Source organism: Mus musculus, chromosome 8 (genome assembly GCF_000001635.26).
Source record: "Mus musculus strain C57BL/6J chromosome 8, GRCm38.p6 C57BL/6J".
Taxonomy (NCBI): domain Eukaryota; kingdom Metazoa; phylum Chordata; class Mammalia; order Rodentia; family Muridae; genus Mus; species Mus musculus.
Window position 1 is genome coordinate 27,349,401 of NC_000074.6, and position 71,351 is coordinate 27,420,751.

At 43.9% G+C, this 71,351-nt stretch overlaps 3 protein-coding genes across 6 annotated transcripts in view; 2 read left to right on the top strand and 1 right to left on the bottom strand.

Annotated features, from left to right (window-relative positions):
* The window catches only part of Tex24 (testis expressed gene 24), a 5,108-nt gene extending 5,078 nt beyond the window's left edge, over window positions 1-30 (top strand). For both annotated transcript variants that reach the window (XR_003947318.1, XR_001778454.1), the window contains exon 4: window positions 1-30. This exon is cut by the window's left edge and continues 839 nt beyond it. The gene's annotated coding sequence lies outside the window, so the exon portion shown is untranslated.
* Window positions 31-19,310: 19,280 nt separating this feature from the next.
* On the top strand, window positions 19,311-50,330 carry Chrnb3 (cholinergic receptor, nicotinic, beta polypeptide 3). Of its 3 annotated transcripts, NM_173212.4 has the most exons (6): window positions 19,311-19,617; window positions 35,624-35,796; window positions 37,382-37,426; window positions 43,900-44,009; window positions 44,214-45,096; window positions 47,260-50,330. In NM_173212.4, the coding sequence occupies exons 1-6, from the start codon at window positions 19,569-19,571 to the stop codon at window positions 47,392-47,394; spliced, it is 1,395 nt and encodes a 464-aa protein (NP_775304.1). In that variant the 5' UTR covers window positions 19,311-19,568; the 3' UTR covers window positions 47,395-50,330. The 3 variants fall into 3 exon arrangements, with proteins under 3 accessions (NP_775304.1, NP_081730.1, XP_030099091.1); NM_027454.4 differs by lacking the exon at window positions 37,382-37,426; XM_030243231.1 differs by lacking the exons at window positions 35,624-35,796; window positions 37,382-37,426 and having other exon boundaries at window positions 19,598-19,617; window positions 47,260-48,115.
* Window positions 50,331-53,811: 3,481 nt separating this feature from the next.
* On the bottom strand, window positions 53,812-64,544 carry Chrna6 (cholinergic receptor, nicotinic, alpha polypeptide 6). The gene is made up of 6 exons (NM_021369.2): window positions 64,224-64,544; window positions 62,326-62,465; window positions 59,932-59,976; window positions 58,915-59,024; window positions 57,095-58,073; window positions 53,812-55,122 (listed from the first exon to the last, which is right to left on the bottom strand). The coding sequence occupies exons 1-6, from the start codon at window positions 64,300-64,302 to the stop codon at window positions 54,991-54,993; spliced, it is 1,485 nt and encodes a 494-aa protein (NP_067344.2). The 5' UTR covers window positions 64,303-64,544; the 3' UTR covers window positions 53,812-54,990.
* Window positions 64,545-71,351: the final 6,807 nt, after the last annotated feature.

A 71,351-nucleotide genomic window follows, 5' to 3' on the forward strand; every position in this document is an offset into this window, starting at 1 on the left:
TGGTACATAGCTTTAATCCCAGACTCTAGAGGCAGAGACAGGCTTGAGGCCAAACCGGTCTACAGCCAAAGCTACACAGAGAAACCCTGTCTTAACACAACACACACACACACACACACACACACACACACACACACACACACACACACAAAGAAACACACAAACAAGAACAATGTAACAGCCATCTTTACTTGCCTCAGGTTTCCCATGTCATCAGGTTTTACAACCCAAGCTAATGTGTAGCTGTGATCTTAAGTCACACACTCAGCCGTGCCCTTGATCTGGAGAAATGCATGCATGCATGTATGCTATGATATCAAATATAGGTTGAAAGCATTCTTATAAAATGAAAACCCATTGTAACTGTTGAAGACAATTTATGGATATTGCTTGATAAATAATAATGTTTGCTGTACTGTTATCTGGGTTAGTGGGGTCATTTGGAGTCAGTGACTTAATCTTTTGTGTATTTCAATACAGTATCTTTCATTCCTTCCCCAATATGTTGCTTTCTGTGCTGTTCAATAAAAGAGAGAACAAAGCCCTTAGTTAAGATCTCTCGCGCGCGCTCTCTCTCTGTCTGTCTGTCTGTCTGTCTGTCTGTCTGTCTCTCTCTCTCTCTCTCTCTCTCACACACACACACACACACACACACACACACTGGGAACTGTTTGCTGCTCCTTCAAAGCAGAGAAAAAGAAGAGAAAAGCCTGCCTACCAAGGCAGGTCAGGGTCTGCTAGAAGACTTCCTGGCCTGCTGAGGCGTAGAACAACAAGAGGAAATAAGCTTGAGGCTCAAGGTGAGGGGCTGAAGATTCTTTTGACCTTGGTGGAAGGAATAGGGAGGTTTTCTGGGGAGAACAAATGTCTTGTGTGTATATTTTAGCAAATTGTTTATGTTAGCTTGAGGCTTTGCTTTCCACAGTACTGTAGTATAAAAAAGAAAAACACTCATTGCTGATGTGGTAATGACCTGCAGCCCTCCCACTGTCTCTTGCATCTTTTTTTCTATCCTTTTTATAATCAACCTTACTCCCCCATTCAGAGGACTCTGACTTCACACCGGCCAGTCCAGTACACACACACACACACACACACACACACACACACAAACACAGACATACACACACGATGGAAAGAGAGAAAGGGGGGGGGGAGAGGGAGAGACATGAAGACATCAGACAAACAGGTTCATAAGAGACCGGGCAGGCATAGATTCAAGTTCATACAACAGAGAGAAAGTGATAGGAGACATAGGGAGAAAGAAATATTCAAGTCTGGGCTCACTCATAGTTAGATTATATCAAGGGGTAGAACATTTAATTTTTTCCCCTTAATGTGTCATTGACACATTATTGGTAACAGGGTTTATCATCAATGCACTCAAACCTGTATGCCTCATGTGTAAGTCTATATCCATTCTCCTTTGATTATCTTTTAATTTCCTGTCTTGTGGATACCATGCTAGACTTTCTCAGGGTTTTAACACTATTCCCATAAGCTAATGGAAATACCTTTTCACTACACAGAAAGATGGATCTCAAACAAGTATCAAAATTGCCCACACAGGAGATATCTATCAAACCAAATGATCTGATAGCCTAACAGTGCACAGGGAGCAGCTGTCTCTAGAAGGCTTTTCTTCATTGCAGCCAGGAGAACTGAACATCTTAGACCCACATCAGCCACTGTCAATCTGAATGACTGAAAATGTAATAACCTGCCAATTAATAAAAGACCCTGCTTAGTTCCCTAATTAGAGATGGGCCTGGGTCTCAGGCTGAGTCCATCTTAACAAGAAAGCTCCAATTAAGCTCCAGTGAAAAGTAGCCAGGATTCCTTTTTATTTTTTTGAATATTTACTTATTATTATATGTAAATACACTGTAGTTGTCTTCAGACACACCAGAATGAGGGTCAGATCTCATTACGGGTGGCTGTGAGCCACCATGGGTTGCTGGGACTTGAACTCAGGGACCTTCGAGAAGAACAGTCAGTGCTCTTACCTGCTGAGCCATCTCTCCAGCCCAGTAGCCAGGATTCCTGTGTCACATTTTTCAAGTTGTAAGAGAAACATTCTTTGTTTCTGATCCAGGGATCTATTGGAAGTTGTGGGTGAGACTGGGCTACAAGATGCCATGATGTCTGTGGGAAAACTACAGCAACATCTGAGTAACAAAAAGTGCTAATGGCTTGAGTGTTTAGTGATTGTGGTCTATTTTCTTCTTCTCCTCTTCCTTCTCCTCCTTCTCCTGCTCCTCCTCCTCCTCCTCCTCCTCCTTCTTCTTCTTCTTCTTTTTTTTTTTTTAAGATTTATTTATTTATTTTATGTAAGTACACTGTAGCTGTCTTCAGACACTCCAGAAGAGGGCCTCAGATCTTGTTACAGATGGTTGTGAGCCACCATGTGGTTGCTGGGATTTGAACTCCAGACCTTCGGAAGAGCAGTCGGGTGCTCTTACCCACTGAGCCATCTCACCAGCCCCTTCTTCTTCTTCTTCTTCTTCTTCTTCTTCTTCTTCTTCTTCTTCTTCTTCTTCTTCTTCTTCTTCTTCTTCTTCTTCTTCTTCTTCTTCTTCTTCTTCTTCTTCTTCCTCCTCCTCCTCCTCCTCCTCCTCCTTCTTCTTCTTCTTTCTTCTTCTTCTTCTTTTCTTCTCTTCTTCTTCTTCTTCTTCTTCTTCTTCTTCTTCTTCTTCTTCTTCTTCTTCTTCTTCTTCTTCTTCTTCTTTTTCTTCTGCTCCTCCTCCTCCTCCTGCTTCTCCTCTTTCTTCAGATTTATTTATTTTATGAATGTGAGTACACTGTTGCAGAACAGATGTTTGTGAGCCTCCATGTGGGTGTTGGATATTGAATTTTTAGGACCTCTGCTCACTGTTGTTAACCCCAGTTGCTCTGGTCCAGATTTATTTATTATTATAATACATAAGTACACAGTAGTTGTCTTCAGTCGAGCCAGAAGAGGGCATCATATCTCATAAGAGGTGGTTGTGAGCCACCATGTGGTTGATGGAATTGGAACTCAGGCCCTTTGGAAGAGCAGTCAGTGCTCTTACCTGCTGAGCCACCTCTCCAGCCCCTGGTGATGGTCTAGCCTACCTGAGTACTTAGCTCTTCACTTAACTGGAAGACTACTACTCTTCAATTATGTGCTTCCTCCAGATTCTTATCCTCAGCAAGGATTTTTTTTTTTAATTGTAGCTAAGAAAGTATTGGCTATGGTATCCTGAATGTCATCAGGGTCACACATCTGTCTTTTTGATTTTGTGTATCCTTCCATTTTTGTCATAGACAACCTCAAAGCTATTCTTGGATTCATGTTAACTGATTCTTAGTGCTGAAGTCTAAAGATCAGCCATTCTTAAATCACTTTCTTCACATTATTAAAGAGTCTAGAATTTTACTTTATGATCCTCCAAAAACACATGCCTTCATTTTGCCCACAAGAGTCTTTGTTGTCACAGACAAGCACCACACTGAAGGATGACTAATTTTTATGTGTGCATCTCAATGGCAGCCTTGCTGATTTCCTTGAGACATGGTCACTTTCTTCCCATCTTGTTGGTTACGGCCAAGGCTGATCTTGAGGAATGGAAGGTCTGTTCTATTCTACATATTTGTCTGGGGTAACCTGATAGGGCATGCATTAGATGATGTCTTAGTCACAATTTCTGTTTCTGCACAAACATCATGACCAAGAAGCAAGTTGGGGAGGAAAGGGTTTATTCAGCTTACTCTTCCACATTGCTGTTCATCACCAAAGGAAGTCAGGACTGGAACTCAAGCAGGTCAGGAAGCAGAAGGTGATGCAGAGGCCATGGAGGGATGTTCCTTACTGGCTTGCTTCTCCTGGCTTGCTCAGCTTGCTCTCTTATAGAACCCAAGACTTCCAGGCCAGGGATGGCACCACCCACAATGGGCCTTCCCATTCTTGATCACTAATTGAGAAAATGCCTTACAGCTGGGTCTCATGGAGACATTTCCTCAAGGGAGGCTCCTTTGTCAAGTTGACCCACAAAACCAGCCAGCACAGATGGACCAGCCAGCAACTTTTATCCTAGTGTTTTTTGTTTGTTTATGTCTTGTTTTGTTTTTTCAAGACAGGGTTTCTCTGTATAGCCCTGGCTGTCCTGGAACTCACTCTGTAGACCAGGCTGGCCTTGAACTCAGAAATCTGCCTGCCTCTGCCTCCCAAGTGCTGGGATTAAAGGCGTGCACCACCACGCCCGGCTTATCCTAGTGTTTAGTGAAGAGTTAAGATGCACATGGCTTCAGTAGAAAGCACATGCTAATTGAGACTAATCACACGTCAGTTATCGGGAAGCTCGCTGTATCTCCATGGTGATGGAAAGACATGTGTTGGGGATCAGTGTCTCTGAATCTGGCTCCCTAACAGTAGTGCCTCAGGCCAATTCTGTTCTCCTGTGCTTCATTAGTGACAGAAAGGTTGTCCCCAGGTTTATCCTCAGAGGTCATGACAGAGACAAGTCTTCAGCAATCCTCTAGCACTTTCTCTCAGTCTTCTGGGTGAAACCCGACATCACCTGAAACAGGACAGTCCCCAATGGATGTGGTATACAATGTACAGTGACTTAAGGGGGCAGGAATGTGAGGGAGAAGCAGCAGTGCGGCCTGGCTCCAACTTCCTTCTGCTTCGGTGTTTCTCAGGGCAGGGATGGCAAAGTTACATTGGGAAACCTTTGAAAGTTTACTACCTCTAAAAGGCTGAACATCAGGAAAGAAAACCCACCATTGTCTGTTACAAACTATTTGACTGTGAATTTTGGTATAAAGCACTTAGACCTTGGAAGGGACTTAGGACCATGTAATGTTATATTATCAGCTAATAGAAAACCACTGGAGAGTTAATTTATTTTTCCTTTACCCTACTCTTTCTTCTCCCCTCTCCCCTCCCTCCACACTCTATCCTTTCTTTGCCTATTTTTAAGGCTGGTTCTTTCTGGATTTCTCAGCTGGCCCAGAGCCTGTGAGTCTCTTACCTCAACATTCCAAGTCTTGGGATTACAAACACCTGTGACCATGCCTGCCTTGGTTTAGTTTTATTGGTAACCCTTAGGTGGAAGATAAGCTGGGCTTGGTATCAGGAAACACCTATTTCATAAAAGCAATCTACTGCAAACCAGGAGCCAACATCAAAGTAAATGGTGAGAAGCTGGAAGCAATCTCACTAAAATCAGGGACAAGACAAGGCTGTCCACTCTCTCCATACCTATTCAACATTGTACTTGAAGTCCTAGCCAGAGCAATTCGACAACAAAAGGAGATCAAGGGGATACAAATTGGAAAGGAAGAAGTCAAAATATCACTTTTTGCAGATGATATGATAGTATATATAAGTGACCCTAAAAATTCCTCCAGAGAACTCCTAAACCTTATAAACAGCTTCAGTGAAGTAGCTGGATATAAAATTAACTCAAACAAGTCAATGGCCTTTCTCTACACAAAGAATAAACAGGCTGAGAAAGAAATTAGGGAAACAACACCCTTCTCAATAGTCACAGATAATATAAAATATCTTGGCGTGACTCTAACTAAGGAAGTGAAAGATCTGTATGATAAAAACTTCAAGTCTCTGAAGAAAGAAATTAAAGAAGATCTCAGAAGATGCAAAGATCTCCCATGCTCATGGATTGGCAGGATCAACATTGTAAAAAATGGCTATCTTGCCAAAAGCAATCTACAGATTCAATGCAATCCCCATCAAAATTAAAACTCAATTCTTCAACAAATTAGAAAGAGCAATGTGCAAATTCATCTGGAATAACAAAAACCTAGGATAGCAAAAACTCTTCTCAAGGATAAAAGAACCTCTGGTGGAATCACCATGCCTGACATAAAGCTTTACTACAGAGCAATTGTGATAAAAACTGCATGGTACTGGTACAGTGACAGACAAGTAGACCAATGGAATAGAATTGAAGACCCAGAAATGAACCCACGCACCTATGGTCACTTGATCTTCGACAAGGGAGCTAAAACCATCCAGTGGAAGAAAGACAGCATTTTCAACAAATGGTGCTGGCACAACTGGTTGTTATCATGTAGAAGAATGCGAATCGATCCATTCCTATCTCCTTGTACTAAGGTCAAATCTAAGTGGATCAAGGAACTTCACATAAAACCAGAGACACTGAAACTTATAGAGGAGAAAGTGGGGAAAAGCCTTGAAGATATGGGCACAGGGGAAAAATTCCTGAATAGAACAGCAATGGCTTGTGCTGTAAGATCGAGAATTGACAAATGGGACCTAATGAAACTCCAAAGCTTCTGCAAGGCAAAAGACACCATCAATAAGACAAAAAGACCACCAACAGATTGGGAAAGGATCTTTTCCTATCCTAAATCAGATAGGGAACTAATATCCAATATATATAAAGAACTCAAGAAGGTGGACTCCAGAAAATCAAATAACTCCATTAAAAAATGGGGCTCAGAACTGAACAAAGAACTCTCACCTGAGGAATACAGAATGGCAGAGAAGCACCTGAAAAAATGTTCAACATCCTTAATCATCAGGGAAATGCAAATCAAAACAACCCTGAGATTCCATCTCACACCAGTCAGAATGGCTAAGATCAAAAATTCAGGTGACAGCAGATGCTGGCGAGGATGTGGAGAAAGAGGAACACTCGTCCATTGTTGGTGGGATTGCAAGCTTGTACAACCACTCTGGAAATCAGTCTGGCAGTTCCATGGAAAATTGGACATAGTACCACTGGAGGATCCAGCAATACCTCTCCTGGGCATATATCCAGAAGATGTCCCAACCAGTAAGAAGGACACATGCTCCACTATGTTCATAGCATCCTTATTTATAATAGCCAGAAGCTGGAAAGAACCCAGATGCCCCTCAACAGAGGAATGGATACAGAAAATGTGGTACATTTACACAATGGAGTACTACTCAGCTATTAAAAAGAATGAATTTATGAAATTCCTAGCCAAATGGATGGACCTGGAGGGCATCATCCTGAGTGAGGTAACACATTCACAAAGGAACTCACACAACATGTACTCACTGATAAGTGGATATTAGCCCAAAACTTAGGATACCCAAGATATAAGATTCAATTTGCTAAACACATGAAACTCAAGAAGAATGAAGACCAAAGTGTGAACACTGTGCCCCTTCTTAGAATTGGGAACAAAACACCCATGGAAGGAGTGACAGAGACAAAGTTAGGAGCTGTGATGAAAGGATGGACCATCTAGATACTGCCATATCCAGGGATCCACCCCATAATCAGCTTCCAAACGCTGACACCATTGCATACACTAGCAAGATTTTATCGTAAGGACCCAGATATAGCTGTCTCTTGTGAGACTATGCCAGGGCCTAGCAAACACAGAAGTGGATGCTCACAGTCAGCTATTGGATGGATCACAGGGCCCCCAATGGAGGAGCTAGAGAAAGTACCCAAGGAGCTAAAGGGATCTGCAACCCTATAGGTGGAACAACATTATGAACTAACCAGTACCCTGGAGCTCTTGACTCTAGCTGCATATGTATCAAAAGATGGCCTAGTCGTCCATCACTGGAAAGAGAGGCCCATTGGACACATAAACTTTATATGCCCCAGTACAGGGGAACGCCAGGGCCAAAAAAAATGGGAGTGGGTGGGTAGGGAAGTGGGGGGAGGGTATGGGGGAATTTTGGGATAGCATTGGAAATGTAATTGAGGAAAATACGTAATAAAAAATATTAAAAATTTTAAAAAAGGAAAAGATACACATATCCTTGGGTACTTAAAAAGGTGGATAGACCTGTAAGTAGAGTCATGTTGAGCATAGACCTGCCTCCAGTCTCATACAGAAAGCATGGTGAACTCCTCCTTTGTGTTTGATGGACATATCCAAGGAGGAATTCAAGAGTGTTCAGTACCTCCCTGGGAAAAGGAAGTCCACCGGAAGTCTGTGGAGGAGGACAAGGTGAATCATAGCAGAGACCCTGAACATTGTCACATGTTGGGCCTAGACCAGTGCCTCAGTGAGAGTGAATTGGAGGGCAGACTCCCACAGGAGCAGATTTTAAAGTTACGTTGTTTACAGGACCATGCTAAGGGTGAGCTGGGCTCTGCACTGACCAAAGCTTAGCTTATAATGCTCTCCTCATCTCTGTTCATTTAGGTAAAGTAATAACAGGTACACTAGAGGGTCTCCACTAGGAGCAAACAAACTCAATGGACAAAGGAAAAACTTGGTCGGAATTGCATTCAAAGATGACTACTCAGGAAAGTAAAGAGTATTCAGGGGACTCTTCCCAGCTGTGAGGAAGAAAAAAAAAATCACCTGGCATTCTATACTGAGCGTGATTGCTCCTCAGATCAAAGTGTATCTGCTTTAACATTCAGAACAAAGGTGGTCATGGTCCTCACCTGGATGTCCATGGCTTAAAATCTGATGCCAAACTTAAGTAAATCCTGAATGCTTAGTTCACCTTGCCTAGGATGGGAAGTGCTTACTGTGTGTGTAAGGTGAGTACTTGGGCTGAGGGGCAGTGAATATGGAAATGAGGAAGGCACAGGGCTGATAGATGCATGCAGAACAGAGGGATTCCCAGGAGGTAGAGGAGAGAGCCTTACCAAGGTCTCAGAAGTCTTCTTTATATAAGTGCATTTGCTGTCGTTCCTCATCAAATTCCTGCTGAGGTGATTTAAGACTGAACCATATAGATTGCCTTTATCATAAGTCAACAAGTCCATGGTCTCCTTTTGCTGTGTCTGTGAAAAAACGGAGAACATTGCTACCATAAAACCAATCAACCACCAACCCATTGACCCACTTACCACTGACCCACTGACCCACCGACCATTGGCCACTGATCCACTGACCCGCTGACCACTGAGAAGTGTTAGGATTTTGTCAGCACAGCAGGAAGATGACTGACACACAACCCAGAATCTTGATATCAGAGTCTTGATATCTCTACAGGAGTTCTCAGCCTGTGGATCGCTACGACTTTAGCAAACCTCTGTCTCCAAAAATATTTACGTTACAACTCATAACTAGCAAAATTACAGTCTTAAAGTAGCAATGAAAATAATGTTATGGTCTGGGGGTCCTCCCAACACAAGGAGCTGTATTAAAGGATCGTTAGGAAGGTTGAGAACAATAGCTCGCCAAGTAATGGTGGTGCACGCCTTTAATCCCAGCACTTGGGAGGCAGAGGCAGGCAGATTTCTGAGTTTGAAGCCAGCCTGGTCTACAGAATGAGTTCCAGGACAGCCAGGGCTACACAGAGAAACCCTGTCTCGAACAACAGAAAGAAAGAAAGAAAGAAAGAAAGAAAGAAAGAAAGAAAGAAGGAAGGAAGGAAGGAAGGAAGGAAGGAAGGAAGGAAGGAAGGAAGGAAGGAAAAAAGAGAAAAGAAAAAGAAAGAAAGGGAGAACCATGGCTCTTGACTGTAGGCAATAGAGGGGCGGTTCACAGGGCTCCATTTTGATTTTTAGGGTATATGCTGAGTATGGAGAGAATGTGACTTGGTGCTAAGTGGTTGTGGTATACACTTTGAAGGATGATAAGTAGAGATCACATAGACACTTGAGTGGATAGATGCATTTAGAAATGTGTGCATCTGGAAGAAGCTGAGGAGGAGGGCAACCCCATAGGAAGACCAGCAGTCTCAACTAACATAGACCCTTGAGATCTCTCAAACACTGAGTCACCAACCAGACAGCATAGACCAGCTGATATGATTGGCTACAGCAGAGGACTGCCTGGTCTGGCTTCAGTGAGAGAAGATGTACCTAACCCTCGAGAAACTTGAGGCCCCGGGGGGTGGGGAGGCCTGGTGGGGCGAGGTGTGGTGTGGTGGGGGTGTGGGGACATTCTCTTGGTGTCAGGGCTGGGGGGGAGGAGGAATGGGACAAGGAACTGTCAGAGGGTGGACTGGGCGCGGGGGGGGGGGGATAGCGACTGGGCTGTAAAAAAAGATTAAAGATAATTAAAAAAGAAATGTGTGGACCACACTGTCACTGAATCCCCCAGTCAGCAGATGTACATTTTCAGGTTGTCAGGCTGAAGAACAGAAAAGATGGTGATGGTTTATAGCCTTTGAGGATCCAGTGTGAGGGAGGTATTATCATGCATGTAAAGGCCAGGGAAATACGCAGAGGTCAGCGTTGGAGACACTGGCTGGCTTACTGAGCAGCCTTGTGGACTCTCACTCAAAACCCACAGTGAGTTCACATTTCAGAGTCTGAGCACTCCTTTTCTGTCTTTTAGTACTAATGCCAGTGGAACTGGTGTACATCGTGGCTGAAAATGAAGAATTCCTGGACAGAGGACCGTCCTGGGCACAGCAGGCCAGTGAGTCACCCAATAACAACAAACACGCGGCGAATTCACACCCCCAGAGGGATCTTAGAGCCCACTGACCTGTTCCTTGTGGCTGTGGCTGCAGACTCCTTGACCAGGACCACAAATATTTTAAACACCAATCAGCCTCATACTCAACCAATCAATGTCTTGGAGCACCATCTCGATGTTCCGCTGTCTGCTTTCCTTTAAAACGGTAACTTTTTAATATTGGTGCATTATAAGTTCAACAGTGACGCAGATGTGCATTTCTAAGACGTTCAAAATATATATCAGACAAATATGAATTTCTTAAGCGGCAGAATTTTCAACAGATACAAAGCATTTAGAAACAACAGGCAGTGATGTGATTGATGTGTATGAAGTCACATGCAAACCAGGTGAGTGTCTAGGAATGATTTTAGTTAATATTTAGGAAAACAATACATTAAATTAAAATCAATTAAAATATCACTTTACTCTTACAATCTCCAATTCTTCCAGGAAGTATAACAGGTTTTTAGATTTTAATATGTATATGGTAAGAGAGCCCGACACATTAACTGTAGTCAAGAACTATATGAAATAGGAAGTCATGAGAATTTATTAACCATTTACAAATGACCGCTTATACCTAGTTCTCATGATCCCTAGATAAGAAAAACAGTTACCTACTCTTATTAACACCCGAGATGATACTGCATAATATAATTAATCAGAACGACATTTTGACTGATGATTAATAATTTGTAGGAAATTCATTCACCTATACAATGTTTCATTATGAAGTTAATTAATTGAGCAATATTAAACAATTTTAAGCTCCATTATTCTGACATTTCTAGAAGTATTATTCGTGATGCCACTTAAGCTAAAAAGAAAATGATACATTATGGCTTTTATTTAAGATCTATCTATCTATTATTTATTTTTGTGCATGAAATTTGACTCCTCCATCCCCCCCCCCCGCCCCGTACTACATGCATGCAATGCCTGTAGCTGCCAGAAGAGGGCATCAGTTACCCAGGGATTGCCGTTTGAGATGCTTATGAACTTCCGTGTTCTTGCTGGGAACCGAACTGCATGCATGTGTACCACACGGTGCTTGGAGAGCTCTGGAGAGGACACTGGATCTGCTGGAACTGGAGTTCTGGATGGCTGTGAGCTGTATTGTTTAAGGCTCTTGAAGGACCCTCCCAAGCAGCTGGGACTGATCCTTCATCTCATCCATCTTGATGAGGAAGAAATCTGAAGCCACAACCGTTATTTGTACGAAATCACACAGTTATTGAGGGACCAAAGTCAAGTTTCTTGACGCTTGTTCCAGTGTCCTTTCAAACGTCATTACCTGTAACCACCCCTGTCAGGCATAGCTGCAGGCCACCCAACCAAACCCACCACGGAAATGATTGCCTGTAACCACCGGTGCCAGTCTCAATTACACCATTGCCTGTAACAACCTCTGCCTGCCAGGGGCTTCAGCAGAAGGTATCTGTCGGTCACAGACAAGGCCTCCTTAACTTACTTTGTTGAAAGCTGACAAGCAATAGTGGAATGACAGAGTGGTACAGAAGTGGAGGAATATGTGCCTTCACACAAGAGGAACGAAACCTCAGACCAGTGGTCCTCAACCTTCCTAATGCTGTGACTCCTTAGTATGAGTTCCTCATGTTGTGGTGACCCCAACCAAAATTTATTTTGATTGCTACTTCATAAATAATTTTGCTGTTGTTATGAATCTCATAATGTAAATATCAGATAGGCAGGTCGTCTGATGTGCAATCCCTGTGTAAATCGGGGTTGGCTCCCAAAGGGGGTCTCCACCCACAGGTTGAGAGTCTATGCCTTAGGGCGGAGCAAAAAATAAAGGGGGCGGAGCAGGCAGCCACACCCCTGGAACTCTCGCAAGGTTACACTCACTTTCTTATTTAATGACCTTCACTTCAGGGCCTTTGCAGCCCACACAGCACAAGGCCTCTCCTGAACCCCCTCTCTTTGTAGGAGGTGACTGTGGTTTGGTTTCACTGTCGTTAGCTGTTTGTACCTGGCCCCTGTGGTGACTTAACTCGGAAGCAGAGGTCAGTCAGTGGACGGTGGGTTGCGGCGCATCTTCTCTTCAGAAGCTCATGGTCCAGGTTCAGTTGCACTGCTTCAGTCTCCAGAGGAAAGGATCAAGGTTTGTGTTTCTCACAAGCTCTGAGCTGACTGGAAAGTTAGGGGTAGGTCCGCGCCCTGCCAGTGTGTGATTGATGTAAAGGGCATCCATGTAAGTCTCTCAACGGTGCTCGGTGCTCAGCACAATCACTGGGTCCTGGCTGGGTGCTAGCTCTGCATCGAGCATCAACAAATCCACCTGGAGCGCCTCCAGCCTGTGGGCTGCGCTAGATCTCCCCCTTGGGAGCTGTCTGTGGAAGGGCGGAGCTGCTTGGGGAAGGGCGGAGCTGTCTGTAGAAGGGCGGAGCTGCTTGGGGAAGGGCGGAGCTGTCTGTAGAAGGGCGGAGCTGCTTGGGGAAGGGCGGAGCTGCCTGAGGAAGGGCGAGCTCTCTGTGGAAGGGCGGAGTTGCTGAATGATACCCACCTCCGGCTGGTACAGAGTTTGGAATATATGTAGAACTCACTATTTTAATTTAAATGTAAGGAAAATTAGTATCTAAAGTTAACGCTCCTTTAAAAGAATCGTGTCCAGGAGGACCTGCAGTGTAATACATTATCCATTAGAGGGCGCCCAAGTCACACACCCAACCTTTACTGTTCTTACCGCTGTAGGCAATTTAAGTGCTCAGTGCTGTAGCTAGGGCTAGAGAGTAAGCTGTCATTCTGAAGATTGTCTTTTTTTTCTTTTCTTTCTAAACCTGGTGTAAATAAAAAGCACATATAGAGAGGTTAAGGACAACTTGTAGGATTCAGTTCTCCCCAGCTACCACGTGAGTTCAGGATTATCAAACTCAGGTCTCAGGTTTAACAGCAAGTGCCTTGACCCGCTGAACCAGCCCACTGGCCCTCTTTCAACAACTTTTGCAAAGCTCTATGAACTTAACCACCTTGAGCACTCAGTTGAATGAATGTCTTTGATGGCAGAGAATAATTACATGAAACTGAGAATTCCTAAGACTGGTCTTGGGCAGCTTGCCCTCAATAGAATCATCTGACACATGCACTTTTTTTTTTTTTTTTTGTATGGTGAAATGTAGTATAAGAAAACATTTACCCAGGGAGGTCAAAAGACCTGGGGGTCTAGGAAAGAAAGTATTAGCAACTAGCAAGAGCCAGGAGCTAAAAGTAGGGAAATGGAGTCTGGAGGAGCTATCTCTTTGCTACATAAAGCTTGTGTGTGACAGCTAAGCCCCTCACCACCAATATTCTACAAGAACAAAACCAAAGCCCAAGATGGCTGGATGGTAGAGTCATTGTAGAGAATCACAGGGGCAAACTGGCTGCAAAGTCAGGGTCAGAACTGATTCTCCTTATGATGGTTTGTATATTCTTGATCCAGGGAAGGGGTACTATGAGGAGGTGTGGGCCTGGTGGAGTAGGTGTGTCATTGTGTGCATGGGCTTAAGACCCTCTTCCTAGCTTCCTGGAAGCCAGTATTCTCCTAGCAGCCTTCAGATGAAGATGTAAAAACTCTCAGCTTCTCCTGCACCATGCCTGCCTGGATGCTGCCATGTTCCCATCTTGATGATAATGGACTCTGAACCTGTAAGCCAGCCCCAATTAAATGTTGTCCTTTATAAGAGTTGTCTTGGTCATGGTGTCTGTTCACAACAGTAAAACCCTAACTAAGACACACCTATAGTTTAGCATTTCATATCTTTGGACTGTTTCCAGAGCCCTAAGCCATAAGGACCAGTTCTGCATCTAAGTACTCACTAGCAATGGGGGACACAGAGCCTGAAGTGGCCATCTCCCAGAACCAGGAAGGACTTTCAATGGAGGGATTGGGACACCAGCCCAGCCACAAAACCTTTGACCTAGAAATTGTCCTGCATACAAGATAATCTGGGGTAAAGGTGGCTCAGAAAATGTGGGAATGGCCAACCAATGACTGGTCCAACTTGAGACCCATTTCATGAGAGGGAGCCTACCCCAACACTGCTAGGAGGACCAGGAATGCCCAGAGACCTAGGGCAGAACCAAACACACAAATGGCAAAAGAAAAAATAACAGTCAATGAAATGATTCCTAATGATATGCTGCCACACTCACACATTGATAACTTAACCCAACTGACATCAGGGAGGCTTCACCCAGCAACTGATGAAGACAGATACGGAGGACCACAGCCAAACATTAGGTGGAGCTTGGGGAATCCTGTGAAAGACGGTTTTGTAGGAGCCAGAGGGGACAATGGCTCCATAAGAAAACCCACAGAACCAACTAACCTGGGCCTGTAGGGGGCTCTCAGAGACTGAACCACCAACCAGGAAGCCTGCACAGGATCTAGGCCCTCTGCACATATGTTACTGTTGCGTAGCTTGGTCTGCTTGTGGGACTCCTGACAGCAGGAGCTGTGTCTGTCTGTGCTGCCTGCCTTTGGGACCCTTTCCCCCTACTGGGCTATCTTGTCTAGCCTCAATAGGAGAGGAGGTCCCTAGTCCTACTGCAACTTGATGTGCCAAGGCTGGTCGATAGCCATGGGAGACCTGCCATTTTCTGAGGAGAAATGGAGGAAGAGGGGAGGAGGGGAGGCGAGTAAGTGGGAAGGGGAAATTGTCAGGGGAAACTGTGATAGGATGTAATACACACACACACACACACACACACACACACACACACACACACACACACACACATACAATATAGTTACAGTTTTGGCCCAAACTTGGGAGAGAACCATTCTTGAGTTCTCAATCTGCCTCTGCTTTCTGTACATCTGAGTTAAAGCTCAAAATAAGGATGGAGCAAGGACTGAGAGTGCCCGTGAGTGCATGCTTACCAATAGATACAATGTAGTCATTTTAATGAGTGGTTTAAAGAAAACCATATAGCAGAAAAACATATTTAGTATTGAATTCACATGCATTTAGACACTGATGAAGCTAATATCTTTCTTTAGCATGGGTCAACCACCTCAGGCCTTTTTGGCTGCCATCTGCAGTGGATGATGAAGCTGTGGGGTTGGATTTGGCTCAGTTATCACTTGGTGCTTATACTTATGCGGTTTTCCAAGGCTCTCAACCTTCCTGATGCTGCCACTCCTTGATTACAGTTCGTCATGTTGTGGTGACCCCATACCCCCCAACCATAAAATTATTTTCATGGCTAGTTCATAAATGTCATTTTGCCACTGTTGCAAATCGTAAACACCTATGTTTTCTGATGATCTTTTGGGGGTCACGACCCACCTGTTGAGGACCAATGCTTTAAGGTGTCAAATGTGACAGGACTATGTGTCCAACCACCAGAGCCCCTCCCCTCGGTTGAGATGCTCTAGCCAATCATTGCCTTTGTTACATCTACTCATTTAGCTCTGGATCCACTCACTTAGGCTTTGGAACTACCCACGACTCTCCCCTGCATCTTCCTTCCTTGTTTGTCTTAATAGCATCAGATTTTATGGTATAAATAATCAGCTGAAGAATATAAGCTAGCTAGTTCTTTAGTTGGGTGTGGACTCCTGAGGGCAAGCATGGAAGCATGTTCACACACATTAGAAGGAAGGAACCTGACTGGAGAGATGGCTCAGCGGTTGAAAGCACTGACTGCTCTTCCAGAGGTCCTGAGTTCAATTCCCAGAAACCACATGGTGGCTCACAACCATCTGTAAAGGAATCTGATGCTGTCTTGTGGTGTGTTTGAAGACAGTGATACTGTACTCAAATACATGAAATAAATAAATGAATCTTTAAAAAGAAGAAGAAAAGTAGAAGAAGAAGGAAGAAGAAGGAAGAAGGAAGAAGGAAGAAGGAAGGAAGGAAGGAAGAAGAAGAAGAAGAAGAAGAAGAAGAAGAAGAAGAAGAAGAAGAAGAAAAGTGAGGAACCAGACCTTGATGGTGGCTGGATCAGGAAAGTTGTTGAGAGTTCTTTTTGTTGTTGTTATTTTTGTGCTTTGTGAATTTTTTTATAGTTATATTTTATGTGTGTCAGTGTTTTGTGTGCACGTATGTCTGTGTGAGAGTTTCGGATCTTGGAGTTAAAGACAGTTTGAGCTGCCATGTGGGTGCTGGGATTTGAACCTGAGTCCTCTGGAAGAGTAGTCAGTGCTCTTAAACCACCAAGCCATCTCTCCAGCCCTGATAAACATTCTTATTAGCATTAGGACAAGCCTATGCTTCCTCATGGTTTAAAACCCACTCAGCATGACCTACTTTCCCAAGGGGAACCGTGCCTGCTTTACCACACTTTCCTTTCATCCCTCTTGAGAGTACACCCTTTATGGAGACAGTCCGGGAGAGCCTCAGAGCCCCCAGGAGCCTCTTCCATCAGCAGACAACATTGGGACAGTATGGATCTACAGAGTTTTGCCCTAGACTGCAGCTTGCTCTCCAGTGACAGTGGAGAACACCTGGTTATTTTTGCTTGTGTGGCCACACACAGTATTTCCCCTGGCTAAGGTGCTTTACTCCTACATAGCTCAAGAAGAGCATTCGTACCTGGCTCAGGAGGGCACTCTGAGAGATAAGCCGTGCTTTGTTCACGGTGTGGTCTTTAACCCCATCCATTCTTCAGGAAGGGAGGCAGGCATTTGTGTTTGCTGAGACATCAAAGCAGAAGCTATGCGCAGATGACTTATCTTCCAGCACCGGATGCCCACTCCTCTCTAAAGCCTATGCTCTCTGGAAAGACTGTTGAGCTGTTAGAGTGGATGGGGAGGAGAGTCTCCCTAAAACAGAAGGCAGAAGAGGGCTCCTTAAGACTTAAGAAACAGAGGCCAGCTGTTCCTTCTAGCAAGCAGGACTACTTCTAGTGTGGTGTAGTTTCTGGTGTGCGCCTGTGAGCGTGCATGCTTTCGTGCTTGTGTGTGTGTAGCCCTCAGTGAGGCAGGATCCTAATTCTGGGCTTTCTGCTCTTTATATAGTCCTGGGCATAAAACATGCACCAGGAGCTGCTGCTGCCTATTCCAAAAGGACCAGTTGATGGCCACTGACCTATTCACTGGGGTCAAGACAGACTGGAGGCTACCAGGGCGTGTAAACCTCCCAGACTCTTTTGCTGTCCTGGAGAAAAAGACGGGAATCTTCTAATGGTGAGATTGAATTTCCTGCCCCGTGATGGGAGAACAAGAATGCTTACATATGATTCCCCAGGAGAAAAAGGGATTCTTGCTGAACATCAGGGCAAGTGATGACCACTTTATTCCTGAGACAGCATGGCTTCTTCCTCTGAGGACTAATTTTTTTTTTCTCTTTAAGCTGAGGGTAGAGACAGCAATTTACAATTTGCTATCTAAGAAAATGAACACTGGAATGCACTTTTTCTTTTTCATCAAAGCAAATTTGTTAATGGAGAGACTTATGTTACATATGTAAAGGAAAGCAAAAAGACCTAGAGTTTATTTCATATGTAAATCATGGACCAAAACGGCTGAAGCTGCTCTATGGAATGTTGATATTATTTACTAAATTAACCCACGTCACATTCGTTTTTAAAATAACAATTAGTTATCTTGATATTTAATCTATTTCATCACAATTATTATCACATCATATTCATTGTCATCATAATAGTAAATTAAACAACAATGTTTAACAACTGTTAAGCTCTTGTTGTGCTAATAATTGATTCTAAAGACCCTATCCCAAGGAATCCTCTATTTTATAAGGAAAGCTATTAGTCTATCTTTAGAGACAAAGAATCTAAACACAAAGTGGTTAACCTCTTCCTCCAAGTATGAAACAATGCCCACCCTGACCCACTCCCACCAGTCACAGAAGTCCCGAGAAGGAAGTAGCTCGGACAAGATGTTTGAGCAGTTCATACTTTTTGTGTGTTCATTTGTCCAGGACCAATCTTAAATATCAGTGTATGACAGGCCATGGAGACCCAGCAGGCCTTCCACAGGTGCTTGGGGTCTACATCAGAGACAGCAGGAGGAACAGAGGATGTGGGCCAGAATAACAAAGGGAGCCTAAGCCGGGTGGATGGGAGGCCAGAGCATGGGACTCCTGCCTTCTGGGGCAGAACTCCTTTCATCATGTGACATTTCACCCCAGAGCAGCCCGGGCATCTGGAGGCTGCTAATGGGACATCCTCGCCAGCCTGTTCCAGCCTGTTCATGGCTTAGACACAAGCCCAAGTCAGGGGCCCATGGATCTCAGAACTGAAATCTGTGTGAGTTCCAATCAATCTTTTGTTACTAGCTATTGATCTCAGATCTTTGTCCCGATGACAGGAAGCTGACTGACACATGCTAGTAGAAGATAAATGAGATATCATTGAGGAATCTTAAAACTGCACAAAACCCGTCCCTGTAAAGTCAAATTCATCTGGTGCCTGGATGCTGCCCCATAATCTGCCTGTCACATGTAGGTAACTTGTTTTTGTTTCTGGCTACCTCATCCCTGTGGCTCCAACTTTGCAGTTGCTCATCGATTAGATCTGTACTGGCTAGAGCCTCTTCAACCTCCCCCCACCCTGCCCCATGTGCATACAGAAGAAAGGGAAGCTGTGCCATCGACCATGAAGGTGGAAGAGGAAGAATAATGTTTCAGCCTCTTGAGTGAAAGCAGAGAGATGTCACTCCTATCATGTCTGCTGCAGCCAAGACGAGGGGAACCAGCAGGTTCAAAGGAACAGAGAGACAATCTAAAGTCAGCATGCATGAGTACCACCAGGCACAGAAGTTGGCTGGATATCATCATGGCTACTAGTGGGCTGTGTTTCACTTACCTCCACGACAGACACTGTGAAACACAGGCATTCTCATTACATAGGTCTGCAAACACAAGAAAACACCCCAGTGATGTTTTAAAAATCGTATAGCCTCACTCTTCTCTCTCATCCCATCTCTCTCTGCAAGACAGTGAATTAATAAGATAAGTCAGGAGTTAGGACCCAGAGAGATGTTTTTAGCCTCACAAGACCTGACAGCTCACTGGGCATCAGTGAAGTGCACTTTAAAAAACCCACACCGACGGGAGGTGACTTGTGACTATTTTCATCAGGCAGCTGGTCACGATCCCCTTGGGTTGCATCGAGGCTCTGAACCACTTGTATTTTGATTTTTTTTTGTTTTGTTTTGTTTTTTAAACCCTGCTTCTTTCCAGTTGGAAACACTGAGCTTAAAAGGAAATCGTCTCTCTGAAGCAGACGTCATGACAGGCTTCCTACGGGTCTTCTTGGCTCTCAGTGCCACTCTCTCAGGTAAGATCACCTTAAACTAAATGTCAACTGCAGGTGTCTGTTTCTTCACAGGAAGGAAAACAAACCTGTGGGTCATGGTATTATTGTAAAAGTCAGAGGTTGATCCCTTTGAGCTAACCTTTAAAATGTCCCTCAGATGGAGAACTCCATGAGATCTCTATAAACAAACTGCTAAAGAACCCAGAGCTTAAGTACGGTTTAAGGCTTGCTCATTTACTGCATGTTGCTCTTTTGAGTCATTGTGCCTCATGAACTGAATAGACATAAAAGAGGGAAATGTTCCTCAGTGCGCTGGATGTTGCTTCCAAGACTGTTAAAGTGCTCAGCTGAAATTTACTAGGTGGACATGTTTATATCGTGTCTACTAACAATTGCTAAGCCTCTGTATAGATATTTAATTTTCTACAATATATCCCATGGACCTGTTAATAATTTAATACATTTTTGCAAACTAGGAAGTTTTATTTATTTCAATACTATCATAAAAATGTCTGTGTGATGTCTTGCAAATAATAAAAATGATAATCAACTTTTGGATGTTCAGCATACATCTGACTTTTTTTTGCCTTAATTTATTACAATGTTTCTTTTACTATGAAAGAATTGGTTCTTACAATGCACTTCCTAAGGATAGTTAGCCATTAGCAAATAGAAAACTAAATGTATGTTTGCCATGTGATCAATGGAAAAAGGAATTGTTGATTTGACAAGGGAATTAAAAAGAGGTAAGGATAAAAATACAAAGGGAGGGGCCAGGCAGTGAGGAAGGTACTCCTGAGTTTTGGAGGACAGTGGTCGACTACATGATAGCTTTCTGGGATTTGGAATAATTTAATTGTTACAAAACTTAGAAACAAAGATGTTTTGTCATGAAGATCTTGGGAAGTGTTGTTCCATGAGTAATTTGTCTTTATTTCTCAGTAGTTTTGTTTTTATTTTTGTTTTTTTGTTTTTTTGCCACATTTGATTATTACAACTTTTAGGCTGAGAGCTGAACTTGTAGAGCTAAATCCTACACTTCAATATCATAGGCTGTGAGAATCACACCGACACGGCCTTACACACCTTCAGAAGTCACCTTCCACCATGCCCACACTCCAAAGCAGGCAGAGCAACATCTAAGGGCAGAGAACACCAAGCTCACTCCCAAATGCCACCAGCTCTGTTCTCTGAAAAGTCTTGCAATCGTAATGATAATCAACTTTTGGCTGTTTGGCAGATGATGAGTGTTCATACATCTGACTTTTTTTTTGGCCTTGATTTATTAGGATACTCCTTTTACTATGAAAGAATTGGTTCTTACAATGTACTGGTTAGCGAAGATAATTAGCATTAACTCTAGGTCCAACTATGCCTTGTCCTCTGTGCACAGTAAATAGTCCATCAGAAAACTGAAATTGGAAGAGAACCTGGTACTTTTTCTCCCGTGTGGAGGTTGCAGGAGTGTGAACCTGTATTCTCTGTGCGTATGTTTTTCATAGATCATGATAATAATCCAATAATCCCGAACCAACCTCACTCTGAAACCTCGGGAGCCAGTGCGATCTACTTAGATTTTTGGATGGACCCTCCCCTTCCTTATGTTACTTCATTTTACCCCTCACTGTAATAATATTCAATTACACCAGTTTACTTTTCAGATGACACTGGATACCCTTTCATCTTTTTTTTTTTTTTTTGTACCTTTGGGTTTGGTAGATAAAAACAGTTGCATATTACTGTGAGACATATTTTATGTTCATTTTTCACATCTGAGTGCTTGTGCCTGTTCCCAAAGAAAGGAAACTCTGGCTTATTTGCCTTCCCAGCCCTCTTCCTATGGGATGGTGTCTGTTTATTCATTTAATGAATATTTATTAAGCATCTGCTGTACCCTGGGAATACTTCCAGGATGTGTGGATGCATGAAGGAATAGAGCAAAGTCATTCTAATAAGCTCTCAGGCTTGGAAGAATCCATTAAATATTTACTCTTCAGTTTCACCCTGAGTACCAGATCCACACGTTAGCAGAAGGGACTACCATTCCTGTGGCGTAATAAAAGAAAGGAAAACAAAAATACAGCCAAAGACATCAAAAACATTGTATCTCTCAATCATAATTGTTGGAATTATTCAAGTATTAAAACTTTTTCAATCAATGCTTTTCTCTCAGAGTTGAAGATCACCAAAGATGACATCTTTAGCAAAATCATATTGAACCATGGGAAGTTTCACTGGTTTTCTTGTCAGTTATACCTCAGAATGAGTGAGTTTGTCAAACTCTAATAAAAGGAAAATCGGTATGGGAATAGGAAGAGAGAAGGGGACCTGGTGGTCTGAGACGAGGAACATTTGTCATGAATAAAAAACCTAGAAGGGAAAATTTCAAAGGAAGAATTCTGTCTGAAGCTGGCATTGGGCACCAGTGGAGGGCTGTGTCCAAGGAGTGACCCATTAAGCATTCTCTTTTATAATTCCTAAACTAAACCCAAAAGGTCTCAATTGGTGGACCATACTCTGGGGCTACTGCAAGGATGCCAAGATTCCTGCAAGCACAGAGGAGTCAAAGCAGTCATCTACCCCACCCTTACCCTACACAAGCTTTGCTCAAGACGAAGATTGAATCAGGTCCAGATATCAAGCCTCTCACTCTGGGTCTGGTATCCATTGTGGTTCAGCACAGATCTGCCGGATTCTCATTTTAATGAGGGAGGGATTTGGCAAGGGTCTTGTCACTCTGAGCCAAGAGAAGCATCACCTCTGGTGCACATCCCAGGCTCCAAATTCCTGGGTATATAAAAAGCAGCAAGAGGCAGAGAAGCCCCCTCTCTGCCTCTGACCTTGTGTTCTCTGGCTCTGTTTGTTCCTTCCACTTCTAGTCCTCTACCTGAGAATTTACCTGTCTGCATGCAAATATATATATATATATATATATATTCCCCCCAGGAAAAAACGGAGAGTGTGAGTAGAGAGACAAGGAACAGGAGAAGATGGGAGAGACTAGGGATTGAGAAAGCTCCATCAGGTGGCAGGTCTCTACTCCTGCTGCATTGCACACATCCAACAGATGCTCAAGGGATGGTTTCAAAGTAACTAGAAAAGGGGAGATAAGGATTTCATTTGAAGCAGGACCATTCTCTCCCTGTAACACCTTCTATGTCTACCTCCAAGGAGAAAGATTGCAGATTGACACCTCCACTAGAGAATCTCTGGGCAAAGTGATGAAGCCCAGTGGTCAGACATCAGCTACAGAAGGGAACTTCCGAGCAGACTATGAAACACCAGAATGATCTCCTGAGATCATACAGATATTGTTAGTTTTAGAATGTCAGACTCTTCCAAGCGCTAGGCTGCACTAGACAACAGGGTGTTGCTTAGCATTTTTGAGCCTGCAGTAAAATGCAATTTGTGAGCATAGAATGTTTATTTTTATCTTGCAGTTGGATTTTCTAGTCTATGATCTTCTTTAGGGATTTTGGTGAGGCAGCAGATTGTGGCAGGAAGGGAGACTTGCGGGGGACTGCTTACATTATGAGTCAGAGTACAAAAAAAGAAAAGGATTCCAGTATCTTATAATTCCCTCAAATGTACCCTTCAGTACCTTAAAGATCTTCCCTAGGCTTCTTCTTAAAGGTTCCAGTACTTTTCAATACCCTCCACCCAACACATGGGTCTTGGGGCCATTGAACGTCTAGACCACAGCAAACAGTAAAGCACACTGGAAACTGCATGGTGTCACCAAACATCAGAAAGAGCAATACTAATGAACATGTGTTTCAGAATCAAGCTTTTGAGATAGAATGGTCTGACTCTGCAGTCTGAAGATCACCAGCTGCTGTTTGTTTCCAGCCTAGAGCCAAGCAAGTCGCTTCTCCTCTCTCAGTATCACAGCATCTTCACCTTACAATGCAGGGTTTGGGTTAGCATGGAGAGTCTTTTTCTGCACATTCTGGCATCTCTATCATTTCCCCTTTCCACCGTTCGCCACTGACACTGAATATGGGAAATACAGCCTTCCTAGAGGAGCCAAGCCAAGCTCTCCTGGCATCCCAGATCAGCTTTTTGCCTTGCCAGCGGACAATGGAATGTCTATTAGAGTGTTGGTCTTGAACTATAAATGTAAAGGATGAATCAGTTTGCAAGACAGAATCCCTTCCTTCCTTCCTTCCTTCCTTCCTTCCTTCCTTCCTTCCTTCCTTCCTTCCCCTCCCCTCCCCTCCCCTCCCCTCCCCTCCCCTCCCCTCCCTCCCTCCCTCCCTCCCTCCCTCCCTCCCTCCCTCCCTCCCTCCCTCCCTCCCTCCCTTCTTTCTTTCTTTCTTTCTTTCTTTCTTTCTTTCTTTCTTTCTTTCTTTTTTGGTTTTTTGAGTCAGGGTGTCTCTATATAGCCCTTGGCTGTCCTGGAACTCACTCTGTAGACCAGGCTGGCCTTGAACTCAGTATTCTACCTGCCTCTGCCTCCCAAGTGCTGGGATTAAAGGCGTGCACCACCATGAGAATTCATTCATTTCTGAAATCTTCTGTAGTTTTGTGTATCTGGGATCAGTGAGCCGGGGCCTCTGCCTGTCGTAGAATGTGACCACTGCTAATTCATTTGTTAGCTCATCATACGTCTGTCATTAAATATTTATCAAGGCTATAGTTTCAAAGAATCAAATATGCCCATTGTCATTAATATTTTATTTTAAAAGGACAAATCATTAACTCGTCTGGGCTCATCTTCAGTTCCTGCTATAGTTACTAAGGCATTTATTTATTTTTTAAAAACTTGTTTGCTTTGGTGATGAATTTTGCTTTAGTCAGAACAGACTTGTCCCAGCCAGCTCCAGCTGCCATAACACAATAACTACTATAAGTTGGTGATTTTAGCAGTGGGCAATCATTTCTCCCAGTCTTGAGGCTGAAGTTCACGCACAGGGTTGAGAATTCCTGGTGAGAGTGCCCTTCTTGGAGGGCAGCTATTTCTTCTGGATCCTCCCATAGCCCCTTCCTCTGTTCCCCCTCCTTAGAGGCTGTATCTTCAAACATACTCACCTTGGGGTTGGGGGCTTCCAAGTATGAATTTGGGCCACACAAATGTTTAGTCTACTCTAAGCAGTACAGATTTGTATGTTACGGGAGCCCCACCTTTTAGTAAATACAGTGTGAAATGTGTTTTCTTTCATGGAAGAGCAGAGTCATACATTACTCTTGGAACCAGATGAAAAGCAAGACCTGGATGTCAGCATCTTAGACTTTACTGCGCATGATACCTTATTTCCCTTCAAAAGAACTGTAGAAATGTTTTGAACAGTTTTCTGGATGGGCCTGAAAAATTAAAGGACAAGGGACTGGCTTGACCTCAGTGAGACCTATCGCATCCACATAAATATTCTCAGGGCATAGGGTTGTTTGAGCTAAGAAACATATGGAGTGTGGAGTATGGTGTGTGTGTATGTGTGTGTGTGTGTGTGTGTGTGTGTGTGTGTGTGTGTGCACATGCACAGACATATACAGGACATTACTCTGTAGTTATTGGCATTCCTTGAGTGTCTCAATTGACCATTTGAGACAACATCATAAGTAATTTGTGCTAGTTGGGCTAAACTAGACTTAGAGGGGATACTCGGGGAGTTCAGCAGCTTAGTCAGGTGGTGCCAGTGAGAGGTGAGGGAGACCAACCTCTCCCTGGAGGTGGGCAGGTGCTTTACAGGATGGTTTAAGTCACTAATGGTATTAATTGCATGTTCTTCATCTGATTAGTGTAAGCAGTACTTCTGATGTCATTCTTGTAAGTAAGCAAAGATGCTGAAGGGTTGGACAAGCGAGATGGTCCCGTGGTTAAGAGAACTTACTCCTTTGCAGAGGACCCCAGTTGAATTTCTAGCACCCATGTGGTGGCTCACAAGCCATCTGTGACTGCAGCTCCAGGGGATTGGAAGCTGTCTTCTGACCTCTGTGGGTACCAGGCTGCTTTCAAGTACTGCACATATGCATGCGCAGGCAACACACACACACACACACACACACACACACACACACACACACACACACACACATGAGAAAAATAAATCTAAAAAATAAAAAAAAATAAAGAAGATGCTGGAAGACAGGGCAATTTGTCTCATTACTTGGTAGCTGCAGGAGTTTCCCTTGCTGCTCCAGACATCTTGAACCAAGGTGATGTCAGTCAAATGCTAGCCACTCTGGTATTATCTACGAGAGCAGATGCTCAATTACTAGTGAGCACGAAGCATGATTACGCACTCCAATACATGGCAAGGTGGGTTCAGGACAGAGAGGAAAGGATCCTCAGAGAGTGTTCCCTACAGTGGCCTTAGCAACCACTAGGTGGAAGGAACTAAGAAGAAGGAAGAAAGGACAGAAGGAAGGATGGATGGAAGGAAAGAAAGAAGGACAGAAAGATCATGAAGGTAGCTAGGGAGAACCTTCTAGAGATGAAGAGTCCTGACATGTGCTGAAAGAAGCATTTTGGCCCGAGAGACAGAAGTGAATTAGGGATGAGGGCTCAGAAGGAGGAGTTGGTCCTTAGGAAGGGGTTAGAAAGCAGGGAGGTGTGGTAATTACTGCTCCCCCCCCCCCCCCACACACACACATTTGAGGTAAACCATCTGGAGACTTGAGCAAGAAAGACCCAGTCCTCATCTGGTTTTATTTCATTGAAAATTGATTTTTTCTCATATAATATGCCCTGATTATGGTTGTGCCACCCTCTACCTATTCCTCCCAGTTCCACCACCCCCTTCCATCTAGATCCATCCTCTTTTTTCTCTCATTAGAAAACAAACAAGGTTCTAAGGGATATACAGCAGAATGGGACAAAACAAACAAACAGAAGCAAAAGGGCCCAAGAAACAGGTATAAATACAGAGACCCATGTGTTCACTCAGGGATCCCGTAAAAACACAGAACTGGAAGCTGTAATCTACATGAAAAGAACACATAGAAGGGAGGAAGAGAGGGAGAGGAGAGGAGAGAGGGAGAGGGAGAGGGAGAGGGAGAGAGAGAGAGAGAGAGAGAGAGAGAGAGAGAGAGAGAGAGAGAGAGGGAGGATAAAAAATGAAGAAACAAGTAAAAGCCCTGGCACGCCATTGTTTTTGCTTTCCGTTGGCCGTCAGAAGACAGTCATGTAGCCTACTCTTAAGAACAGTTTGTTTCCTAAGGGAGACTGCCCTGGAAAAGACTGAATCTTCATTTGCCAGTGTTTATTATTTGGAGATAGCGTCTGGGTTAGGGAAGGGGTCATGTAATCACTTCTCCTTTCAGCTCTAGGATACATCTGGTGTTACCCTGTGAAGGTCCTGTGCATGCTGCCTCAGTCTCCATGAGTTCATACGTACATCTGTGCTTCTCTGTTTAGAAGGCCTTGATTCCTTGGTATCCTCAATCCCCTCTGGCTCTTATACTTTTTAAAAACTTCTGTTGATTCTTTGTGAATTTCACATTGTAATCCCAATCCCCCTCATCTCTCTATCCCTCCATACCTGCCATCTGCCCTTGCAACAGCTTCCCCCAAAGAAATTATATCTATATCTATATCTATATCTATATCTATATCTATATCTATATCTATATCTATATATCTATATATCTATATATCTATATATCTATATATATCTCAAGCCAACCAACCAACCAACCAACCAACCAACCAACCAACCAACCACAAAAACCACCTTGCTGTGGAAGCTTCAGTATGTCACCCACACAGTATACTCTTTTGCCCAAAACAATTTACTTGCTAGTAAATGTTCATTGCAAAAGGTCACTGGTCTGGTTGGAGGCTTCTAGCTTCTGCTATGCTATCAATAATGTATCTTCACCAGGACTTCTCTGTTAACCTGTTTTTGTCCAGTGTCATGGAGATCCTGCAACTTTGGTTCTGCAGGACCAGCCCCTTCACATGCTCCTGCAGATGGAGTAGATGTTGGGGAGCGTCAACTGAAAGGCCTGGATCTGGACCTGGTTGATAGCTGAGTTGGTCAGCCTGCCAGCTCTCCTGTTCTCATGCTGCCAGGCCGGCTCTCCCACTTTGCCCACGAAAGGGGCTGGGCCAACTCTCCTGCCTGCAGCATCTGTCAAAGGGCAGGACTGGCTATTCTGTGTTCATGTCATCAGGGGGGCAGCTCTTCCACAACCATGCCACCAGGGCCAGGTCTTCAGCACTGCCCCGAAAAAGGGACAAGGGGTGGGACCAGCTCTTCCATGCTCATGCCCCCAGGGCTGGCCCACCTCCATCTATGCCACCAGGACCAGCTCTACTTTGCTGCCTAAGCAAGGTGTGGGTCAACTCTTCCAGGTGCTGCAGCCAGTGAGGGCCAGGGCAAGTTCACTGGAGTGCTGGAGTGCCAAAGCTAGCAAGGGACAGGGCCAGCTCTCTTGTTGTCACCCAACAGGGCCAGGTCTCCTACACTGCTTAAGTAAGAGTCAGGGCCAGCTCTGTGCAGCCTTTGAATATCAACATGGCCCCAGGCGGCAGCCTAGATCAGGCACATGCACATCGCCTTCGGTGGTAACGTGGACCAAGGATGCTGTAGGACCCAGACATGACTTTCGGAAGCAACACAAGCTAGGGCATCATGATAGTCCAAGCTGCTCACACCAGGTTGTCTTTCACCACCCCTTATTTTCCAGTTCTGTTTCTCTTCACAATGCACAAACCATTCTGCTTCTTCTTCTCTCCTGTTTCTCTATCACACACTTGCTCATAGAGAACAGAGTCTGTAGCACATCTATCCTGTCCCTTCTCACCATCAGAGTCTCTGTTGAGAAGTCACATGTAATTCTAATAGTTCTGCCTTTATATGTTAGTTGGTCTTTTGCAGCTTTTAATATTCTTTCTTTGTTCTGTTTGTTTAGTGTTTGTTTATTATGTGCCAAGGGGACTTTCTTTTTGGTCCAGTCTATTTGTTATTCTGTGTGATTTGTGTACCTTGATAGGCATCTTCTTTAGGTGAGAGAAATGTTCTTGCATGATTTTGTTGAAAATATTGTTTTGTGCCCTTTGACCAGGGTCTCTTCTCCTTCCTCTATTCCTATTATTCTTAAATTTGGTCTTTTCATAGTGTTTCAGATTTCCTGGATTTTTTTTTTGTCTGCTTTTTCATTTAACTTTTTTTTTTTGACCAAAGTATCCATTTCTTCTGTCTTGTCTTTAGTGCATAAGATTCTCTGTTGTAATTCCTAAGTTTTTCAATTCCAGATTTCCTTATTTTTTTAAAAAAAATGATTTTATTTATACTTCCAGGATTTGAATGCTTTTATTCACTTCCTTCCACTGTTTGTATTTGTATCTTCACAGATTTCTCTAAGGCACTTATTAATTTCTCCTTTAAGGACCTCTATCATATACATGAGGATTATTTTAAGGTTCTTGTCTCGTGTTTCAGCTATGTTGCAAATGTTGTATTTCTCAGGGCCTGCTCTGGGATGGTTGTTGGGCTCCAGTGGAGACATACTGTCCTGGCTGTTACAGATTGTGATTTATGTTGGCATCTACACATCTGAGTTTAGGATGATTATAATTCTAGGTGCTGATATCTGGTTGTATGTTTGTTGGGTGGGTGTTTTGTTCCTTGCTTTATGTAGCCCTCGCTCATTCTTAGGAGGGTGTGGTGGCTGTGTGTTGCCTGGTAGGAAATTCTTCTGGGACCCTGCTAGGTATAGGCACTGGGGGTTACAGGTAGAATGTGTTTCTAGGTATTCAGAGCTACACTTAGAAAGGGGATGGGCTAGAAAAGGGGCACTGAGGGGGTCTACAAGAGGGCAGAAAGCTGGATATTCCACCAGTGTCTACTTAGTCCCTGGGAATGGGGGTAGAAAAGGAAGAGAAGCCACAACAGGAAGTCTGCTACAGAGCTGGGGATGAGAGTAGGGAATGAGGTATGGGAGAAGGGGGGGAATGAAGATCTGATCTGACACTTGCCTCCCTGTCTCTCTGTTTCCCTGGCTGGCATGACTTTGGATTTCTCAGAGGATGCCTGAAGAGTTGGGTGCTGGGACAATGGAATGAGTCAGGAGGGAGGTTAGAGGAGAAGCTCTGTGTGCTGTGCTTGAGATGGGGGCAGAGAAGAAGGGTAGGCCACAGTAGGTGTCTGCTACTACAGAGTTGGCATGAGACTGGGGGATTGGATTTGGAGGGGAGATGGGAGAGGCGAAGATCTGTTCCTCATCTGGTTTTCAGTGCTAACTTCTGGGTAGTAGGCAGGTCAACAGTCGAGAGAGAGAGAGAGAGAGAGAGAGAGAGAGAGAGAGAGAGAGAGAGAGAGAGAGAGAGAGAGAACAACAGCAGAACGCAGGGATCCAGAGTTTGTGCCAGGGTGGCAAAGGGTTGGAGTGGGTTGTGGAGATGCTGGGAAGCCATCAGGGTGAGGTTTGTTTTGAACTCTGGGGTGGGAGAAGAGGAGCCATGCAAACAGCTTTTGCAACCAAAGGCTCCAGGGAGTCTCCATATTCGGTCCCCTGACATTTCCCGGAAGCTTTTTGGTCCCCGCTGCTCTGCTTCCTTGCTCTCTCTGCTTATTAATACCAGCTGAAGCACTAAAGTTCCAGAAGGGCAAGTTTTAAATGAGTAAACCCAACTGTAAGTTCACACTTCTCACTGTTGCTCACATTAATGCTTTTACTTTAATGCATTTTGTATTCCTACGGAGGCATTCTTGAGTGGAAGAAAAAGGGTGAGGCGCAGCTTCAGCTATAGTCCATCTTCTTTCATTATTGTCTTAAAAACAATTTTATTTATTGTTGACAGATTCATACATCATATATGTATTTTGGTCATATATTCCCCCATACGATGTCCTTTGTTCCCCTCCCACACCCTCTGCAGCTGTTTTGCCAGCAGGATCCACACCCGCCTTCATGTCTCTTTTTCTTAATAACCCTCTGAGTTTAATTAGGGTTGATTGCATTGCATGGATGTTGGGTCATGGACAACTTCTCAGTGGTACCGTCTTGAAGAAAAATGACTCTCCAATTCCCCAGCTGGTATTAACTCAGATAGGGACAGGGCCTTGTGAGGCCCTTCCCCATATATGTTGAAACACATTAAAAAAAGATAAGTAAAATTTAATATCGCATCTTCTCTTTTTCTCTTTGTATGACAGATTTTGAAAAAAAAGTCAAATTATTGCCACATAGCCTCCTCTCAGTCTTAAAATATATGTCTTGTTAGAAAACACAATCCTTGTATTTTACCCATTAATATTAACACTTATAAATTATTAATTAAGACAATATCTAAGAATACTTTAAAGGTTAGAAACTTGGAATCTTTTCCCAAGAGAAAAATGCAAGGTATCCTTTTTCTTCAGCCTTTTTGTTTAAAAATTTAAAATTTATTTGAAACATGATGACATCATTCTTCTTCCTTCCTCTCCTTCCTATGGCTGTCATGTTGTTTAACACACACACACACACACACACAAACACACACACACACGAGTTAGGTGACTTTTGTGTGGGTAACCACAGCTCCTTTGAGTTCATGTGTACAAAGGCATGATGTAGATGTGTTGAGGGAAATATTAAAAAAATGATTGGTCACGTTCCTGCTCTGCGCCTCTCTGCCCCAGTGGCCTGGCCAGCCATGCATTGGCAGGCGATGGCCAACCTGTTTTATCTCGTAGAGACTCTGACTCAGAACTCCTCAGTCTCTCCACCCAGCTTACTAGGTTTTTACTGATGGGTCACTACCACACCAACCCCATGGTGCTTCAAATTCCCCGTGGCCTTTGTGGTGCACATCTGGCAAACCCACGCTTGGCCACCTTATCTTTCTCTCTTGATCCCAGAGGAGCCACCACATGAAGGGAAATGCAACACAAACTTAATTCAGAAACAATGGTAATTCAATCTCTGGGTGCAAAGACTAAAACTTAATCTCGTAAGCCTTATTAAAACCTGATTTTTCTGTAGGCGAATCTTTGTGGATCCACCATGATAATGGGAAACTCTATCAGCTACATGTTACCCCTCTGCTGTCCCTGTCCTGTTCCAAAAAGGAACCTAACTGCTTCCTCTCTTCTTCCATCCAACCCGGAAGTCCCGCCTACCCACCCAGTGATTGGCTCCTTTATTCATTAGGGGATTGGTTCACAAGAAGCCACCTGAGTAAGTGACACATTCCTCACTCCAGAAAGTCTCTTCCAGGAGAGCAAGCAGCACAGAGCCATTCACAACATAAATGGGGTAGATGTTCAGAGGTCAGAATTTCACGGCACTTCTCCCCATCTTTTGCCTCTTCCATTTTTTTTTTCTTTCTGATCTTCCCTGAAGTCCCTGGACCTTGATGAGGGATAATATAGATGTCCCATTTAGTGCTGAGGAATCATCAGTTATTTGTACCTGTCGTGATTTTCTACATTGACGTCTGCCCACTGCACAAAGAAATGGCTCCGATCAAGGCAAGGAGTAAGAGTAAAACATGAACTTAGACGTAATTATGTGGAAGGCTGTTGAGCTTTTGGTCTTGCTGTCGATTGTAGTGCTAAGTGCAGGCCCCCAAGACCCGGAGTCTGCACATATATCTGAACGATGCCATGTGACCCTGCTCCCAAGTTACTTTTGATTGCTAAATAAAGATGCCAATAGCCAATAGCTAAGCAGAAGAGCTATTGGCAGGGTTTAGGATTCCCAGGCTTGAAAGAAGATGAGGAGAAAGGAAAGAAGCCACCATGGGTTAGGTGAGTCATGAAAACATGGCCCTAAGAGCTGGCCAATTGGAGCTAAGAGCAGCCCAGATGAAACATAGCAAGTAATAACCCGGGTTTATTGATAGGGAAGTAGATTCTAATAGCAGAGAGGATGGGTATCTGCCCAACTCTTGTGCTGTTTAAGGCTTATTGGAAATATAAGAGTTGTATGCATCTTTTATCTGGGAACTGAATGGTCAAAGGCGGGATAGAAACCCTGGGGTTGGGATTAAATAATTTCTACAACAGAAAGCAGCCTGCTAGCATGTCTATTCAGCAAAACTCAGTAGTAGATTCTGTGCTAAGACCTGTGGAGAGCTAATTAAACTCTGCTTACATCATTTAACTGCCTTTATGATCCAGAGTCCCAAAGTCTACCCCATTCCTCAAAACCAAACCAAAACAACACACATAACAAAATCAACCAACCACCACCACCAAAGCCAGGGTTAGGCCTGTCACAATAATAGCCTACCCTGCACCCCTACCCCCACCCCCCGAGTTGCACTTCTCTATTAGTGGCTTTCCTAATGCTGTGATAAAACAGTGACCAAGGCAACTTAGAGTAGAAAGGCCTTTGTTGGGCTTACAGTTTCAGAAGGGTAAGAGCCCACTATCATCACAGCAATCATCACAGCAGGGAAGCCAGGCAACAGGCAGGGTGAGAGCAGAGGTTGAGAGCATACAGGAAATGGCAACCAGGAATCAGAAAGCAAACAGGAAATGGCAGGAATCTTTGAATTCTTAAGGTCCATCCCCAGTGACAATGTTCCTCCCGAGACCACAACTCCTAATCTTCCCAAACTAGGCCACCAACTGGGAACCAAGTATTCAAACACCGGAAACTATAGGGAAAATCTCAATCAGACCACCATAATCATGTAATTGTGGTAGGCAACCAATTCCAATGGCGATAGCCTCTGCTGTTTTGGGGCTGCCCAAGTTTGCTTACTATACCAGGACAGAACGTAACTGGTGGAGGAAAGGGTTTATTTCATCTTACAAGGCCGTAATCCAACACTAAGAGAAGTCAGGACTGGAGTGTAAGGCAGGAACCTGCAGGTAGGCACTACTGCACAGACCAAGGGGGTATGCTGCTTACTGGCTTGCTTTCCATGGCTTGCTCATCCTGCTTTGTATCCAAGCCAGGACCACCGGCCCAGAGGTGGTACCACCCACTGTGGGCTGAACCTTCCTATATCAATCATTAATATAAAAACAAGCCCTGACAATATTGCCTCTAGGCCCTTCTGTTGGAAGCAATTTCTCAGTTGACATTAGTTTGTATCAAACTGACAAAAACCTAGCCACCCTATGGGATTTCTGGGGGCCTCCTTGACCAATAACTCATAGGGAGGTGTCACCCTCCTGAGAGATTTTTATTTCGTTACCGATGGCTTTTGGGAGCAGCATTATCTATCCATGTAAGGAATCTTTATTCAAACTCCTTTAAAAAAAAAACTATATTCTAAATTTGCTTACAAAGCCACAAGGCCTTTCATACATTCTCCCTTACTCTGTCCTCTTTCTCATTGCCCTACCCTATCCCTACTTGAGCCTCTCCACCCACTCTGCCTTAAGACACCTTTTCCCTGGTCTCATTGGTCCTTTCTAGTTATCTCACCTTTGCAGGAAGTCCAAAGTCAATACCTGAATCTAAACATTTGAAGTTAGAATCCATATATGAGGAAGAGAAGATGTATTTGTCTTTCTGGACATGGTTTAACCTCAATATATTTTCCAGCTTCATCCATTTTCCTTTGCATTTCATAATTTTATTTTTCTTTACAGCTGAGAAACTTTCCAGAGTGGACAACATTTTCATTATCCATTCATCAATAGATGGGCATCTAGGTAGCTCTCATTTTCTTGCTATTGTGAATAGAGCAGCCATGAACAGGATATCTCTTTAGTAGGACAGAGTTCGTTGGGCGATTGTCCAGGATGCATGGAGGTGGAGCATATAGACATTCTATTTTTAGTCTTTTGAGAAACTTCTATCCTGATTTGCACGGTCAACCCATCTTTCCGAGCCTCAGTCCACCCTGAGAGCAGTTATGTATAACACCTTGAATTCCTCCTCAGTTAGGGAACTGCCTGTGGAGACCTCACGTATCCAAAGGGTGTTGTCTTCTTTCCTACATCCAACTGACAATCTCTAGATTTGGTTAGTAGACTTGGAGTGAGCCATTTTGCCTGTGATCGTTGGCCATTGTGTGTGCCTCTGTGGAATCAGAGTCTTCCTGGGTAAAGACAATTCTACAGATTTAGTTCTTATAGGCTAGCACAGGATATTGAACATTCACAGAGAAGCTGAAGATGCTAATTGGGATCTCATTGCTTTAGGTTTGCCAGCACATGCTTGAATATAAAACAGTCTTCCTTATAGTAGACCACATTTCTATGTTGGTACTCCAATCGAGGCTTTAGTTTTAAGTCAGGACCATTTAGGGGACTTACATATTGAGGAGCTTGTAAGAGTTCTTCCTGAGAGCTGACCAGGGAAGAACTTCCAACAGAAGCCATCATTGGGAAGAAAACAAGAAAACAGACAAAGGGATCTAGTGGGTGCTCAGTAAAGATACAACCCTTTCCCTGGTTTACAGTGCTTGTGTGAAAAATGAGTGTCTGGTGTGGGTCAGGCCCTGTTCTGAATGTGGAGTGTGGTTACATGAAATAGATGCTGTCTGTGTGTGTCAACTCGAAGTCTGAGGGGAAATAATGAGAACATGTAAATATTCATATAATACACACATTATAAAGCTATACATATACAACACATCACATATGATGGTGATACATACATGTATACAATAATATACACATATTAAGACTGTTGCACATACATATGTGTATTTATACAACATATATACAAGGCCAACATGCATATACAATGCATATACAATGATAGCATATATATATATAATACACACAGATGCACACACACTCACACACACACACACACACACACACACACACACACACACACACACACAATCAACTGAAAAGATAAAGGGTAGATCCATGGTGCAATGAAGGAGCCAGGATGTGGGCAACACACAAGAAGGTGGCATTTGTGGTGAGACTTGAAGTGGAGGGTAAGGTGGGAAGCTATGGGTGACACTTCAGAGACCTATGCGTATACACAATGACAAGAAGTTTCTGGAAAATCTTAGAATCTGGTTTTGTCAGTGTGGGACAGGGAAGTAGCGTGCAGGTAGAGAGTAGAGTTCAGAGCACCTTGCTTCAGAGCCTCTGCTGAGTTGGCCCATGGGAAATGGATGAAGGCTTCAGGTGTGGGACGCTGAGCCTGCTCTTCTGCTGCTCTTTTAATTCAGGTTCCTGGGTGACTCTCACAGCCACTGCGGGACTCAGCTCAGTGGCTGAACATGAAGACGCACTCCTCAGACATTTGTTCCAAGGTTATCAGAAATGTGTCCGCCCTGTGTTGAATTCCAGTGACATCATAAAAGTGTATTTTGGATTAAAGATATCTCAGCTTGTAGATGTGGTGAGTAATCCCGGGCCCTGGGATACACACATGCCTCAACGGGTGTGACCCCAGACATTTGTCTTTCCCTGTCACGGACACTGACATTTTATAAATAGGCTGTGTTGAACGGAAATCTGCCCCAAGGAGCCAGCGACATGTCCAGAGGAAGGAACGATAGGTCATCCCATGCCGGCACTGTAGGAGTCTTGGGCAGAGGGTGGAGCCGGGAGAGAGAACAGACTGGCCCCTGGTAGGAAGCAGGGGGCAAGGAAGGGTGAAGTCCAGGGTGACAGGTGAGATCCCAGCTCCTTGCTGCCAATGCACTGGCTGTCAGGGCTCCTGCACCTCTAGACTTAGTGGTTCTCAACTTCCTGATGCTGTGACCCTCTATCATAGAGTTCCTCATGTGGAGGTGACCCCTGACAATAAAATTATTTTCATTGCAACTTCATAACTGTAATTGTGCTATGGTTAGGAATACTAATGCAAATATCTGTGTTTCCTGATGGCTTTCGGCGATCCCTGTGAGACAGCGGTTTGCTGTGCCCCCCAAGGGTCGCGACCCACAGGTTGAGAACCACAGACCCAGAGGCAGCCGATGGCAGTGCCCTGTTAGGGCCACTTGCCTGCCAGGGGACGATTCCTCACTTTCCCTGAAGTCATCCACACCTTTGCACCTCTGCTTACTTTCTCCTTAGGCTCCTATTTCTGCTATGTCTATGTTTGGAGACACCTGTAAGCTTAAATTGCCCAAATGTAGGAACTCATTCTACTGTGGTCCCCGAAGCCCTGGAATTCTTCTCCCATGTGGCTCAAGCGTCTGTCCTTCCTCTCCACTCTCTAGACAGGCTAAATAACCCAGACTTCCTTCTGGAAAATTATACATAGTTTGTCTTAGATCCAGCTATAATTTCCTTTTTTGTACCATCAAAAGACTTCTGAGTTGTTCAGTTGCTGCAAGTATCCCCATAATGAATTACTGCTTGATTTAATAGGTGGTTTCATTTGAGCAAAATATGCAGAATGCTTTAAGGTCACATAACATTGACTTGTTCTTAAGTTTGGAATCTTTTGGGTTTTGAACGCCTCCAAAAGTAAGACTCAGGATTCTTCCTAATAAAAAAAAATCCAAAAAATTTGAAACCCTTCACTTTCATCCTTTTTAATGGACAACTATTAAAATTCTTTATGAGTTCTTTGAGGGCTTCAAACAAATTGCTGTGATACTGCCTCCATCTGTCCTCAGATTCACCTCCTAACCCTGTTCACCCAACCCTAAACCCTTGAAACAGCCCCCCCCCCACACCAATTTATGATGCCTAAATATTCTTGGATCTGTGCATCATGGGTGGTTTCTCCAGAGCTACCCTCTTGGAGAAAACCATCTCTTCATCTCACACAAGCTAACAACAGCCAGCAGTTCCACAGCTAGGAATGGAATTTGCTGCCCGTGCCCACCTCGACACTGGGGTTTAGTCTTCCTTGGGCTTGCACAGGTTCTGTGCATACCACTGTAACTGCTATCAGTTAACTTGTGCAGCTACCCTGATGTGTTCTGGAGACTCTGTTTAGCGTATGGCCTTTTAAACTGTCTCTTTCTTAGGATGAAAAGAATCAGCTGATGACAACAAACGTGTGGCTGAAGCAGGTGAGGACCAGTTCCAGGCTGTGTGTGCCAGCCAGCCCAGGCTGTGACCAGTCCCAGGCTGTGTGTGCCAGCCAGCCCAGGCTGTGACCAGTCCCAGGCTGTGTGTGCCAGCCAGCCCAGGCTGCACTGACATTTGCTTTCTATTTACACACGCTGCCATCTGGAAGTTCTCTAGAAACCATGCTGGATTCCTTAAGGCAGGACTTAGGAATGCAAGGGAATGGTCTATTTTAACTTCAGGTGTGATCACAGCAGAGCAGCCCTGTTACTGTGTGGGTATGCATCTTCCCGTGGCGCTGTTTCTCAGGGGTGGGGCAGCATGGGGCAGCGGTGACACTGGACAGATGGTGACCAATAATGACTTTGAGAGTCTGCTAAGTGACGGGTATTGTGCAAGATCTTAGGCGACTAGGGAAGATAAAACCCAGCCCTGTCTTCAAGGAGACAGGAGAGGGCTAGTTACTGTAAGGTGATGAACATCATTAGTAAGTTTGTATAAGGCTTGTGATTACATGAAGTTACCACAGAGATGGGGGGAAAGTCAGGGAATGCTCGAAAGAAGAGCAGATGTCTCACATGGGTGTCAAGGTCAAACACAAGTCCCACAAACCAGGTAGGAGTGGGTTTTGTGAACCACATGAACAGTCTCCCCAATCATTCTCATGACTTCACAGTGCTCTCTCACACCTAAGCAAACCAATGGAAACTCTTCCCAAACATTCCGGCACACCTTAAGAAAAACGAAGACTAAAGCACTCAGTTCTCTCCCTTTCTCCTTTGCTTCCCGTACTAGCCAATGAGGGCTCCTCCCAACCACTGACCTGTACAAAGCATAACTGTCACACGCACAGGGCTCCCTCTAGCTGGACCTATTTTTATTCTATTGATTTTATTTTGCAGACTTGTTTGTCTTTCTTCTTTGAACTCTCAGAACGTAATCAAATCCCCCGGGACCATAAATATCTTATCAGCAGACTTGCTGAAACCACACGAGGAAGGGCAATGTCATGACCCCTTAGATTCTGCACCACCGTGTTCAAGGTCCAAATGCATTTCCATCCATTCACCCTTCTTTATTGCTTCCCAGCCCCTTCCCACACACTACTCCACCACCCTCTCCCTGCCCTGCCCCACCAGCCACGCCCTGACACCTCATCCATCCCATTTCAGCTGTAAGCATTGTCTCCTCAGAATGCCCACACCATCTCTTTTCCCAGCACCATCTGCAGCTGGTGTGAGTTAGTCTCTGAGAGTTCACAGTTCTGGGGACCACCACTGCACTCAGTACCACTTAACAGGGCATATTCTGTGATACAATGAAATCCCAAGCAAAGTAAGTTCTGGCAGCTGCTTAGTTTTACATCTCTATCTGCCCCCCCCTTGCCCCCATTGATCTTGCTGCTGGAGGGCAGAAAGTAAGAACAATTATTCTGACTTAGAAATACTCCCCTGGGGGCTCGCCTCAGTTCCCTTTGAACAGCGTTTCTGAAATGCTTTCATCCTTTACCCTTTTTTTTATTCAAGAAAATTTAGGGGGTTCTTAGACAAACCCACATTAGCAAGCTGAGAATCTGTTAGTATTCATGGTCTGGAGGGGTGAAAGTGAAGACTTTACATATAGCTTCATTCAGGTCACAGGAGCAGCGTCAGACTTTGCTCTTGGCTTTGAGACAAGATAGTTCAGTGGCCACAAACTCATGACCCTTCTGCTCCCCGAGTGTTGGGATTATAGGCTTGGACCACCATGCCTAGTATGATTTTATTTTGAGTCTGATAATTTTCCCCCTTTGTCTCTAAACAATTTTCTCTGAAGATATTGTTTACCATCCATCTTGTAGTTCAGTTTAGTCTGTTCCTTGTCCCTGGGACAAAAATCTGTTCCCCGTGTGTATGTGTGTGTGTGTGTGTGTGTGTGAGAGAGAGAGAGAGAGAGAGAGAGAGAGAGAGAGAGAGAGAGAGAGAGAGAGAGGAGAGGAGAAGAGAAGAGAGAAGAGAAGAGAAGAGAAGAGAAGAGAAGAGAAGAGAAGAGAAGAGAAGAGAAGAGAAGAGAAGAGAAGAGAAAGAGGTTGATAAGTGCCAATAAAACTCTTTTCTGGAGAGCAAGTGCATTTTGTAGATGATAAAAATGCTTATTGAGTCAGGACAAATAAAGGCAGAACACACTTAAATCAACAGATTACTGAAATGACTGAGTTCCACCTGAATCATACTGTTTAGAAATAGTAGAATTATCAAGTTTTACCAGCCAGTTTATATGTTAAAGTTTGACCTAAAGCTCATGGTACATAAAAAGAGGGCTCAACTGGTCACTTGGCGGGCTTTGGGCTTACAAGTTTTTAATTCTGTAAGTCTTTTCATAAAGTTTTAATTTTAAAAGTTTTTCATGTTTTATCTTTCCCATTCCTCAACTCAAGTTGTACACACAGCTAACTGTTTTTCATCGTAGAGACACCTACATCTCTCTTTACTTTTGAGTCAATAAGGTAGTCTAAAATATTGTTGCTTTGAAAGACCTTAGTTTCTGAAGTAGTCAAAGGTACTGCAAATTCAGCACAAGACATACAAGTTTAGTAAATAGAAGAGCAGAGTGGAGCAGTATTTTGTTGTTGTTTGTTTTTCAAGACAGTGTTTCTTTGTGTAACCCTGGCTGTCCTGGAACTAGCTCTGTAGACTAGGTTGGCCTAAAATTCACAGTGATCTGCCTGCTTCTACCTCCTGAGTGCTGGAATTAAAGACATGTACCACCATTGGCCGGGCCAACAAAGTATTTTAAAGAAAGCCTTATTCATTGGGCTGGAGAGATGGCTCAGTGATTAAATGTGCTTGCTACTCTTACACATCAGCCAGGTCTCTTCCGGCCTCTGTGGGCACCTGCATATGTGTGGCATACACTATAGACACACACAGAAGTAAACATATAACTCTTTTAAAAAAGAAAGCCATGTTGCTTTAGGCACAAACTGGTTTCTAATAACATCAGTCTATGAAAATTTGACTACAGAAAATCTTTTAGGTACATTTACATTCAAATCCCTTTCAACATTATTTAAACCTAGACAAAACTTATTTTATATTTTTAGATTAAATACTTCATAGCTTTATGATTTAAAACACAGTGTACATTCTATTTTTTTGCCAAATCCCTTCTCTTCATATAGGATCCAGCATATTCAGCAGAAGTTTAGGTTTGTAAGAAAGCAACTCCTCATGAAGACTCAAGGATAAAGCAATCTTCAATTCTTGCTCTTCCTGCTGGTAGCTTACAAGAGCACATTTGCGAGCAGCCCCAAATATCTTGCAGAAGAGCTAAATCTAAATTATTTTTTGATGGGATGTAACAGATTAAGGTCACCTGTCCACATGGCTAAACATGAAAAGCATAATGAAGCCTTAATCGCATAGGAGCAACTTTGGGTTTTAGATAAACCAGAGCTCCTCCAACCCCCACCCCTAGTTCTAGAGTTAACTCTTAGGTGCCTGCATTTGAGCGAAGCCTGGCTTATAGAGAGACCTTGAATAACTGCTTTAAAGTTTTAGAAGAGGTAGTGGCACATGAGGGACAGGAGAGTCTTAGCCAGCGGTGCCGCACTGACTATCTCACCCTCAGCAGATCCAGGCAGAGCGGGGAATTTTATTGTGAACAGACTTCTCAGTGACCAACGAGGGGAAAGTAAAGAGAAGCAAATAAAAAATGTCAATGTGCGTGAACATTTCTGAGACTCGGACTCTCTGATGATTCTGAGAGTCTCTCAGAAGGACGCAAAGCAGTCACAAGGACGGAGTTGTGTGTGCTCTTACAAGTGGAGTTAAGGAAACAGAGAGAATCTCAAGAATGCTGAGAAAATCTTATAAATGCTTTAATTAGTCTGGCTTTTAAGTAGCTAGTCTTCTAAGCAGGCCTTCTCACAGTTATACAGTATTTTAACTATTTCAGATTCTAAATTGCCAAAGGCCATGTCTCCCTTGTTTAAAGAAGAGAGATGTCACGTTTGCTGAGATCCTACTATTTATCAGGAGCTTCAAGTTTATTTATTTATTTTTTTAAATTTTTTATTAGGTATTTAGCTCATTTACATTTCCAATGCTATACCAAAAGTCCCCCATACCCACCCACCCCCACTCCCCTACCCACCCACTACCCCTTTTTGGCCCTGGCGTTCCCCTGTACTGGGGCATATAAATTTTGCGTGTCCAATGGGCCTCTCTTTCCAGTGATGGCCGACTAGGCCATCTTTTGATACATATGCAGCTAGAGTCAAGAGCTCCGGGGTATTTTATTTTATTTTATCTTTTTAAAATTTATTTTATATATGTGAGGACATTGTCACTGTCTTCAGACACACCAGAAGACAACATCAGATCCCATTTTAGCTGGTTGTGAGCCACCATGTGGTTGCTAGAATTGAACTCAGGACCTATGGAAAAGCAACCAGTGCTGTTAACTGCTGAGCCATCTCTCCAGCCCTTATTTTTTAAAAATAATACTTTAATTTATTCTTTGAAGACTTCCTATAGGAGCCTTATGTCTTGGTCATATCCACTGTTCACTTCCCACTTCAACTCTGGCCTTCCCCGCACACACGACCTCTTTGAGATATATATAGTCACTGAATCCAATTACTATTGCCTACATTTGCACTGTATCGGGCCATCCACTGGGGCATAAGCAATGTACCATAGCCATACTGAAAAGAAGAGAAAAGTTTCTTTTCTTCCTCCAGCAGCCATCAACTGCCAATGACTCCCCACCTCCCCCAGCTAGGAGTAGAACCTCAATGGCTCCTCCCCCTCCCACCCTAGAACTTTGTTTAAAGATAACAAACCAGTATTTGTTTAAGCAACACACAGAAGAAAATGCCAGATATAACTGGACATGTGTCCCTTGTGCCCCAAATAAATCCATATAAGCTGCAAAAATAACAGGAAATAATACAAAAGACAGTGTTACATCAGCTTTCTACACCAAACCATGCCTTCATTTCTTTGACTACATTAAATCCAAAGCAAAATATTATAGGTTTATGCTCTGAGAAATTCATACTTGTGTACAGTGTATTTGATTTATATTCATTTTCCATTTCCCCACCCTTTGCAGGATCCCCTGACTCAGTGTATGTTTTTATTCTTATAGCCTTTTTGTTTTCTATAACCCTGAGTCTGATTAGTGGTACCTGTGTATCTATATTATAGACATGGGTGTAGGGCTATCCACTGGAGCAAGGCTGGCCTACTAGGAACTGTACCCCTAAAGAAAACAGATTCTTTGTCCCTTAGCAGCCATCACTGTCATTAACTACTGAGGTGGGGTGGGAGCTTGGTTATCCTTTCCCCGTTTATACAGGAACACCAACTGGCTTCATCCTGAGCACATATTGTGCCAACAACCACAGCTACAATGAGTTCAGGAGAGCATCGTCCTGTCATGTTCAGAAGACACTGTTTTGACCCTGACCTCTGGCTCTTTCACTTTTTTCGGTCCCCTCTTTTGTGATGTTCCCTGAGCCATGGGTGGGGTGGCAGGGTTTGGGAGAGGTTGATATAGATATTTTATTTATCACTGGCCAGTCCTAGTCACTTATTCTGAACACTTTGAACAGTTATGAGTCCGTGAATTGACCACTATTTACTGGAAAAAAAAACTTTGATCGAAGTTGAGAGTCTCACAAAGATATGGGTATAAACATAGATATTTAGAAAGCGATATTTTACTTTTGAAGGTATCATACATATTTAAGTATTTTACCATCCAATTAAGTCACCCATCTGCCAATTCCTGATTTTTTAATGACTTAGATGGCATCACTGTTCTCTGGGAAGCCTCACACTAGTGCTTGAAGAAAAAAATTAAACGTATGGAGCCCAGAATATTAAGGACATAATTTAAAATGCTAATTAGGAGTTTACAAAATCAATTTAGATAAAGTATAAAAAGTTAAGTCTCTGTCCATTAGCACTTTATAAAGGTACCATTAGGAATGGTCAACAGAGCGAACCCTTTCACAGTAACAGGCCAAGATCATACGTTCCCATTGTCAAGGGACTTAAATCTCAATAGACAATCCTGGAATAAACCGAATGAGATGGTTATTAATTTTTAGAAAGGATTTCACTGAGTAAAGCAAGTTGGCTTACTTTACCAAGTACTGGGACTAGAGACATGCACCTCCCCACACAGCTGTGGCTGTTTGTTTGTTTGTTTGTTTGTTTGTTTCTTAAGAGAAAAGAGGAAAAACACAAAGCACGAATCGATGCCCTTTGAGATTTGACTCTTCACTGGCTGGTACATGGGCATGTGGAGGTTCGGAGGCCAGGCTGGCTTACGATGTATCCTGAAGCAGGGCTGAATCCTAGAGAGGATACCACGTTTTAACCTGGGTGAAAAATTCTTTTTGTAACAAAATGATGGGCTGGTAAATTGAAGAAATTGGTATTGAATTTTCAGAATAAAGTTGCTGCATACCCATTTCACACAGGAATGGACAGACCAAAAATTACGATGGAATCCCGAAGACTATGGTGGAATTAATTCGATAAAGGTTCCATCGGAGTCGCTCTGGCTGCCTGACATAGTTCTCTTTGAAAAGTAAGTATCTTAAAAGAATACCGCATTGGTCAGACTAACACCAGATGCAGAAAGTCTGATTTGGGCAGAAGAATTAACTATGTATTAAAGTGGTTTCTCTGTAAAACATGACTTGACATTATGGTAGGAAAAGAAGGCAATGTAGATTGCCTCCAAACAGTGAGTGTTCAGCCATTCACTAACGGGTAACCACTTTCATGGCAGTGCTGACGGACGTTTTGAGGGCTCTCTCATGACCAAGGCCATTGTGAAATCCAGCGGAACCGTCAGTTGGACTCCTCCCGCCAGCTACAAAAGTTCCTGTACCATGGATGTCACATTTTTCCCGTTCGATAAGCAGAACTGCTCAATGAAGTTCGGATCCTGGACTTACGATGGTACCATGGTCGACCTCATTCTGATCAATGAAAACGTTGACCGGAAAGACTTTTTTGATAACGGAGAGTGGGAGATACTAAATGCAAAGGGGATGAAGGGCAACAGAAGAGAAGGCTTTTACTCCTATCCGTTTGTTACCTACTCTTTTGTTCTGAGACGCCTGCCCCTGTTTTACACCCTCTTTTTGATAATCCCCTGCCTGGGGCTGTCTTTTCTCACGGTCCTGGTGTTCTACCTACCCTCCGACGAAGGGGAAAAACTCTCCTTATCCACCTCGGTTTTGGTTTCTTTGACAGTGTTTCTTTTAGTAATCGAAGAAATAATCCCGTCTTCTTCAAAAGTCATCCCTCTCATTGGGGAGTACCTCCTCTTCATTATGATATTTGTCACGCTGTCTATTATTGTCACGGTTTTTGTAATTAATGTCCACCACAGATCTTCCTCAACGTACCATCCCATGGCCCCCTGGGTGAAGAGGCTGTTTCTGGAAAAACTCCCGAGATGGCTTTGCATGAAGGACCCCAGGGACCGCTTCTCTTTCCCCGATGGAACGGAGAGTAAGGGAACCGTGAGGGGGAAATTTCCAGGGAAAAAGAAGCAGACTCCTACCAGTGATGGAGAAAGAGTTCTGGTCGCTTTCCTGGAGAAGGCCTCTGAGTCCATCAGATACATCTCGAGGCATGTGAAGAAGGAACACTTCATCAGTCAGGTGAGTGTTCTGCCAGGTGGGAAGACTGTAACTGAAGGAGGTGTGCGTTACAGCAGACGGTGCTCTTTGTTAACAATGGCTACTCTCTGCACACAAACCATATAGAACAAGCCCAACAAGTCAGACGAGCTTTAGCATTAAAATTTTAAAGAAAAAAAATTCACAGAAGTATAATGACTAAAAACAAGCAGTTACAGATTCAGCGCTGTTCATCATAATCCCTCAGATCTGTTTTCAAGAACTCAATTGCACCTTTAAATGGGTTGTCCTGGTCTTACCTAGTGTACTCATTATAGAAAACAAGAGTGAAGCTGAGTGATTCGATCCTGGGATCCTGGCTACTCAGGAAGCTGGGGGTGCCAGCAGTTTGAGATCAGCAAGGTTCATGGATCGAGAGTCTGTTTCAAAACCAGGTTTAGAGGCACCGCGGTTCTGAGCACAGACCTATCTCTATTCCGTGGGACAGGTTACTTTGCCAGACCTTTGTTTTTCTGGAGCCTACCTTGAGGAGCATGATGATGAAGCCACAACAAAAGCATCCTTTATCTTCACACCAACTGCAGGCAAGGCGAAGTCATTTTGCTCGAAAAATTCTTGAAAAATTGGCCAAGGTTCTCACACAGGCTTATGAAAAAGCATGCTTTACTATTTACTGTGTCTTCAGAGGTTCAGCCTGGGCTCGCTCTCTCTCTCTCTCTCTCTCTCTCTCTCTCTCTCTCTCTCTCTCTCTCTCTCTCTCTCCCTCTCCCCCTCTCTCTCTCTCTCTCTCTCTCTCTCTCTCTCCAGAGCTGAGGACTAAACCCAGAGACTTGGCGCTTGTTAGGCAACCACTCTACCACTGAGCTAAATCCCCACCCCCTGTCTTTCTCTCTTAACTGTTCATCATATTTTTTCATACAATTATAAATTTTGATTAAAGAGACTAGGGAAATACCAGCTCATACAGTTATACTTCAGCTATTAGGGAAGGAATTTCTGTTTTATTTCTTTGCATCTTTTGTAAATATTAGCAAAAACACTTAAGTGGGATTTTTTTTAAAATATGACCAGGACACAGACTTTGGGAAACTCAAAGACAAGCGGAACACAACCATTAATAATCCCATTACCTAAGGGATTATGAATTATTGCAGTAAAATGCTAATTTTAACATTTTACTGTCCTCTTGCATGTGTGATTTATGCTACGGTTTTGTTTCTAGACTTGGGAACCTTAGGACAGCGTGACGCCTCCCTCCTGTGAGTGGGCAGGCCTGGTGTTCTGTTCCACCTTTACTAAGTCCTTGTTTACAGGCACCGCAGTTGGAGATACTGAGCACACTGACTGATTAGGAGTTCCCCAGACAGAGTTTTGGTTTCATGAGGCTCAGGGGATCTGCTGCTCATACAGTTGTGAGATTCCTGGGAAGATGGTACCCTGTGTCCCTAGAACACAGAAGGATCTCTCCTTCCTCCAGCTTCAGACCAGGTGCAGAAACTGTACTCTGTCCCTTGAAAGGTGAGCCCCCATGCTTCTTTCACAGATTTTCTCAGCCCATGGCTTTCTATTTCCTGGACCTGCTGCTCCAGGCTGGTACCCATTCTCCTGCAATGTCTCTGCCTAACTAAATAATTCATAGACCCCTTTCTTACAATACCTGCCATTTTTTCTCTTTCTCAGTGCTGTCTACTAGATCATTAGGAGCCACACCCACTTGTGGAGTAGGAGGAAAATCCCATGACAGTTAATTACAAGTGCTTTAAAGACATTGGTTTGTCAGGAGGCAGGCAGTGGCTGGACCATAAAAAAAAAAGTAAAAAAATATAAAAGTAAAAACGACATCAGTTTGTCATTGGTTTCATAGGAGTACCAGGAAGCATTGTATAAAAATAAAATCAGTTGCTTTATTTGTGTTCGATCAGCATTATCTCCAAGTATCCAAATAATCTTGTAGTTTCTGTTTTTACAACTTCACTGTTGAAAAGTGTTCCTAAACAGTCAACTTGCAAGCTATTTTCTGGAGGTGTGATGAACAACTTCTCTGGATAGAATCCAAGCCTACACCAACAGTGATGTGTAGATACATTTGAAAACTTAAAAGTGAGACAAATCCAATATTGCTCTATTTGCAACCCTTGATGAGTTCAGCCTCTTGAGTGAAAGATCCCCTTTTCTCCTTTGCAGGTTGTTCAAGACTGGAAATTCGTGGCTCAGGTTCTTGACCGCATCTTCCTCTGGCTCTTTCTGACAGCTTCGGTTTTGGGCTCTGTCCTGATTTTTATTCCAGCCTTGAAGATGTGGATACATCGTTTCCATTAGGAACTGCTCTCTGGATCCATGTAGAAGACACACATAGAGAGAATCCCACCTAGAACTGAGGGCTGCTGGTGTGTTCACAGAAAGGAGTTGCATGCAACAGTTGTGGTGCCCTTGCCTTGTCCTGGGAGCCTTCTGTGACTGGAGGAAACTGAGAAAACGTGGGTTTGAGCTAGTGTGATGGTGGCTGCCATTAGAGATGTATTTGGGCAATTCAGAGAAGTCTCCATGTCATGTTGTTGTGTGGGAGGCTCCGAAATGCTCCATTTGCCTATCCCTGAACTACTGCATCTGCCCATCCCCCAGACTTCTACATCTGCTCATCCCTAAACTCTTGATTTTGTCCATCCACTGAACTCCTAGTATCTGCCCAGCCCCTTATCGACTTGTCTGCACACTGGGGCCATGTGGTACTTCTCTAGCAGTGTGGTTGAACACGTTTTGACAACAGTTTCAGGAATTACACAGGTACAACTCTTGCCACACAGGTCAAAGATGCCACTTGTCAACAAATGTCCCATAAATAGGGTCATTGAAGATGACCTTGAATGACTATGACAGTTCTCTAAGGCAGGGGTTATTGGAAGTTTGTTCACTGCATTGTAAACTTTTCTAATACAGGTAGGAACTACACCAGAAAAATAGCCATTAGCTATTAGAACTGCATTCATTAATGCATGTCTTTTTTTTTTTTCTCTTAGAAAATTAAAAGTGTTAAATGTTCTTTGATTATGGTTTTGGCTGGTGTCTTAGGCAGTGTTCTATTACTGTGAAGAGACACTGTAACCATGGCAACAGGTCAGGTGCAGAGGTTTAGTTCACTTTCATTACGGTGGGAAACATGGTGGCACTCTGGCAGATATGGTGTTGGGAGAGGTAGCCTAGAGTTTTACAGCAAGAGAGAGACTGGTGTGGGCTTTTGAAACCCCAAAGCACACCCCCAGTGACATACTTCCCCCAACAAATCTACACCTCTGGATCCTTCTCAAGGAGTGACAATCCATGATGACTAAGTACTAAAGTATGGGAGCTCATGGGGGCCATTTCTATTCAAGCCACCACAGACAGAACCGGTTTTCACAGAGTTTTCTGCCTCCACCTGTGTCCCCTCTCCCTGTGTCTCCCTCCTTTCCTCATCCCACCCCATGCTCCTCCAGGACAGTCAGGAAGTGTTTATCAGATTTACTTTGCTGCCGTTGCTTCTGAGTCCTTCCTGGGCTTTGTTAAAGGAGTTTGTTCTTCCACCTCAGTGAAACCCCATGTGCTCTGTTTTATTTGAGACACGGTTCTTCTAAGCAGTTTATCCCTGAGATTTAAAAAACCCTAATCTAAGATTTTATTTTTAGATTACTATAACTGCAACATTCAGTAAGCGCTGCGTTCTCTTATTCCTACTAGTCTGATTATTTTTTTTCTTCCTAAATAGCTTAAGCTTTTCTTATCTTCAGTCTTAGACATGTCACACTGTGCCTGAGCAGAGAATGATACCCCCATCCATCTCTATCTCTATTCCCTCCACCCTCCCCTTCTCCTCTCCTCTCTGCCATCTCCTTCTCTCTGCACGCGATGACTAGTGTCTTCAAGCTATGCAGATTCTTTTCTATTTCTCTTACTATCTCTGTTCTGCATTTTCTCTCTTTGTCTCTAAAAATTTCTGATAAAATTTCTTGTCATTGTTGGGCCTGTACTCCTTGTTTATTAACTAACCGGTTGACTCTTCTTTCATACTTTTAAAATTCTTTAATTAATAGTTTCTTAATTCTTTGACAATTCCATACAACATATTTTGATCCTATTTACCCCAAATTCCTCCCCTGTAACTTCTCCTAGACCCACTCCCTCACCCTATCCCCCCACATCAGGTCCTTATTATTTATTTTTAAATGCCCCCCTCCCCTGAGTCCAATTTGTGTTGCCTGCATACTCCGGTGTGGTCCCAGCCTTTGGTCCCAACTCTGCAGCTGGTTCCTCTCTAGCTGTATCAGTCTGTGTGAGCAAGGGAGGGTAGGAGCTCTTGCTGATAGCACAGCGGGAGACTCTGCGCTCAGACTACCAGCATCATGCTTCCAACCCTGGCAAGCAGCCTGCATGAACCCCTCACTGCCCATGGCGGGGTCAGCCCTTGGTCAGACTTCTCTAACTAGTCTTTTGTTTGGACTCTTCCAATGGTGTTTAAGTGCCTTTGTAGCGGGAATGCTGTAAACCCTGATCTGGAGTTCCCACTGAGTCCAACCACAGCCAGTCGAAGGAGAATCTCTGCTTCAGGTTCTTTAGATCGCCTTGCACAGACTACACGGCTCTCCCACCTCGCTGCCAATAGTGTGCCCACAAGATCCAGCACACGAGATGGATTTTTAAAGAAATGGATAAACACAGTGGAACAAGAGCTAGGTCACACAGATTGCTGGTCCTAGCTCTGTGGCTAACCAGTGGTGTGAGCAGTGGGCCTTACACACGCTGTCTCCCTGAGGACTTTTTAGCTTGTGGGTCAGCAGAACGAGGTGAGCATTCGTGACCTTTGAAGTTCTCCTCAGTCCTGTACTCTATCTTTTGGAGGTTTGCTATGGAGCTTCCTCAGTGTTCAACCCCATGGTCCTCACAGTCGCATTGTTCCTTGCTGGGCAGGTAGTGTTGAAGGGTGTGTGTGGTCTGCTCTGTGGCTCCCTGAGGGTAGACATTGTGATAAAAATCAAGGCTTAGCTATGACTTCCTGAATGATACTGTGGATAAAAGAACGAATAGTTATTATTCCCCCTCCTCCAGGTTGATTTTAATTCATCACATTTGATGTGTGATTACACTAGGAAAAGTGCAGTATCAATGTTAGAAAAAAAATGTTTGGATCTGAGCTTAGCTTTACATTTGGAAAAATACCAGCACGAACCATTTCCCACAACAAATATTTTCTGTTGAATCAAATAAAGAAAAGATTAAGCCTACGTGTGTGTATGTGGCTTACTTTTACTACCAGCTAAAGTGGGAGATGACATTAATAATTTCAAATATAGAAAAGGATAAATATTTACATATTGCAATGATCCTGGGAGAGTATTCCAAAGGATAATGTTAAAGCAATGAAATCTTATGGGTGGAGAGAGGGCTAAGCATGTAAAGGCAGTTGTCTACCAAGCCAGAGGATCTGAGTTTAATACCCATAATCCACCTGGTAGAAGGAAAGAACTGACTCCCATTTAGGTATCCTTCAACACCACCCTCCTATATGCCTTAGCAAATGTACACACAGTCTTTCTCTCCCTCTCCTCATACATACATACATTTTCTCTCTCTCTCTCTCTCTCTCTCTCTCTCTCTCTCTCTCTCTCTCACACACACACACACACACACACACACACACACATACACAGAGAGACAAATAAATACAAAAGAAAGTGAACACATCTTAACTTCACATGTATAGGAAGAAAAATCTGTAGGCAGAAGTTGCTAGTTGATCCCAATCACTTGGGTGTTGGAAGACATGTACAGATGGACAGATGCTTGAGTTGACCTCATTGTTTGCCTCTCAGTTCTCACCTGCCACCCCCTGCCCTGAGGTGGTCCTCACAGAACACAACCTCACAGACCTCCCTGTCCCTGGTGTTTCTCTTTGCACTATGTGATTTCAAACATTATTGTTCTTGACTGTTCTGTTCAGTGAGGGTTAGTTCCTTACCTGTGCCAGTTCTGTGTCTAATAGGGCTGAGTGTGTGGACAAGGCTTATTTAATGTACTTTCAGTAAACAAGACAATAGAAGGTTTTTTTTTAAAAAAAATATAATTTAACAAGCAGTTGACTGAGACAGACACAGATGCTTCTACCCAACCATTGGACTGAAGTTGGGGACCCCAACTTGGTGAGAAAAGAGTTAGTCCTCCCTTGAAAACTGTAGTTTTCCCTCCCCCAGCCTGAAACCTGCTTGCTCAGGTGTGGAGCTTCCTGCTCATTCGTTCTGCCACGCCCACTGCTAGAACCTGCGGAGCCACACACGTGCACCTTTCTACTGGACCAGAGATTATTCGGCGGGAATCGGGTCCCCTCCCCCTTCCTTTATAACTAGTGTCGCAACAATAAAATTTGAGCTTTGATCAGAATGAATTTGTCTTAGCTCCGTTTCTTCTTTCGCCCCGTCTAGATTCCTCTCTTACAGCTCGAGTAGCCTTCTCAGTCGAACCGTTCATGTTGCGAGCTGCTGGCGGCCGCAACAAAAACCATTGCCAATGAAGAGACTGGAATGGGTTTAGGAGGCATAATAATACGACCCTGCTCCACTTTCTTTCTTTCTTTCTTTCTTTCTTTCTTTCTTTCTTTCTTTCTTTCTTTCTTTCTTTCTTTCTTTCTTTCTTCTTTCTTTCTTTTTTTCTTTTTTTTTCTTTCTTTCTTTTTTTTTTTTTATGAGACAGGGTTTCTCTGTATAACCCTGGCTGTCCTGGAACTCACTTTGTAGACCAAGCTGGCCTCGAACTCAGAAATCTGCCTGCCTCTGCCTCCCAAGTGCTGGGGTTAAAGGCGTGCGCCACCATGCCCGGCTCACATCTTGTTTTAGACAGCTAACTGCAAAGCTAGAGAACATCACATCTGAGGCAGAAAAACCTCATTTAACCGTTTTGTTAAACATGATAATATTGCTTTGGAAATGTTCTCATATAAGAATCCTTTTGAAGTATACATTCTAAATATTTTATTTTAGTTGAGAAACTGGGAAGAGGAGTGTGTCCATGATCTCTTTCTCAGCATGCTTGTTACTTGTATGAGTAACATGCATATGTGTGTGTGTGTGTGTGTGTGTGTGTGTGTGTGTGTGTGTTTGTGTGTGTGTACAGTGTATGCTGCATGGATGCATGCCTGTGGAGGGAAGAAAAGGCCATCAGATCCCCTGCCACAAGGTGGAAACTGAACTCTGGTCCTCTAGCAGAATAGCAACTCAATTCCTGAGTAATCTTTCCAGCCCCTACTTGAGACATTTTAAACACCAGCTGGAAATCGTGTTTATAGGTTTGTGTGTGTGTGCACGAGAGAGAGAGAGAGAGAGAGAGAGAGAGAGAGAGAGAGAGAGAGAGAGAGAGAGAGAGAGAGAGATTTTATCTCTGTGGAAGACTGACTGGATGGCTGACTTGCTCAGACTGGTATAACACAAATTGATTAGCTAGAGAGGTGATTCTGTTGTCAAAGCACTTAACTATACAAGGAAGAAGACTGGAGTTTGGACGCCTGGAACACAGGTAAATATCAGGTGGGTATGGCAGCTTGCCAGTAACCCCAGCCTTAGAGAACAGATACGGGTCATCCCTGGGTCAAACCGGTAGTAGACTAACCAGCCACATCAGTGAACTTTGGTGTGACTGAGAGGCCTGCCTCAGTGAACAAGGTGGATAGTGACCAAGGAATATTCTAAAAATTAAAAGCTTAAATATGTATTTCAGAGTTTATGTCATACTCCTTTATAGATTTTTCAGTCCATAATTTCTTGTTATTCTGCATAAATGTTGTGATGTCCTTCCCACCCCCAAACATGGTACACTTCCTTTTAAAGGCGTATTGCTAGCTTGTTTAACATAGAATCCTTTGATAATTGCTAGGTAATTTCTATGGATCTGAGCCAGGAAGTATGAAGTATTATCAAGCATTAAAAACACTCAAGCATGAGACATTCAGAGGTGTTTCCTCTGGCCGCCGCTTAAGGTCAATCTCAACTTTCTTTATTACAATTCAATTCACAAAATGTGTATGCTAACATTTGATGGAGAATTTGTTTGCACAGCATATGAGGAACTTCTATAGCTCAACAACACAAATGTCCTAATTATATATATAAAAATAACCCAAACCAATAACCCCACAGGCCACGTGGTTGGCCACCCAGATCTACAGAAGGATGGAGGTACCACCCAAGGCATCTACCTGGTGGAGCTAGACCACGATTATAGCACAGGCCAAGGTGGCTTTCTACCTGCAGAGGATTTGTGGGAAGTTCTGTGTTCTCAGCATCCCTGAGGATCTCAGAGATCCATTTGTTTATTGTCCAGTATGAGACAGAGAACATCAAGCCACCCACCATAAAGCTGTCCAGTGAGAGGCATTGCTCCCTCTGCAGCCTCATCCTGCAAGGGGACCAGGTGTCCCTCTCTCAAGGATGACATTTCATCATCCAGGCCTTGGCAAATGTTGCTGACATTGTATTGAGACAACAGGATTAGAAGGTAAAATTGAATCATGAAATTAACTATACACACGAATGAGGACTTGATAGGAGAGAAAAACTGGAACTGAAAACAGCTCCTCCCCCACCCTTTTTTCATGAGCGGCTGTCTAATACCTCTGTAGGCTGTCACAGTCGCACAAACGAGTAATCGGAGTGGAACACAATGCAATTCCCCCTGTTCTCCCACTCGGAAAAAGAAATGGCTCCAAATGGCACAAGATTAAAATTTCATATCGATTTTATTTCATCTCCATGCAGTGAGCTAGAGAAGGGCTCGTGGGAAAAAGCTACACAGATATCTGTTTGAAACACAAGAGTGAGTTTAGGTTTGTCCGATTAGTTTCTCCCATTTGGGTTGCTCTAGCTATATCCTCTACTACCTGATCCTGTGGCTCTTTGCATATACGGCTTTTCTAAAAGGCTGTAACTTTATAAGGGAAAGACTCTTATGTATCCCCTTGTAGCACCTAGCACAGTACTGGAGCCAGCCAAATGTCCTGCCAGGACAATACTGCTGTGGTTTGGATCAGCCCCAAGGACAAGTGTTAGAGACTGATTCCTCCACGCTATCAGGAGGTAGTGGAGCTTCTAGGATGGAAGGTCTTGTAGGAAGACATGAAGTCATTGGGCTGTGACTGTGAAAGGAATATTGGCACTCCAGAGCCTTCCTCTCTGTTTGCTTTCTTTGTAGCTATCTTTAAGTGGGCAGCCATCCTCTTCTAGGCATGATGCTTTGCCTCATCAAAGGCCCAGAGGCAATGGGACCTAGTGATCATGGGCAGAGTCCTCCAAATCCATGAGCTCATATAAACGTCATCCTTTTACGCCTATCAGTTCAGTGATTTTCACACGGACAGAAAACCCATTGCACCACGAATTGAATAGTCTGCTAAGAGAGATGCTATCTGCTTTCTTCTTTGACCATTGCACATGTCAGATATGAGTGTGAGCTACATCACAGGGACATGCACAAGAAAGTAGCAGACAGGTGTGTTGCAAGTGTCAGCAGCGCTCCCGAGTTTCTTGATAACCATACACATCACTTGCAATAACCAGCAGGAGCTTCGGATACAAGCCAATCACCTTTCAGAGTGGACTGACTCTTGACTATGGGGCCTAGCTCTACGAGGGACCATTTGTGTTTCTTGAAACAAAGAATGCAAATTATAGAGAAGCTGACTCAGTCCTCCTAGCCTAGGACAACTGCCAGCTCTGGGCTCCAAGGTGATAAAACACCCAGTGTAAGGAAGACAGGTATTCAGGCTCCTAAGGCTGCAGCAATGCCCACTCCCTTCTTGTCTTGGTTTAGGAGTCTGTGTACTTGGCTTTTTCTTGTGGGGACTAGCTCGGGAAAAAACACAACATCTAAAAGATTCAGAAGGTAAAGGGACAATACCAATTAAGACTTTCCTGTGTTCCCAAGCAGTGGCTGCAGAAATAGCCCCACAGTTCCAAACACACAGACAATTATAAATACCCAAAGGAAGACTCTGTCCACCACCATAGCCATGTATTTCCAGTCGTCTTCTACCTGAAATGCAAACAAAGGATCAAGGCTAGCTTTAAAAACCAAGACTATAAGAAAACATGCTATGTTTTATGAATACTTTTTTTTTTCTCCAAAGCATTTTCTCCAATCCTTTCAAAAAAACCAATTATTGCTATTATGTTTGCCTGCCTGACTGCCTGCATGTCCTATGTAGGACTCATTGTCTAAGGAGAGCAGATGTACATCACTGGGCTATGAACTGTATCAAAGACTTTTGTGACCCTTTGCCTGTGATAAGGGTCCTTTCTTCGCTCTCCACAAAATATCTGCTTGAGAGTCAAGCTCTTGTCACGTGTGCCTGGCTGTTTGGGGGAATCTGAGTGTGAAGCAAGTGAGAGGATAGGCCAGAGGATGTGGGGTACGGTGGAGGATCTCCTGCATAGGACTAAGCAGCCTCTAGGCTGCTAAGGGATGCTAACAAAGAGAGCTTATTGCATATCTGGAATCTTTCCAGTTTCAAACTTCTAGCCTTCTGCTATGGTCTCTGTGGGTTGTGTATTAGGAGACCTGCCTGGCCTGATAAATCAACAGTAACTGTATTGCCTACATTCTAAAAGATGCCAGCCAGGAGGTGAGCTCACTGGCCATTGCTCTCCTGTGACATGTTATGACAGGCATTCTCAGTGTCTCTCAGTGTGTTTTTTGGGGGGTGGTGGTGGTTCTGATATTCTTTCCCTATGAGTTACAGATGTTAGGAGCTATAGTATGAAGCATCTCCAGACACCTGGCGGGAAACCTCAGTCAAGTGGTGATCTCCCTATCCTTGAGCACTTGCTTGGGGTAGGAGGAGCCAAGCTCTAGGCATTAGAGTGTGGGACACAGGCACGGAATGTGTGCATACTGAGCACATCTTCAAGATGTCTTTAACTCATGTCTGGGTCCCCCTCTAGTAGAGGAAGTGTGATGGGAGCTGCTGACTGCTAAGGGGCATCTTTCACCACTGGGGCTTCAGGCAGTACCACAGTTCTTCTTTTCCTTGGGCTGTCTCTGTAGCTGCACGTATTATGAATGCTAATTATGGTCCCCACAAAACTGTTTTCGTGGGACTGTCTGCCTGTAGTTTCTGGGAACCTGCCCGCAGTTGGTTCTTATTGGTAAATAAAGATGCCAACAGCCAAAGCTGGAAAGGACAGGGAGAGGTGGGATTTTAGGAGTTCTCAGGCTGGGAGGAGGGGGAGGGGAAGAGGGAGGAGGAGGAGGAGGAGAAGGAGGAGTGGAGGAGGAGGAGGAGGAGGAGGAGAAGTGAGACCTGCCATGCCGGGAGAGTGTGGAGGAAGAGGTGAGATGCTAGGCCTGAGAAGACTGCAGGACAGAGAGACATGGCCACCACTTGAAATAGCCGGGAAAACATGGCCCAGAGGCTGCCCAACTGGGTCTAGGGCAACCAAGATAGAACATAGAATTAGTAAGTAATAACTTGGGATTGTTGGCGGGAGGTATAGTAACAGCATGGAGGGTAGGCAGTGGCCCAGCTATTGTGCTGTATACGGCATATTAAAACACAAAGACTGTGTGTGTGTGTGTGTGTGTGTGTGTGTGTGTGTGTGTGTTTCATTTGGGAACACAAACCATTAGAGCAGGTAGCAAGCCCGCCGGTGGGATTTTATTAATAATGATTTCTACAGTCTCCCTTCCCACCCTCACTTTGTCAGTGTTCGATGCATTGGAGGCTTGTTCCTTGAGGAAGGCTTGTCCTGCATGTGCACTGTGGCTAGACCTCACCGTAAGTAAATGCAGGCTGAAGATTTGTTGTAGGACTACATATATCCTCTCACTATAGCTCCCTAAACTTGAACCCAGGTCCCACAAGGCTTCATGATAATAGAGCTGGTCTTAGGTGACGGTCCCTGACTGTTCCACATATGTAACTCCCACTGACGCTCTGACTAGTCTCTAAAGTGCCTGTAGGCCTGCTAGGGGTGCAGCTGGCTGGAGAAAAGGGCTCCACTTTTACCTCGTTTGTTTCATTGTGGCTCTTCATGTTTTCTGCTATGAATTGAACACTCTCGATGACATCTTCAACATCGGACGAGTGCTCTGAATTCTCTGCCACCCACCGTGCAGGCTGCTGGCTTGATCTTCTCTTTCCAGGTGCTATGTCACTTGATTTTTGGCAGTGGTGGCATTCCTTTAGAAGTTTGGATTCTCCTCGATGAGTAAATTTGACCTTGGCAGGCCTCTTGGTATGGCTTTTGGGGTCCTTAACACCTCCTGCCTCCTTTGTCTTGTCCAGAGGTTTCCTCATCATCAGAATCGAGGGGAAGGCCTGAAGGAAGATGGTCTTCACCCACTTGGGCATGGTATGCGTTGCTGGGGTCCTGTAGTGTATGTTCAGCACGAACACGGTCACCACAATGGACAGCGTGACAAAGATCATGGTGAACAGTAGATACTCACCCACCAGTGGGATCACGAGAGATGTGGATGGGATGGTCTCTGTAATCACCAGCAAAAAGACAGTGAGAGAAAGCAGAACGGAGATGCAAAGAGTCACTTTCTCGCCACAGTCGGAGGGAAGGTAAAAAACCAGCACCGTGAGGAAGGAAATGAAGAGGCAGGGGATGATGAGGTTGATGGTGTAAAACATGGGCAACCTCCTGATGTAGAAGGAGTAGGTTATGTCCGTGTAAATCTCTTCACAGCAGTTGTACTTGATGTCATGCTTATAGCCAGAGGCGTCGACAATTTCCCATTCACTGTTTTCCCAAAAGTCGTTCATGTCTACTTTAGAGCCAATGATGAGAAGGTCGATTTCTGCCTTGTCATAAGTCCAGGAACCAAACTTCAGGGAGCAGTTTTGATGGTCAAACGGGAAGAAGGTGATGTCCATTGGGCAGGAGCTCTTAAAGATGGCTGGTGGGGTCCAGGTTATCACACCGTCATACTTGAGAAGAGCTTTGGTCTTGCCTTCGACCTGGAAGTCGCCGACAGCACTGGAAATGAAACCACACACCATTAGCAGCACTGTGTGTAGCTTTGCTGTGGGTCACCAGGGCCAAAGATTTTGAAGACCAAGTGTGGATACTTCAATCCTTCTTAGAAGGGGGAACAAAATACCCATGGAAGGAGTTACAGAGACAAAGTTCAGAGTAGAGACGGAAGGAATACCATCCAGAAACTGCCCCACCTGGGGATCCATCCCATAAACAACCACCAAACCCAGACACTATTGCAGATGCCAACAAGAGCTTGCTGACAGGAGCCTGATATAGCTGTCTCCTGAGAAGCTCTGCCAGTGCCTGACAAATACAGAAGTGGATGTTCACAGCCATCCATTGGATGGAGCACAGGATTCCCCAATGAAGGAGCTAGAGAAAGTACCCAAGGAGCTAAAGGGGTTTGCAGCCCCCTAGAAGGAACTAACCAGTAACCTCAGAGGTCCCTGGGACTAAACCACCAATCAAAGAAAACACACGGAGGGACTCGTGTCTCTAGTTGCATATGTAGCAGAGGATGGCCTAGTCAGTCATCAACGGGAGGAGAGGCCCTTGGTCCTGTGAAGGTTCTATGCCCCAGTATAGGGAAATGCCAGGGCCAGGAAGCAGGAGTGGGTGGATTGGGGAGCAGGGGGAGAGGGGAGAGGATAGGGGGTTTTTCTGAGGGGAAACTAGGAAAGGGGATAACATTTGAAATGTAAATAAAGAATATAATATAAAAATAATATAATAAAAAAGAAAGCCAAAAGTAGTTTTCTTGCTAATAAAAAACCAACCCCCCCAAAAAAAAAACAAAACAAAAACAAAATCGACGGTGAATCTCTCTAGATGCACACACTTGTTATACAGAACGATGTCAGGCTTCCAGATGTTGTCTGCTGGAACTCGAAGTGTCTCGATGCCATCATACTCCGTTGGATCCCAACGCAATCTGTAGTCCTTCCAGATCTGAAAGAAGTAGGGCTTTGGTTTTTGTGCTGGTAGTTTTACTTTGTTTTAGCAGTTGTTAAATTTGTTCTTTAGCAATTTCATGCATATAAATTGGGTGTTCTGATTATTCTGATTAGTTTCCAGCTGCCCTCTCAGAACCCCATCCCAACCCCGCTTCCTCCCGTCCCCACTACAGACCCACTCCAATTTTAAAAATGGATACGAATCCCTTTGGAAAAGGGATTCATAACTTCCTCCAAATGTTTATATTGTTTATATTGGTTCCATATTTTTTGATGAAAAGGTAAGATATTTTTGACAAATACCTCAATTTCTATCAAAAGTAGGGAATTTTAGTAGCATGGGGGCTAAATAGCTGAGCTGATTTTGGCATATCTATAACATGCTAACTAGCTAAGATTTCACATTGTGCTTCATAGACTAGGTTCAAATTGGAGTAGTAACTCATTTTTACCGATAAAAATCATCCTTTGTAGGCATGAGGATGAATCTAGTACAAACACGGTGCGAGGTGTACATCATTCAGACTTTTAAGAGCAGAGAAGGTATGACTTATAAAACCCTGCTGCTGCTTATGTAACCTGTGTTCTCCAGACCTCAGCTCACTGCCTTCCTGGAGCTATCAAAGAGGAAAGAAAGCACCAGACTTTGTATCAGTAAGTGATACAAAGAGAACTGGGAGCTTAAAAGAGAAAGGCCAGAGGGTTCCATGTCAGACACCAGGCTCTGCCCATGTGCTGCCTATATTAATATAACTGCAACCAGAGCTGACCCAAGGACTAGGAGAAAGCAAGGAAAAGGATATTCTTTATCTATCATAGGTTGGGGTGCGAAAAAGTTAATGCAGGTGGCTTTATCACTAAGTGGATACATTCTGCCGCCATTCAAAGGGGGGGACACATACGTGACGCAGCCACAGATTGGTCTCCATAATCTGGTTGACTTCATCCTGGAAGGAAGAAATAATATTTTTCAGTCTTCTATGTGCTTGCTAATACAAGTCTTAACTAGAGAATTATATCTAAAAATAGACAAATCTAAGTTATCCGTGCTAATGAAGTCAGACATGAAGACTGGAGACTGCATGAAAGCTATTTAACTGTAACAGAAATCCCGAACGTTTCCAGTTGCCTCTGCTCTGTTGACTTAGAAATGACATGTGACTTAAAATATTGATCAAAGATCATTTGGATTTCACCTCCTCTGTGAATCTTTTCTCACCACCTTGGCCCATAAAGCTTCCTAGATGCATGAAAGGTAACAGGGAGGAGGGCAGAGGTTCAGGGACGACAGAGGGGAGAGTCCTGTAGGTGGCGACAGGTACTCACTGTTTTTATCTATGCCCCATGGCCTTTCCTCAAAGAAGCCTGGGATGTACTGTGTGCATTTGCCCTGGGATCCAAACTGAAACAGCAGTTTAGTTCACATGCAAGTTTGCCAGTTGAAACCAGGTACTCACTCCCTCTGTATTCCCTTTCCCAGCTCACGGGCCCTTCAGTCACAAGGGATATTCCTACTTACCCAGTGACCACTGTGTTACAGAGTTCCACTCAAGTTACAGAGTGAAGAAAGCTCCTGCCTTCATGTGCTCTTAGCTGTTGTGGTTGGAAAGACAGAGCTAATAATAAATGTGTACGCCAGCATAAAACACATCATGATATAACAAGAGAGGTGGAGTGATTCCTGCGTGTATGCACACATCTATTTAATATACGAGTCAAGGAGGCTTCTTTGAAGAGTTACTGTCCAAGCAGCCCCTGAAGTGACATAAGGAGAGTCAGGACAGGTGACAGGTCACAGCAGAATAGCTTGGGTATTAATAGTAGGTTCTTAGCAGTCAGCAGGAGATTCCAAAATCTCATTTCCCAAGACATCTGAGGCCCCTGTAGAGTGAAGGATCCCAGCCTGGTTGAGGTTTCTACGCAGGGCTCTGACAGCTGCTCTCCCCAGTCCACTGAGCTGTTCCCTGGGCTCTACTCCTTCTCCCTGTGGTTACTGCTACACACCCTGGAAAGGTCCAGAGAACTGTGCCAAGCTTCTCCCTGCCAGTGGGTCATGTGGAGCCAACACAGGCCCTGGGATTGGTAAAGTCAACAAAAAGACTTAGGAAAATGGAGCCTGCACAGCTTCCCAGTGATTCCCCTCTATTGATTAGGGCCCTCTGGTATTGAGTCGCCTTGAATCTGTAGGGTCTAACAGATGCTGGGTAAGTATGTACTAGCTGTTGGTCAAAGCTGGATAGGCTCTGCTGCCTCACTTCCGTGAGGTCTTAGAGGTAACTGGCCTAAACCTGTCATAGTCTTCAAAACCTGGGTGAGTTCAGGGAGTTGACACTAATTATCAGTACCATTCTTAACAGGCCTGCCTCCCTTGAGACACTTCCATGGTTTGGATAGGCTCCATATGGTGTGTATTCATGGGGAATACACAACCTTGGAGGTGTTAGAAAATGTCATGAGTCAGGACCTACTCTGGAAAAATCATAGTCTTCATGCAACTCCAGACCATTTCAATGGACACTGAGCTCAGTGAGCCCTAATGGAGGAGGAGGCCAGAGACACACAGTACCACACCACGTTGTTGGAACCATTAGCCTAGACCTCTTTATCGGGAAAATATTAGTTGACACCCAGGTGAACAATTTTGAATCATGGTTTCAAATGCACTAGTTTCTGGAAAAGCTGCAATCAACTGGCAGACATGGTGTGATGGTTTGTATATGCTCAGCCCAGGGAGTGGCACTATTAGAGGGTGTGACCTTGTTAGAGTAGGTGTGAACTATAAGACCCCCATTCTAGCTGCCTGGAAACCAGTGTTCTGCTAGCAGCCTTCAGATGAAGATGTAGAACTCTCACCTCCTCCTGTACCCTGTCTATCTAGATGCTGCCGTGCTCCTGTCTTGATGATAATGGACTGAACCTCTGAACCTGTAAGCCAGTCCCACTTAAATATTGTCTTTATAAGAGTTGCCTTGGTCATGGTATCTGTTCATAGCAGTAAAATCCTAAGACACATGGCTTAGAAAGGGAATTACACATAATTCACCTCACTTTGAGCCTCTCTTCCATTGTCTTCATGTCTTTGCTTCATAATCTGACTCTGAAAGGATGCCTAATCAAAGATGTCTAATCATGCAAAGCCTGAGCAAGGATGGCATGATGTAGGACCAGGAAGGACACATAATTTTGCCTTCATGTTAAGTTGTATGATAAGAGTTCTGTGCTTATCAGGTACCCAAAGTGCAAGAATGTTGGGAACTCAGCCCTCTGGGAACACAGCAGGAGTCTGAGGCACTCACCACATTGGCCAGTTGCGTGATTGCCAATTCAAAATGCACCGTGACGGGATCGGAGACATTCTCCACCGGCCGGATGAAGCGGTTGTAGTGAGCAAACAGCCTGTGGAAGAGCTGCTCTTCAGATTCACAGCCTGTACTGCCTGCGTGGCCGGACACAGGAAAGCATTAGGGAGGTGCTGTGGGGCTCTGAGATGGCTCCTCTCCTGGTCCCAAGCCTAGTGTCTTAGTGAGAGAATCTCACCACTGTACCAGGTAGGCCTACACTTACCTGTACTAGGGTGGCTGGATCTCACCCCTTTTAGCCTTTCTTGCTCTGTGTCATTACAGATAAATGACTACATAGACATCTCAGAACTCGTATAATGTCCAAAAAGTGATCCCGAGGAGACTGCCTGTTGAAGCCAAGGGCGCTGTAAATGTCATGGGATAGAAAGCCACGAGGAAGGATATTTTTATGTCACTAAACACAAATCCAGCTGGGATTCTGGTGGTCTGTCTATCCCTGGGAAGGCATTCTGCTGGAACCCTCACCTCACCAATCAAACACAGCATCTAGTCATTGCCTTGATCTTCAAAAGCTACACCCTTTAGAAAACACTTACTTTGGAATCATGCACTTTTAGACTTGTGAGAAGGGAAAGTTCTTAAAGTAAATTCACCTATCCTTTAAAAGCAATTGGAAATTGGTTCTCCCAACCCCCTTAGGCTATTAAATTCTGGACAGCAGTGCTACCGGAGTCTCCAATTCTTTTTTTTTTTTTAATTAGGTATTTTCCTCATTTACATTTCCAATACTATCCCAAAAGTCCCCCATACCCCCCCCCCCACTCCCCTACCCACCCACTCCCACTTTTTGGCCCTGGTGTTCCCCTGTACTGGGGCATATAAAGTTTGCATGTCCAATGGGCCTCTCTTTCCAGTGATGGCCGACTAGGCCATCTTCTGATACATATGCAGCTAGAGTCAAGAGCTCCGAAAGCATTTGTTTCTTTCCTACAGTGTGCATGACTCACTTCTCAACACCTCCACTGAAATACTTTCCTAAAGTTTGTTTTGTACAACTCAGATTTGACTCCATAATTATTATTCTCTGAATTTACCCAGAGAGAGAGAGGGGGGGAGAGAGAGAGAGAGAGAGAGGAGAGAGAGGGGGGGCGGAAATGAATGGACTTGAAAGACTGACAGGCAAAACGGACAGAGAGTAACCGCTCTTTTTCTCAGTGAGGCTGCTTCATGCATTCATTTGGAAGCGCTGAATGCTGGGATACCAGCAGGAAAGAAAACTTTGACATGTTGTCTGTCATTCTCTCCTGTGTAACTAACCAGGATGAAAACATTGTTTCAGAAGATAGTGAGCTCTCTTGGCTGTTGCTACTGTTTCCTCTCTCTGGAGCTCACCATCAGCACCCCCTGAAACCTCATCCGAGATGTGTGCATGTGTGCCTGTTCGTGTGTGTGTGTGTGTGTGTGTGTGTGTGTGTGTGTGTGTGTGCAGCAGCCAGGTCTGAGCCAACTTTTAAGACAGGAAAGCTCACTCTTAGTAGACAATAAGACAGGTTTCCTAAGTGAGGACAATTACACACATTGGTAGGACTCGCAGGCTAATAAGTCCCAGCTAACAAATTACCGTAAGTAAATGAAGCATATTGGTAGCATACATGGCTACAAAAGCAGATGATTTTGTATGCTAATTGGAAAAGCATATTTTAGTTGGAGAGATGAAGTATGAATATTATACTGTACTTCAATGTTTTCTCTACCTTACTTTCCAAATCATATCTGTTAGGTTAAGCCTAACTAATTAAAGTCCTCTAATTATTTGGATCCAGACAAGATGAGAAAGAAGAGGAAATGCACACTACCAATTGTATTCTAGGATATAAGCCGTAATAACTCACCTTTAAAGAGAGCCAGGAATCCACATAGCCACAGACATAAACCGGAGTGCAGGTTTCCCTGGTCCCGGCTGTTCAGCATGATAAAAGCTCTCTGAATTCCGATTTCTACACGGAGGGCTGTGGAAGACACAGCTGTCTGTCAGCTGCCAGAATCAGATATTGAAAGCCCCGGGAAGCTCCTGGAAGCTCACACAGATCTTCTGTGAAGTGAAAACACGGGACATCATGCAACTGCTCCCTGCATCCCAGGCTGAAACAGATGTGAAGGGCAAGGGAAGCCAACCCTGCTGCTTCACTCGGCTGGCTGTCACATGTCCTGTCACCCTAGACCTCTGTGCAGGGAAGAAGAGAGGCAGGCTGAGACACTAGGCAAACAGGCAAGTCCCATGAGAGACCTGCAGTCTTGCCTACTCTTAGGGCAGTGGTTCTAAACCTTCCTAATGCTGCAACCCTTTAATACAGATCTGCATGTTGTGGTGACCCCCCCTATTCCTCAAGGATAAAATTAGTTCGTTGCTACTTCATAAGTGTAATTTTTCTACGGTTGTGAGTCATAATGTAAATATCTGTGTTTTCCAATGTCTTAGATGACCCTCGGTAAAAGTGTCATTTGACCTCAAGGGGTGGAGACCCAGAGGTTGAGAACCGCTGCTTTTAGTGGGATAATAGCATCTTATTTACTTGGCTTCCATTATAGGAAAAAAAAATCACAGTCATCCATAAAGGATATCCACTTAATTTGCTGTTTCTCTGAGCCTTAGCAGTTAGGCATCTGTCTGAAATATTCCTAGTTCCTGTCTTCAGTTTTCCAATGCCAGCTCTCCAAGTACCTCACTTTTCTGAGTGCTGTGACCCTGATCAGGAGAGAGGTCAAATGTCAACGACTTAGGGCAACAGCCACCGCTGGATAGTTTCCTGTTTGATTTTCTGGGGTTGAATGGGTTTCTGGCACTCCCCCTCTTTTCTTTGTAGTTGTGGTATTAATAGGGTTTTGGTTAAGTGGGTCTTTAGGTTACATTTCAGCGCTGATTAAAGAGGATGCAGAGAGTAAAACGGAATATCTCTATCTTCTCAGTCCAAGAGTTTAGGACGTCACTTCAAATGCCATGCAGTTTGCACATTGACAGGGTCAGAGGACCAGTCTCCCCCCAAGTCCTCTGTGCTGGCTGGCTTGGTGTGTCAGCTAGACTCAAGCTGGAGTTATCACAGAGAGCCTCTCTTGAGGAAATGCCTCCATGAGATCCAGCTGTACGGCATTTTCTCAATTACTGATCAAGGAGGGAGAACCCAGTCCATTGTAGGTAGTGCCATCCCTGGGCTGGTAGTCCTGGGTTCTATAAGAAAGCAAGCTGAGCAAGCCAGGGAAAGCAAGCCAGTAAGCAGCATCCCTCCATGGTATGTCTGTATCAGCTTCTGCCTCCAGGTTCCTGCCCCATGTGAGTTTCTGTCCTGACTTCCTTTGATGATGAACAGCAATGTGGAAGTGTAAGCTGAATAAATCCTTTCTTCCCCAATTGCTTCTTGGTCATGATGTTTTGTGTGGGAATACAAACCTTGCCCAGGACACACCCTCTTAGACTCTTAGCAAGTGAACAACTCATACATGCTTGACGGAGTAACAGGCTGGTTCCTTCCAATCTGTCACCTTACATGCCATTCCATTTCACCCTTAGCAGGGAGGCTCTTGTGTCTTCCTGAAGTGCCACAGAGTTTCCAGAGAACCTAAGGTAATACAAAATAAGTCAGGAGGACATTTTGCTATGATGGATCTCATACTCTGAATCACATGGGCTCTTTCCCAAAGGAAAAAAAAAAACATTTTAGCTGCTGAGTTTCTAATGGGCACACATTGTAGTCTCAAGAGAACAGTGCTTCAAAACGCTTTCAAAACAATGCGTGGGGGCTGGAGAGATGTCTCAGTGGGTAAGAGCACTGACTGCTCTTCTGAAGGTCCAGAGTTCAAATCCCAGCAATCACGTGGTGGCTCACAGCCATCCGTAATGAAATCTGATGCCCTCTTCTGGGGTGTCTGAAGACAGCTACAGTGTACTTACATATAATAAATAAATAAATTAAAAAAAAAACAAAAACAGCAATAACAAAAAAATGTGTAGTTTCCTGGCTTACCCAATGCTTCTCTTCACTCCAGCAAGTTGTTCTCCAGTCACTGATCTTTCAAGTGGAGAGCAAGGAACTTGGGTTTGTAACTTGGGTTATAGCCCTTTTTCATACTCAGGTGAAAAGAAAACAGAATTGGTGTACAAATTCCCTGGGACTCACAAAAGCATGACATGGCAAACCCTGGAGCAGGGTAGTCACAACTGGTTTCATTCATTATCCTTAGGCACATCACATCATCCCTAGTAAAAAAAAATAAAAGTAATCTGAAAGCCAAGGGTGTCCTTGAGTTGGGAGAACCCTTGCTCAGCATGCAGCAGGCCCTGGACACAATCTGTAACCCAGTATAAACTGGGTGGGGTGGCGCTTACCTATAAACCACAGAAACATTGTGTCGGGAGCGGGAGAGTCAGAAATTCAAGGTCATTCTGTGATACAGGTCGAACTTCAGTCCAGCCTTGGATGAATGTAAATGAAGCTGTGCCTCACTAAACAAAAAGCAAATAAAAGAAATAAATAAATGAAACATTCCTACCTGGGAATTGTGATGCACTCAGGAGGCAGAGGGAAGGAAGGTCTTGTGTTTGAAGCTAGCAAGGGCTACTCAGAGTCTGGGATGAGGGCTGGGGAATACAGTCAGAGGTAAAATGCTTGTGAGTGTTCCACAAGCCTGGGCTCTATCCCCAATGAGAGAGAGAGAGAGAGAGAGAGAGAGAGAGAGAGAGAGAGAGAGAGAGAGAGAGAGCCAACATAGAATAGAATGTGGTCTCAGAGCTAATGTATTAGAAAATTGAAAGGTAAGTGCTTCAGAGAGTATTGTTTTGTGAGTTTCTTGTTGTTATCATAAAAGCTAAGCTTAATTGGAAGCGTTTCCTGGGCTGGAAAGTAATATTTGTTAGCAGGAAAATATTGCTACAAGAAGCGTTTTAAGACTTTTCCTGCTTGTAACATGCACATCATCCCCCCCCCAAAAAAATAAAAGAGAGATTTTAGTATGTTATAAAAAAAATAGGTGTGTGCTTTTTAAAAAAAAAAAAACAGATTTAAACTTCTTGAGTGAACCTTCAGGGAACATCTATTCAACTAGCAGTTCTCTTTAAACCCCAAATGAGAATAATAGTGATCTTAAAGAACAACGCACAAAAGCCTGATATGCCTGTATTAGCCATGATCCATCTCATATTGATAATATAATGATCTCTTGTGCTGTTTAAAGTAGCAGCCCATGTTGAACTTTGCGTGTTCAGTGTTTTTCAGTAGTAATTCACCTCCACACTACTGAGCATTTCTGCCACATTCACTGAAAACAAGCATTAACACTGTGAGTATTCAAACCTAATTAATTTGGGGGAGCAGAAGAAACTTTAAATTGCTAATTGGCAATCATAGAAGGAGGTCAAATTGTCTCCTACAGGCCCGTCTTTTATCCACTAAATCTTAAGACACAGGGAGCACCTGAGGCACAGCAGAGGGTTAAAGCAAAGAGCCATCCCCATGCTGAGATTGGTAAGCACTGGTGACCAACCTCAGCACCCCTGAGCATTTCCTGTCTGCCAGCCACTAGATTAGTCCTTCTAATTCTCTCTGTCAATCCCCCAGCCATGACTCACTGGGAGGCAAGACTTCCTTTTGGAAGTTAGGACAGTGACAATCCCAGAGGCTAAGTGGCTTTCCTAAAGCCCATCAGAGGGTTAAGAGGCCAAGCTAGAGTTCCAATCTGGATCCACCTGCAGCTCAGCAAATGCTTTGGATCCCCTTGGAAGGCTTTTAGAGCCATGAATACTTTATAGATTGAATGTGCCTCAGAGTCCTTTCTGAACTGGGTCACTGTCGCCACCACCTCCACTTCCCTTCTCCTTGGATCCTCTCCTGTGCACAGAGCTGTGGAAGGCAGGGCTGGGTGAGAAAATGGAGCCGGACCCTGCACATAATGCCAGGCAAGAAACCTCAGCCAGAGGTGTCTGGTCCCAGACAGGCAGGCTCTGAACTCTAGGAGAACAGTGGCTACAGGCACAGCTAAGTCTGTAATTGTCTTTTTTCTTTCTTAAAAAATTAGATATTTTCTTCATTTACATTTCAAATGTTATCTCCTTTCCTGGTTTCCCCTCCAAAGACCCCCTACTCCTTTCCTCCTCCCCCCTGCTCACCAACCCACACACTCCCACTTCCCTGTCTTGGCATTCCCCTACACTGGGGCATTGAGCCTTCTCAGGACCAAGGGCCTCTCCTCCCATTGAGAAGTGACATCCTCTGCTACATATGCAGCTGGAGCCATGGGTTCCTGCATATGTACTCTTTGGTTGGTGGCTTAGTCCCTGGGAGCTCTGGGGATACTGGCTAGTTCATATTGTTGTTCCTCCTATGGGGCTGCAAACCTCTTCTGGTCCTTCAGTCCTTTCTCTAACTCCTCCATTGAGGACCCTGTGCTCAGTCCAGTGGTTGGCTGTGAGCATCCCCTCTATATTTGTCAGGCACTGGCAGAGCCTCTCAGGAGACAGCTATGTCAGACTCCTGTCAGCATGCACTTGTTGGCATCAACAATAGTGTCTGGGTTTGGTGACTGTATATGGGATGGATCCCCAGCTGGGGCAGTCTCTGAATGGCTTTTCCTTCAGTCTCTGCTCCACACTTTGTCTCTGTATCTCCTCCCATGAGTATTTTGTTCCCCCTTCTAAGAAAGACTGAAGTATCCATACTTTGTTCTTCCTTCTTCTTGAGCTTCATTTGGTCTGTGAATTGTATCTTGGATATTCCAAACTTTGGGGGTAATATCCACTTATCAGTGAGTGCATACCATGTATGTTCTTTTGTGATTGGGTTACCTCACTCAGGATGATATTTTCTAGTTCCATCCATTTGCCTAAGAATTCCATGAATTCGTTGTTTTTAATAGCTGAGTAGTACTCCATTGTGTAAATGTACTACATTTTCTGTATCCATTCCTCTGTTGAATGACATCTGGGTTCTTTCCAGCTTCTGGCTATTATAAATAAGGCTGCTATGAACATAGTGGAGCATGTGTCCTTGTTATATGTTGGAGCATCTTTTGGTTAAATGCCCAGGAGTGATATAGCTGGGTCCTCAGGTAGTACTATGTCCAATTTTCTGAGGAACCGCCCGACTAATTTCCAGAGAAGTTGTACCAGCTTGCAATCCCAGCAATGGAGGAGTGTTCCTCTTTCTCCACATCCTCAACAGCATCTGCTGTCACCTGAGTTTTTAATTTTAGCCATTCTGACTAACTGGTGGAATCTCAGGGTTGTTTTGATTTGCAATTCCCTGATGACTAAGGATGTTAAACATTTCTTTAGGTGCTTCTCAGCCATTCTGTATTCCTCAGCTGAGAATTCTTTTTTTTTTAAAGATTTATTTATTATATGCAAGTACACTGTAGCTCTCTTCAGACACACCAGAAGAGGGCGTCAGATCTCATTATGGATGGTTGTGAGCCACCATGTAGTTGCTGGGATTTGAACTCAGGACCTCTGGAATAGCAGTCAGTGCTTTTACCAGCTGAGCCATCTCACCAGCCCTGAGAATTCTTTGTTTAGTTATGCACCCCATTTTTAATAGGGTTATTTGGTTCTCTGGAGTCTAACTTCTTGAATTTTTTATATATATTAGACATTATCTCTCTAGTGGATGTAGGGTTGGTAAAGATCTTTTCCCAATTTGTTGGTTGCCATTTTGTCCTGTTGGCAGTATTCCTTGCCTTACAGAAACTTTGTAATTTTATGAGGTCCCATTTGTCAATTCTTGACCTTAGAGCATAAGCTATTGCTTATTCTGTTATTGCTTTATTCTGTTTAAGAAATTTTCCCCTGTGCCCATGTGCTGAAGTCTCTTCCCCACTTTCTCCTCTATAAGTTTCAGTGTATCTGGTTTAATGTGGAGGTCCTTGTTCCACTTGGACTTGAGCTTTGTGCAAGGAGATAAGAATGGATTGATTTGTATTCTTCTGCATGCTAACTGCCAGTTAACCTAGCACCAATTGTTGAAAAATGCCTTTTCCTCCTGGATGGTTTTAGCTCCTTTGTCACAGATCAAGTGACCATAGGTGTGTGGGTTCGTTTCTGGGTCTTCAGTTCTATTCCATTGACCTCTGTCCGTCACTGTACCATTACCATGCAGTTTTTTTGTTTGTTTGTTTGTTTTGTTTTGTTTTGTTTTGTTTTGTTTTGTTTGTTTTTATCATGATTGCTCTGTAGCACAGCTTGAGGTCCGGGATGCTGATTACCCCAGAAGTTCTTTTATTGTTGTGAAGAGCTTTCGCCCTGTTGGATTTTTCGTTATTACAGATGAATTTGAGAATTGCTCTTTCTAACTCTATGAAGTATTGAGTTGGAATTTTGATGGAGATTTAATTGAATCTATAGATAGCTTTCGGCAAAATGGCCACTTTTACTATATTAATCCTGCCAATCCACAAGCATGGGAGATCTTTCCATCTTCTGAGATCTTCTTCAATTTCTTTCTTCAGAGACTTGAAGTTCTTGTCATACAGATCTTTCACTTGTTTGGTTAGAGTCATACCATGATACTTTATATTGTGACTATTGTGACTATTGTGAAGGGTGTTGTTTCCCTAATTTCTTTCTTAGCCTGTTTATTCTTTGAGTTTAGGGAGGCTACTGATGTGTTTGAGTTAATTTTATATCTGGCCACTTTGCTGAAGTTGTTTATAAGCTGTAGGAGTTCTCTGGTTGAGTTTTTGGGGTCACCTAATTATACTATCATATCATCTGTAAATAGTGACACTTTGACTTCTTCCTTTCCAATTTGTATCCTTTTGACCTCCTGTTGTTGTCTAATTGCTCTAGCTAGAACTTCAAGTACTATATTGAATAGATAGGGAAAGAGAGGGCAGCCTTGCCTAGTCCCTGATTTTACTGTGTTTAGGTATGGGCCTTGAATTCCTGATCTTTCCAAGACCTTTAATATGAAGGAATGTTGAATTTTGTCAAATGCTTTTTCAGCATACAATGAAATAATCATGTGGGTTTTTTTCTT

Excerpts from the sequence above, each read along its gene's own strand:
- Chrna6 (NM_021369.2), bottom strand. The coding sequence starts at position 64,302 with ATGCTGAACAGCCGGGACCAGGGAAACCTGCACTCCGGTTTATGTCTG. Across the intron at positions 62,466-64,223 it reads ATTCCTGGCTCTCTTTAAAG|GCAGTACAGGCTGTGAATCT; the intron begins GTGAGTTATTAC and ends CCGGCCACGCAG. Across the intron at positions 59,025-59,931 it reads CCAATCTGTGGCTGCGTCAC|ATCTGGAAGGACTACAGATT; the intron begins GTATGTGTCCCC and ends TACTTCTTTCAG.
- Chrnb3 (NM_173212.4), top strand. The coding sequence starts at position 19,569 with ATGACAGGCTTCCTACGGGTCTTCTTGGCTCTCAGTGCCACTCTCTCA. Across the intron at positions 19,618-35,623 it reads TCTCAGTGCCACTCTCTCAG|GTTCCTGGGTGACTCTCACA; the intron begins GTAAGATCACCT and ends CTTTTAATTCAG. Across the intron at positions 45,097-47,259 it reads AGGAACACTTCATCAGTCAG|GTTGTTCAAGACTGGAAATT; the intron begins GTGAGTGTTCTG and ends TCTCCTTTGCAG.